Source organism: Pipistrellus kuhlii, unplaced genomic scaffold (assembly GCF_014108245.1).
Source record: "Pipistrellus kuhlii isolate mPipKuh1 unplaced genomic scaffold, mPipKuh1.p scaffold_m20_p_18, whole genome shotgun sequence".
In the NCBI taxonomy this organism is placed as follows: domain Eukaryota; kingdom Metazoa; phylum Chordata; class Mammalia; order Chiroptera; family Vespertilionidae; genus Pipistrellus; species Pipistrellus kuhlii.
Window position 1 is genome coordinate 22,104,640 of NW_023425493.1, and position 72,089 is coordinate 22,176,728.

A 72,089-nucleotide genomic window follows, 5' to 3' on the forward strand; every position below is an offset into this window, starting at 1 on the left:
CCTTGACCAGAATCGAACCTGGGACCTTTCAGTCCGCAGACCAACGCTCTACCACTGAGCCAAACCGGTTTCGGCTAGCCTGGCTAAGTCTTAATGTAAAACCATAGAAGAATATATTATCAGCTACATGTCATTCATAGAGATATAGATCTAGGAAATATTTTTCTTTTTCTCTGCAGATGATTGGTGGCCTTAAAAAAAAAAAAAAAAAAAAAAAAAAAGAAACATCACTTTTCACACTTGCTTTTCTTTTGCAAAAGCTGCCAAAGAATCCAGAGCTCAATATATGGTCCCAATACCATAAGCTACTTGGTCCTTTACCTGATAATGTCTGTCATTCCTGTTAGGTGTCCTAATGGCTCCTGTACTGGAAACTGGAGGGTCTTTCTCCTCAGCATACCACTTTGAATCTCAGCTCTACTTCATGCTACTTGCATGAAGCACTTGACATCCTGGCAAGCCACTTGACCTCTATGTGCCTTAGTTTCCATGTGTGCAAAACAGATAGATGACTCCTTTAATCAAATCACTTGTGAGAATGAAATGAAAGTGGGCATTATAGCCTCCAGTAGGAACTTGAGATAAGTTAATTTACCTTCTTTATGATGGACCATCTTGAGTCTTATTCTAAAATCCCTTGCTGAGTTTAAGTCTGGCCATGGTGGGGTGCTGCCTGTAAGAAACGAGTGTGTCTTTGCAGCCAGAGCTAGATGGCCCTTCATATAGATAAGGACGAAAGCCTGTGGGAGGCCAGTAAGTTGTCTATATTCTCCTGCATGATTTGAAAATTGAACTTCCTTTGTACTTATTTGCAGCACAACATTGTTTCAGAAACCTACTACTCCAAGAAGATGCTGCCAATGGATGCGGGGTTAGAATGAGAGAACTGAATTGACTTGGTGTCCTTGTGTTGTCACTGAAAAACCTGGGATGTCTAGGAATTCCTCTTCATAAAGAAGTAAGAATAAGACATTAACTAATGTGGCTTCTTCGAGTGTCTCTCCTTTGATTTATACTATGATTAGAGAAATCATTTTCAAAAGAGCTATTGTAAAAATCAAGGTTGGCTCTGGCCATGGGAACCAATTGTTAAAAGCTGTTATAAGAAATGTAAAGCAAACAGGAAAATGAACCTTAAGTTATAATATCTATTTTATTGTTAATCTCTTGATTAGCAAGTAGCACTTAGAATTTAGTGCTCCAATGCATTATTTTTTTATATATTAAAAGTAGAGGTATCTGAACTGAAAGGAGGCCTTGCTTTGCCACCAACTAACAGTCTCACTTTGGGAAACTACTTAATTTATTTTTGTGTAAATTTTTTCATTTGTAAAATGAGAACTTTAGTCTCTATGCCTCAGTTTCTTTTTCTATAAGAGGTGAACAGTAATGATACCTAACAATCATGTGATTGTTATGAGGATATGAAGATTTAATATTTGAAAAGCACTTAAAACAGTGTCTTGAATGCAGTAACTTTCTTTTAAGTATTTGTTAGTTAACTAACTAACTATGAGCAGTCGATAAAGAAGGAAGCATGGGCAGGTGTGTAGAAAGATTGTTACAAAAGAGGAACACAGACTTCCCAGACAGGTTGAATTTGGACTCTACTGCTTGGACCAGTCAGTTTTCCCATCTGAAGAATAAACTTAACAGCTACTTCCTGGAAATGTTCTGAGAGTTTGCACCAATCAGGGTAAATAACTTAGCATAGTGCCTAGAACATGAAGAGATAGCATATTAGAAAATTATTTAGCATTGTCCTTAAAAAATGAAAAGGTAGAAAAGTGGTAATATTTATAGAAGGAAGGATGTGGATTAGCCAGCAGGAAGATTTTCCTGGTAATACATCTTACAAAAGTTTGGCCTAAGGAGAATGTGCGTAATTTCCCTTAATTACATGATAATTAGGCATTTGAATAAATCTAGCTGGGTAGGGTATAGATTTTAGAGACATAGCCCACAAATTGCATCCCTTACTTCTTTTCCTTCCTTGCACACTGACCGAGTACCTGGTCACATGCTAATATTATCGCAGGCAGTGGTGGTGATGCCGTGTAATAACCTGGTTGTTAGTTAATAGAAAAAAGAGGAAAGGGGAGACTAGATAGATGAATGCCCAGTAAAGTCTGAGTGATGTAGGAATGTGTTTGCCCATCATTCACACCTAAAAGCGAGTCAGTGGCCAGGATAGGTGTGGCCACTGACTGGCTCAAAAACCTGAATATTTCAATTCCCAAACAAAGAAACCAAATTTTCTTAGCTTCAGGACACCAGGTTCCTGGACCTTCCCTGCACCCACGTGGCTCATGACCAGGTGGGACTCCATCAATAGAATAAATCTCAACTAAATTCTGAACTACACCTAGCTGCAACACGGAATGGAAGCTCGGACCACTGGCCTTACTTTTGCGTCTGCTTGAACGCCAATTGCACCTTTTCCAGGACTGGCTTAAGGGGCAGGGAGGGAACTTTGAAATTTGAGGAAGGTACTTTCATCCAAAAAGCCCTTTTCCATGAGAATCTTAGAAAATTCATTTTCTAAAGATAATATGAAAACGTTGCTCCCATGAATGATAGGGAAAGTTGATTCTCCAGTAACTGTGGGATATCTCCAACTGCAATTCAGTCCCTCTCTTTCAGAGGGTTTCTATTTAGTGTCTGTGTTTTCTAAGTGGAGAAACTTTGCTGGGCTAAACATAAACTGCAGATACTTTGAACGTCAACTAGGCCTGTGATACTGACAAAGATTGTTATTTCTTCAAAGCACTCTTCTCCCAGTTCTTACAATCAATCAATGAAGTCTTTATGAGCACTGGAAATATGAAGTTCATTAACACAGAATCCTGCTCTCCAGGTGCTCACCATGTCATGGGACAGATGGACATATGTACAGAAAATTGCAGACATCTTTGATGTGCTGGAATAGAGACAACAGCAGAGAGTTGAAATATAGGATAGAAAGTGCCTACATTTCCCTAGGAACATCAGATCTGAGGACTGAGGGAGAAAGAGAAGAATCAAAGTGGATTACAAGGTGTCAAGTTGGGTCATCTGATAGTCTGTAGAACCAATGACTAAGTTCTGGCATACAGAAGTAGGTTGATGAAGAAATAATAGTTTTAACAGATGTAGTTTGAGAAAGTACGTGTTCCCCAAAAACATATGCATACTTTAACAGCTGACAGTTCAATTTTGAAAATGAAATATATTTTAATAAAGACTGACTTTATAATTACTCAAAGTGTGTGTATACATCTTTAGGGGGACATCTTTATTTTTAGTTATTTCAAGTTTTATCAATTGTGAATAATTCTGCTATGAATATGGCTATACAAATATCTCTTTGAGAGCTTGCTTTCAATTCTTTTGGGTATATATCTAGAAGTGGAATTTCTGAATCATATGGTAATTCTATTTTTAATTTTTTGAGGAACTGTCATACTGTTTTCTTTACTGGCTATACCTCCAATAGTACACAGGGTTCCAATTTCTCCACACCCTTGTCAGCACTTGTTATTTTCTGGGTTATTTTTCTTTTTTGATATAGGCATCCCTAGTGGATATAAGATAGTGTATCATGGTTTTGACTTGTATTCCATAATTTCCATAAGAAAAAAAGTTGACAAATTGAAATTTATGAAATTTTTAATGTGCATCACATGACACTAACAACAGAGTGAAAAGACAACCAACAGAATGGGGAAAAATTTACAAGTGATATATATGATAAGACATTAATATTATGTCATTTGAGCATTTTTTTCATGTGTTCATTTTCCATCTCTATATCTTTAAAAATGCCTATTCAAGTCCATTGATTATTTATGAATTGGGTTTTATTTTTGTTGAGTTGTAGTAGTTATCATTTTATAATATTAATGTCTTATATTCTTTTGCAGCATGTACCTTGGTGTAATATCTAAGAAATCATTGCTAAATCCAATGCCTGGAAGCATGGTTTGATACACATCAAAGAAAAGCGTTACACAGTAATCACTCACGGTCTAGTAAATAATCCCTCACTGTCTAGGGAGTCTAGTAAGATCCTGGTAATTACAATTCATGGGTAGGGTGCAACTGAGCTTCCAGTTTGGACAAAACTATTGTGAGTCATGCTGTAGAGGGCCCCCTGGGAAGGCACATGGGCATTTCTTTAATTATCATCAGCTGAACTCAGGGCGATAGGCAGAGCCCCGTCCTGGGAACATGATTCCCCAAGAAGGTTGGACATATTATCAGTACTGACTTCTTACCTTTGCCCAGGTGTCAGGAGCGGTCTTAGATATGTAAATCCAGTCAAGCACCAGGAATGCTAGGGCCTACTCAAAAATGCAAATAAGCTCCTTTGATCTTAAGTTTTGGTGATACTTTCTGGTATTTGGGGGTATAAAATAAATGCACTGCATGGGCTCAGGGTCCTGTACCTCCATCAGGATGGCAGCATCCCATCCAGCTCCCAGCTTGCTTCTTTCTATCTGGTCTCTTTCTTTCATTTCTTAATCCCCAGCTCCTCCACTCAGGAACTGAACCTGTTCCTTTTCCGTGCTGAACGTGGAAAAGAGAGAACTCCCCTCCCCCCATCTACCCCCCCCCTCCCCCCCCGCCCCAACATGCTGTTTATATTATAGGTTTTAGGCAACATGATGAGCACAAACACTGGTCTGATTCTTTTCCTTGATGTCACCTTAAAGCCAGCAACAGTCAGAATCTCACAGGAGAGAGGTTGGAGTATTACAGCCATAGAATTTGTAGGCCCTAGCCATACAGTAAAAGATGCTGTTATCAGTGCTATGATACTCAGGGGTAAAACCACAAAGATAAATGTGAAGCCAAAAATTTAATATAGACTGGCCCTAATATTAGCTAATTCTGATTAGTGAAAGTAGAATGGCATAAACATAGTACTTAATAAACTCAAGCTTTAGGAGCTGAATCTGACCTGAGTGCTGCTCTGTGATGGTCTAGTGTTAGTAAAGCCATCTATCCATCTATCCAACCAGTTCAATGAGAATCAATTCTGAACCAGGCCTTAGGTAGGTTTTGGGTGTAAAGCGATAAAAATATCCCCTCTATAGGCCTACAGCCCAATGGAAAAGATGTATAAGTAAACAATTGATTCTACAATGGGATGGTAAGTGCTATAATATGGATAAATTTGGTGAGGTTTGGAAGCAAATGAGAGGCACTTAACTAAGAAAAAAATATCAGGAGATGGTTCCTTTAGGACAGTGGTCGGCAAACTGTGGCTCGCGAGCCACATGCGGCTCTTTGGCCCCCCGAGTGTGGCTCTTCCGCAAAATACCATGTGTGGGCACTCACGTACAGTATGATTAAAACTTCATGGTCCATGCGCAGAAGTTGGTTTTTGGCTCTCAAAAGAAATTTCAATCGTTGTACTGTTGATATTTAACTCTGTTGACTAATGAGTTTGCCTACCACTGATCTAGGACTTAGTTTCTGATTGGATTTTAGAGGATAATAAGGGTTGGTCAGCACAAGATTAAAAATAACTAAAGAGAGCTTTTTGTTTAATACTGGACTCTCTGATATTGGTACTTATAGAAGGGTATTCCTGCCTTAAGCTAGGACCCTCATTAATCTATTTTGGGGTTAGAACTTCCTCTGAGTTGGAAACCAGGAAAAGAAGCTTACTGAACACACTTCTCAAATACACTGTAATTTGCCATGGCTAGACCCTATCAGCAATAGGACCAGCATTGAGCCTCCTCACATAACCCTTAGTCAGTCTGTCCCTTAGCTGGAGAGACTTGTAGTGTATCAGAAGGATACTAGTTAGAGCTTAGACATCTATTCTAAACAAACCTCATCTCACACTTAAATAACTACTATGTCCAGTTTTAAGCTCAAGTGTGAAGATATAGGCTACAAACCCTAGTAACTTTTCTAGTGGATAGGACCTACCTGAACACTTTCTGTGATATTTTTTACACTGTTTAGCATCAAAGTGAGGAAGAAACATCCATGTGAAAGCACTTTATTATACACTACTCTTGGGCCATGAAGTTTTAATCATACTGTACGTGAGTGCCCACACATGGTATTTTGTGGAAGAGCCACACTCAGGGGGCCAAAGAGCTGCATGTGGCTCGCGAGCCACAGTTTGCCGACCACTGTCCTAAAGGAACCATCTCCTGAAATTTTTTTCTTAGTTAAGTGCCTCTTTCATTTGCTTCCAAACCTCACCAAATTTATCCATATTATAGCACTTACCATCCCATTGTAGAATCAATTGTTTACTTATACATCTTTTCCATATTTGAAAAAAATTTCCAACAATAAGCTATTTCTATTTTTTTATGGATATCATGCATTCATTAAACACTGTTTTGTGGATTTAAAGACAATGCCAGGAATAGTACTGTAAGTATAAAAAAGCAAATTTTATAATGGTATGAAAAGTATGATTCTAAATTGGGACATAGAAAAAAATGTATTGATCTTTTTACTTTTCAAATACCTTACCCCTGGATTACTAATGCAGGGATTACCATAGAGATACTTGCAGCAGCTAAAAATATACAATTGATGTTATGTTCCATGATTAAACTTCTAAGTTCAAAACTCTCAGGTGCAATTTTACAAAGAAGGCATCCCACCAAATATTACAACACTTCCCTTTTTCTATAGATACTAGAGGCCTGGTGCATGGGGTGGGGGAGTGTCCCTCAGCCCAGCCTGCACCCTCTTCCAATCTGGGACCCCTTGAGGGATGTTAAATTACCTGTTGGACATCCCTCTCACAATCCAGGACTGCTGGCTCCCAACTGCTTGCCTGCCTGCCTTCCTGATTGCCCCTAACACTTCTGCCTGCCAGCCTGATCACCCCCTAACCACTCCCATGCCAGCCTGATTGATGTCTAACTGCTCCCCTGCCAGCCAGGCCACCCCTGTCCTCCCCTACAGGGCTGATCGCCTCCAACTGCCCTCCCTTGCAGACCTGGTCTGTCCCAACTGTCCTCCCTGCTGGCCATCTTGTGGTGGCTATCTTGTGTCTACATGGGGGCAGGATCTTTGACCACATGGGGGCAGCCATCTTGTGAGTTAGAGTGATGGGCAATCTGCATATTACTATTTTATTAAATAGGATAGAGGCCTGGTGCATGGGTGGGGGCCAGCTGATTTGCCCTGAAGGGTGTACCAGATCAGGGTGGGGGTTGGGGTGTTCAGCGGCCTGGACAAGGGGCCTGTGGTGGTTTGCAGGCCAGCCACACCCCCTGGTATCTGGAATTTATTTACCTTCTACAATTGAAACTTTGTAGCCTGGAGCAGAGCCAAGCCCCCTGCTCACTCTGGCTGCTACCATTTCTGTTTGGTTTTATGTATCTTCTATCATTGAAACTTTGTAGCCTTAAGTGGAGGCCTAGGCCAGTCAGTGCAGGTGGAAAGCTTAGCTTCCTCCGTTGCCGGAGAAACCCTCGCCTGCTCTTTCCAGCTCTGTGGCTGCCACCATTTTTCTTGGGATTTATCTTTTATAATTGAAAATTTGTATCCTTGAGTGGAGGCGTAGGCCAGTTAGGGCAGGTGGGAAACTTGCCAGGGAAACCCAAGCCTCTCAACTGCTCTCTGTGGCTGCAGCCATCTTGGTTGGAGTTAATTTGCATACTTGCTCTAATTGGCTGGTGGGCATAGCTGGTGGGCGTGGCTTGAGCAGAGCGGTGGTTAATTTGCACATTACTCTTTTATTAGGTAGGATAATGGCTAGAGGTAGGAAAATGGGTCACTTGCAGCAGGGAAAGTATTAGAAGAGGTTTCTCCTGGAGTTCTCCAGTGTGTCAGAGGTCATGACTCCTCTTCATATCCCACTCTTCCCTCCCATTTCTGCATAGAGGGGCACATATAACATTGATTTTCACATGAGCATACACCATGTCATAGAAGAATTAATAGGAAGGGCTTGGCCACCTACCCCCAAAGGACTTGTGAAAGATGAACATGGATAGAAGGACCCTGGAAATAATCCATTGGGGGGTAGAGGGAGGCACAGACATTTCTCCAAAGGACTCTCTGATCTCAGCAGGCAACAAAGGCCCTGTTGGCATCCTGAGGTAGACAGAAGGACCACATAAAGATGTTCACACACTAATCTCTAGAACCCGCAAATATGTTACCTTATAGGCCAAAGAAACTTTGTGGATGTCATTAGGTGCACACCCTAAAATAGGGAGATTATCTTGGGTTATCCAAGGGGCCCAATATAGTCCCAAAGGTCCTCAAAGCATAGAATTTTCAAGTTTGGAGTGGGAGATATGCCACAAAAGGGAAAGTCAGAGAGATTTAAAACCCAAGGAAGGTTTGACCCACCACTGCTAAAGATGGAGGGAAAATGAATTCTGCCAACTACTAGAATGAGTCTAGAAGCAGATTCTCTCCAAGAGCCTTTAGATAAGAGCCTTCAGATAAGAGGCAAGGCTGGGTGACATACTGATGGTTGCAAATTGCAGCCTTCCTTGTTTGTTTTTATGTTTGTTACTGTTGCTTTGGTGTCAAATAAAAAAAAAAAATCACCAGCAAGACTGATGTCAAGTAGCTTTACCTCCTAAGTGTTCTAGGAGTCGTTTTATGATTTCAGGCCTTTAATCCATTTTGAGTTGATTTTTGTGGATGGTGTAAAATAGGGGCCCAGTTTCATTTGTTTTGCGTGAAACTGTCCAATTTTCCCAAAACCATTTGTTGAAAGTGTCCTTTCCCCACTGTATAGTCGTGAGTTTATTTCTGGGCTCTCTATTCTGTTCCATTGATTTGTATCTGCTTTTATGCTAAAACCATACTCTTTTTTATTACTATAGCTTTATAATATAGCTTAAAGTCAGAAAGTGTGATCCCTCTAGCTTGTTTTTTTTTTTTTTAATATATGTTATTGATTTTTTACAGAGAGGAGGAGAGAGGGATAGAGAGCTAGAAATGTCGATGAGAGAGAAACATCGACCAGCTGCCTCTTGCACACCCCCTACCTGGGATGTGCCCGCAACCAAGGTACATGCCCTTGACTGGAATCAAACCTGGGACCTTTCAGTCCGCAGACCGACGCTCTACCACTGAGCCAAACCGGTTTCGGCTAGCTTGTTCTTTCTTAAGATTGCTTTGGCTATTTGGAGTCTTTCTGGTTCTATACAAATTCTGGATTTTCTTTTATTTCTGTGAAAAATTCCATTAGACTTTTAATAGAGATGATTAAATCCATAGATTGCTTTGAGTGCTATAAACATTTTAACAATATTAGTTCTGAAATAAATGCCATCTGAAAATAGAGACCTTCTTTGACTCTATTGCAGTTTTTGGTTTAAAGTCAATTTTGTTTGATATAAGTAGAGCTACCCCTGCTTTATTTTGGCTTCCATTTGCATAAAACATCTTTTTCCATCCCTTCACTTTTGGTCTGTGCATGTCCTTAAGAACTGAATGAGTCTCTTGTAGACAATATATAGATGAGTATTATTTTTAATTCAGTCAGTCAGTTTATTATTTTGATTGGAGAATTTAGTTCATTTACATTTAAAGTAATTGGTTTTACGTATGGACTTACTATTGCCATTTTGTTAATTTTTTTTCTGGTTGTTTTGTACTTCCTTTATTCCTTTTCTACCAGGTTCAGTGTGAGGTTTTTTTTTTTCCTCATGCACTCAATGTGCACAAGTTACTCAGCAAGTTTCCGAATTTCCTTCAGAGGGAACTGCCTTGTGTGTAGCTATATATTCAATGTGTCTATGGGAGGAGGTGAGTTCAGGAGCCTCCTCTGTCACCATCTTGGACCAGAACTAGACTGCAATACTTTCTAAGAAAATATTTAATTACTTAGAGAAATAGTAGTGGTTCATCAAGAGTCCTAAGTAGTTTCTCTTTATGTCCTATGGGACTAATAGGACTACTCTGTAATGTTGTTGTGAAGATTACATAAACCTCAGAAAGCATGTGAAAGTTTAAACTTAAATTAAACACAGTGCCTGGGGAAAAAAAAAAAAAAAGCAGGCTTTTAATACTTATTTGTTTCCTAGTTTGTATGCTATCATTTTTATCTCCTTTTTTTATGGTTTACATTTGAGATAAGCATTCAGCAGTGTTGCAATTAGTTACATGATCTAGAAATTCACCTGATGAAGGCAGGAAAGAATGTAAGAGGCTGTGTACGTGTGAAGAGGAAGATACCTTTACTTTCAGCCAAAGATATTTCCTTGAGGCTTGTTGGGTGATGAAAAATTAGAAATACTTAGGCCTTATCTTAGCATAATAATAATTGTTAATTCCACGGGATTGTGTCTGCATTTAGCAAATGGAAACTGCCTGCTCCCTTCATTGGCACCATTGCATCTAGCAGCATTCCACTCTGCTATCTGTGACTCAGTGCTTTTTCCATTGGCATGCCAGTAGAGTTGCTCTTTCTACTGGAACATCCTACCTAGTATTCACAGCTAAGTCATCAAACTGGATAGACAAGCACCTTAGCCTGAACAACTCTAGGTACTCTGCCAATTCTCACCTGAGTTGAATTAACTGGTAACTCCTGGGAAGTTACATAAAATCATATAAGAAATATGAGTGAAACTTATCTGGAAATTGAAACATATTTTCAATACACGTTTGGAAGAATGGAATGTAAAAGAATTGGCAATTCCAAGGGAATGGATTCCTTAAGATCAGAGACCCTGTCTACTCCTCCTGATTCCACCAAAGTGCTTGAAACTACACACACACATGTATGCGCACACACACACACACACATTAAATAACCAATATACTACATACAGTATATATATTGTAATATATATTTATATGTCATGCTGTTCAGCAAATTATGTATGAATATATAACACATACATATTGTATGGCCAGAATACTGACACATGCTGATTTGGCTAGAAAGGAACCCCCCACCCCCCAAACAACAACAACAACAAACCACTCACATAGAGGAACCTATTACCCACAAAGACTTTCTCAAAGATTAATGGTAAGGCAGGTAGATACCACAGGAAGGCCTCCATGGAAAGTGGCCACTTGATTTGTTACCCAAAGGCTGTACTTAAGCCAGTAAGACACAGACTAACAACAAAGAATCAAATAAGGGCTAAAAAAAAAAAAAAAAAAAAAAAAAAAAGACAGGCAAAAACACAACAAAGAATCAAGTAAGGGATCCAAAAAAGTAGACAGGCAAAAACAGACAGCATGCAACTAGGCAATTTGGGGCATAGAAGAGGGTCCCCATGTGATGGAAGAAAAACATAGTTTGGAATCAAACTACTTCATAGACTCCCCTGAATAGGGTTGTTATTAATTCCTTGTAGAAAGTGATCTAAAAATTGGTAGGAGATATCTCAGTATATATGATAGAGTTTATCATACACATATGTAAATATGTGTATATACAGGGTGTCCTAAAAAATGTATACACACTTTAACAGCTGATAGCTTAATTTTGAAAATGAAATGTATTTTAATAAATGCTGCCTTTATAATGATTCAAAGTGTGTGTATACATTTTTTGGGATACCTATATACATATATAGATGTATGTATAGATATATATCTATTTATGCATAATGAGCTATATACAATGTTCTTTATAGAGTGGACTTTTATAAATCTTAACAGATAGGTTGTTGCCTTCATAACATTCCAAGTTTAAAATCTTATTTATGTATCATGTCTACCTATTTTCTATTATATATCTATTCACTTATCTTTCTATCTATCTATCTATCTATCTATCTATCTATCTATCTTTCATCTTCCTATGAATCTTTAAAAAAGACAAATATAGCTGAAACTGGTTTGGCTCAGTGGATAGAGCATCGGCCTGCAGACTCAAGGATCCCAGGTTTGATTCCGGTCAAGGGCATTTACCTTGGTTGCTCTCCAATAGGGTGTGTGCAGAAGGCAGCTGATCAATGTTTCTCTCTCATCGATGTTTCTAGCTCTCTATCCCTCTCCCTTCCTCTTCCTCTCTGTAAAAAAATCAATAAAATATATTTTTAAAAAAAGACAAATACATTTGTCACAAAATGAGTACATTTTCTTGTTAGTTCTTCTGAAGTTCCTCATTTTTTCAGTTCCTGAATGAAAACTACTAGACTATTCAAAAGTTTGGTATTTTGTCATTGTGCCTACTGAGCTCTTTTCCTTTTCTTTCCCCTTACCCTTTTTCCTTTTTCCCTTTCCTTTCCCCTTCCCTCTTTTCTTTCCTTTTCTACTACTGGGTTCTTTCTTTCTTTTCTTTTTTTTCTTTTTTTAACATTTCTAACATTTACAGACATTTACACCTCTGAATAGTTGTTCAAGATTTCCTACTCCCTTAAGAAATAACTCTGTCCTTTCTCTTCTCAAACAATTGATTTCCAACTTTTCTTCTTAACTATTTTAGCTTATCTAAATCTTTCTGTTTTTTGAGGCCTGCCCTCCAGTAAATGTTCAACATAGATTTTCTATTTGGATTTAATTAAAAAAAGTCTCATCCCAAGTATGTGAACCAGAAGCATTAATACAGAAGCTTGGGTTTGGTGCTCATCTACACCTGTCACAACCTGAGATGGCACATCTGAGATGTCAATTCTGCTAGCTTACACTAAGGTGATACCATGGGTGATTCATTAATCCCGAATAAATCTTCTCTTCTGTCACTTGTCCTAACCTGAAGTTTCTTCATTTCTGAACCCCATTTCATGAAAAAAAAAAAAAAAAAAAAAAAAAAAAAGCCCTGGAATGTATCCTGGAAATAAACTTGTCATCTTTCTTAAGACTTTCGTAAGGTTAAAATAATCAGGATATACCAGAGCCTTACCTTGGTAAAGGGCAGGAGGAGGAGCTGCATTTTATTTGGGACAGTTCCTCATTTGAATAAATATTTACTGAACTGACTAAGAGGAGGGAGTTCCATCTAAAATTTGGAAAGGAGCCAGAAAAGAAAGCAGATCAGAGTAGAAAGGAAGAAAGAGTGCAATTTTTCCGTTTTTAGAGTTTTGCATCTACATTTCAGACATGATACAAGTATAGAAGTTGCATGTACAACATCAACTTCATTCTCTCAGAGTCAGGTTACTTATTACTCATTTTGCATCACTGATTCTAGTACAGAGCCACAAATACATGGTTGTATTGAATCACTATTTCTGTGTCACTCTGTGGGGCTTTTATTCAGAGAGTTTGGTGACCAGGGTAAAACAGGGCCCAGTTAAAATTTGCCAGCTCAATGAGAAATATTGCTGTATTAGTACACACTGGTTCTAAGGGAAGGTGGCTGGGATATAAAACAGTATTATTTCCACTGCCCATCATCATTGGTGCGACACACTACTTGCTTGCTTATCCTTAACTTCATCCTTCATAAATGAGGCTGTTAAATCTCGAGGCTTTGCTCTAATTTACAAAATCTGTTATATTAACAGAATTGTTTTCCAAATGGCTTCATCTTACCTCCTTTTATCTATTTGTTAAAAACACATTTTTATTGATTTCAGAGAGAAGGTAGAGGGAAAAAGAGATAGAAACATCAATGATGAGAGAGAATCATCAATCAACTGCCTCCTGCATGCCCCTTACTGAGGATCGAGCCTGCAACCTGGACATGTGGCCTGACTGGGAATTGAACTGTGACCTCCTGGTTCATGTGTTGATGCTCAATCTCTGAGCCACACTGTCTGGGCTTACCTCCTTTTATTTAAATGAACTTCAGCTAAATTACACCCTAGGGTAAATATAAAAAGAAATGATTATTTTCTGGGCTTTTATAATTGACTAGAGACCCGATGCATAACATTTGTGTACGGGGCGGGGGGGGGGGGGGGGGGGGGGGGAGATTCTCAGCTTGGCCTGCACCCTCTCTAATCCGGGACCCCTTAGGGGATGTCCAACTGCTGATTTATTTATGTATCATGTCTGCCTATTTAGGGATGGGGCCTAAACCATCCCTCTCCGAATCTGGGACCACTGGCTTCTAACCACTCGCCTGCCTGCCTGCCTGATCACCTCTAACTACCTCTGCTTGCCTGCCTGACCACCCCCTAACTGGTCCCTTGCTAGCCTGGTTGCCCCCTGACTGCCCCCCCCTGCAGGCCTGGTCACTCCCTAACTGCCCCCGCCCCCCACTCCCCGCTGGCCTGGTAGCCTCCTAACTGGAAGGAAGTAGGATGTCCAGAAGATGTCCAGTTGACTGGGCTAATTAGCATATTACCCTTTTATTAATATAGATTATTAGTATAGATTCAGTCTTTGCAACATTTCTAAGATGGTCAAGAAGAGATAAATACTTCCAGAACACCTCTTCTGAGCCAAAAAGCCTTGCGGAGTAGAAATGTTCTCCATATTATAATGAAGGAAACTAAGCAGTCAAGTATGACATCAAAGGCCACTGAGTGGGTAAGGGTATGGGTACAAGGAGGGCAGCTTAAGGTTCCCTCTTAGGTCTGAGTCAAAGTCCATGTTCTTTCTATCACATGGTGCTAGGATTCTGTGAAAAAGATAGGCATCCCATTTAACAGATGGTAAGACTGAGGTACAGAGAGCCAGGGGACTTTCTCAATTTTGTATATCAGTATATCAGTATTTTAGGTGGCAGGAATAAAATTAAAGCTTTTTTTGTTTGTTTGTTTGTTTGTTTGTTTTTGTTTGTTTTTGGGATAGAGTGCAAGATCAGACTGGAGGACAGGGTGTGAGATAGTACCCTTTTGTATGATAACTTTATTTCTGTTTGATGCCCACAGTGAATTATCAGTGTTTCAAATAGTGAGGTTTTAGAGAATTGAGCTTGTTATATGTATTTCATATCAAATTCCAGTATCACTCTTGGTGCTTGCTAGAGACAACCTCAGAAGGAACATATTTTATATACTAGAAATTAATGAAACTCTATTTTACCAAACCATGCATCCTAGGCTTCCTAGCTTCTCACCCCCTTGTCTCACAATATTATAATATTTGAGGTATGAAAGGGCCTTATCTTAGACTTTATTTCTTCTTACAAAAAATAAATTTATTTGGAAATAAAATTTAATTATGCACAGCACTGTTTTTCCTCTTTGTTTGGGAAAGAATTTTTTCCTTTCAAACTTCCCTCGTGCTAGTGTGTTTTTTTTTAATCCTCTTTATTTGTGTTGGCTTTTATGAAGACTTCCGTTCTGCTGAGTGAATGGATTTGGCTTGGTACCAAATGAGAGTCAGCACTTAGCCTAGAAGTATCGTTTTTCCAACAAGACAGAAAAGGGAAACCCCGCCTCTTACACCCACTACTAATTACCATAGGACAAAATCAAGTTGTTGCATCACTGGCTCATCATTCATGAATTTCTGCTTCCACAGCTCTCATTTCTGCAGAGAATGAGTTTGAGACCCATGGAGAATATGCCTTTACACCATGCAAGCCCTCCAGGAGCACAGAGGCCACGCTGGAAGACATGGGCCTTCTTAGCACTGGTTATTGTGCTACTAGTCTGTTCCTTCATCTCAGTAGCCTTCATTCTTTTCCCACTCAAGGTAAGGAGATAACAGTACCTGAGATTGCTATTGGTTATAATCCTTTTGTCTTTAGTAAATCTGGTATTATCATTGCCACTCAGTATTGTTAGAGCTAATTGAAAGGGACATGGAAGTGAAGATAATCTAATTTGTCATGGCATGTGGCTTTAGAGACTTATCTAAGTGTCATGAAATGAAGATATTAGAAAATGCTAAATGTTGATGGCAGAACTGAGTTAGATGGAGAAAACTGCTTAATTAAATCAGCCATTTGGCAGATGTCTGTGGAGTACTTTTTCCCTTTTTTGGAACTTTGCTAAATAATTCCTCTTGGTGGAATGAAAAGGTGTAAGATATGATACTTGCTCTCAAGGAATGGGATGCAAACTGTAGTCTAATGGAGGGAAGTGACATAAAAAGATGGTGGAAGATGGAATAGGGTAAGTTACAGGTTGTTAGTATATCTTTGAAGAGGGAAATGGCATTGAACTAGGAGTAACAAGGTCTGGATTCTGGTTCTAGGTCTCCCAATAACTAGCTGTATGAATTCTCATTCTCAGTTTCTTCATCTGAAAAATGGTGGTAGGAGAATGGATTTACTTATAAAGTCTCATTCTAACTATAAGATAAAGTGATTTATAATTTATCTAAGGGTGGTATAGAATATAAATGCTTTAGAAGTTCAAGGGGGCAATGGCTTTGGGCTAGGGTGATCAAGGAAGGTTTCATGGAGGAAGGTTGAAACACATTCCTAATTGGGAAGCCCCTGATGCTTATCAGGAATTTCCCATTGAGCTCCAGCCCAACTTGTGGGTCTAGTGAGGAGGATGGAGGTTCCTTAGGTTTTTATAAGATGTTTTTCTGACTGTTGACTGCGTAACACTGAGCAAAAAAGAAATTAAAAAATGCTTGATATTATTTAGGATTTGGCCCATTTTAAGGTATGTCTGAAGATTCTGAGCCTTGGGGAGAATAAGGTGATACATACCCATTTAAGAAAGGGCTGTGATGTGAAATCAGGAACTACTGAAACATTTTCCTTAGTGAATTGGCCAGCATATATTTCAAAGATACAGTTCTCCATCTTAAGATATTTGAAAGCAATTGAGAAAAAATGTAGGAGCAAGCAGTACACTGTAGTTGATATTGGGGTAAGTGTAGCTTTCCCCCAAGTTTTACACTATAGCCCATTAGTCAGTATTGCACAGGGATAGACAAGTATATAGAAGCATTTATAACCATCTCTTCACTCTCTCATGGGAGGTATCAAACAATAGTCTGAATTTTTTAGAGCAGTGTCAGTTCTGAGTGTTTAGATTTCTGAAGAAGGGGAAGGATGAGAATATAGCAATAGCTTAAATTTAGAAGTAACCTTTCCTTTAAAAAAAAAACACACCAAAAATCAAGTCTCATTAGCTAGATGACCTTGAAGAACATAGGACATGCTATGTGTCACCCATCTCTGCACATGAATGGGGATCCAATGCACAGCAGAGGGGGAAAATATATATATTTTTAAAGGAACACAGGGGCTCTTGCAAAAAGGAACAGAGGAATTTCAGGGGCATGGAGGATATGATATCTCTTACCAGAATGGAACTTGATCAGTTTCATATGCTTGAGCTCTGATTTTGGATTCTCTCTCCCGGACAACACATAGCTTCTCACTGAACAGTTCTGCCCCTAAAGAATTAGCCCAGAGTTTGTTCCAAATTTGGAGATGTTTCATATTGTTCTGAAAGGATGCCATGATGGTGTATTTCCTATGGGAACAGTCAAGGGCCTGGTTGACAATACCAGGTCGTGTACTCCACTTTCCATTGACTGCACTGCCCTTTCCTTATTGACCACAAACAAACATACTTGGAAAAGAGGCCCGAGTAGCTGGCGGAAGATGAATCATTATGACGGGGCTGCTTCCACCTTTGCACAAGACCCATGAACCTTGGAGTTTAGATTATTTTAATTCGCACTCTTGTTTTTATATACAACATTCCACTTCCCAGCTTCTCCAGGCACTAATTCACCAAGCTTTGGGCAGGAAGATTGGCTCCTTCTAGACCAACACAAATTTCTTTGGGAGAACATTATTTTCATTTCCCTCCTTTTTCTTTCAGAAGACAGTCAACTTAAAAGGATTGGTTATGATCCCAATCAATTTCTTTCTTCCTTTTTAATCTTTTTTTATTTTTAATTTCTTTCTTGATTAAGGTGTTACATATACGTCCTTATCTCCCTTTCTGCCTCCATCCCTCCCACTCATGCTCTCACCCCCTTATTGTTTGTGTCCATTGGTTAGGCTTATATCCATGCATACAAGTTCTTTGGTTGATCTCCCCCTTTACCCCATCCTCCCTTACTTTCCCTCTGAGATTTGATGGTCTGATTGATGTTTCTCTGACACACAAACCCCTATGTTCATAGCAGCACACTTTAACATAGCTAAGATTTGGAAACAGCCTAAGTGCCCATCAGCAGATGAGTGGATTAAAAAACTGTGGTACATCTACACAATGGAATACTATGCTGTGGTAAAAAAGGAGTTCTTACCATTTGCAACAGCATGGATGGAAATGGAGAGCATTATGCTAAGCCAAGCAGAGGAAGATAAATATCACATGATTTCACTCATTTATGGAATATAATGGACAATATAAACTAATGAACAAAAACAGATCCAGAGACTGAGCCCAATCAATTTCAACAACCCCTCGGTGAAAATAGCCTCACAGATGTTGTCCCTAAAACACCAATGTTCAAGAGCATCCCCTGCTTCAATAAAATGAAGGATACTTCCGAAAGAAGAAGTTGTGCTTCTATTTAAAAGCAGAGTAGATTCTGTTTTCAAAGGACGATATGATGAAGGTTGGGTTGGAGAAAGAATTATTAAGCTTTGGCCATTTGAAACCAACTATGTTAATCTTGGCTTAAATCAAATGGGGTTACAAGAGCAACTGATCCTCTTCAGCAAAAATGAACTAAATTCAACCAAGTTGAAAGCCCCATATGCTTCTTTATTATTATTTTAAAAAAATATTTTACTGATATTTTATAGATGGGAAGGGAGAGGGATAGAGAGCCAGAAACATCGACCAGCCACCTTCCACAGGCACCCCTCCCCCCAACTGAGGATGTGCCCACAACCAATGTACACACCCTTGACTGGAATTGAACCTGAGACCTCTCAGACCGCAGACTGACACTCTATCCATGAGCCAAACAGGTTTTGGCTTCTTTAGAAGTGGATATTTGGTTCTTCCAGAATTATAAATAGAAACTGCCCAACAGGGACCTGTGAGTCAGAAAGGTTTTGTTTGGATCTCAGACTGGTTGGCCTCTTATCAGCTGCATCACCTCGGGCTAGTTACTTAATCTCTTTCATACAGCAAATGAGGATGCTGCCAATTCTCATTTTTCGGTAAGGATTAAAGAGACAGAACAGTGCCTGACACGTAAATAGCCTTTCAGCACATTGTAGTGATTAATATTTGCACCATTACTATTAATGACAGCACAGTGAATGTAAATTTCAAAAAACTTTAACAATATTGGTATTCCTTGCTTATCTATTTCACTTTCTCCATCAAAGATTGTATCTCACTGCCAAATACTAGTAGATGATTTTTGTGACTTGACAGATTTTCATTGGTGGTAATAATTAGAGAATGTCACAATGGTGGTTTCTGGATCTTATATACTAGACATTACAGCAGCCCAAGTGACAGTCTTTAGGATGTCTGTCTCTGGCCATTAGTCTATGACCTTAAACTTCTTGCACTCTTTAGACATGAAAGTACAGAGCACAGATACTATCTGCAGCTCTTACATCGGCATCTATTTATATTTAGATTGTTAAGCAATTGCTCCATGAATGCAGGCATCTTTCTAGAAAGATTATAAACTTCTTAAGAAGCAAGTGCCATAAATTGATTTTGTTTCTCCTGCTTATAATACTGTATAATGTTGGGAATATAGTTGCCTAAAGTTTTATTCAATTCTTTATTATAATCAGCATCATTATCAATAAAGCTAATATTAAATGAGCAGGATTAGACACAGAATATTTGGGTAAAGCTCTTCACAAGAATAACCTCATTTAAATCATGACCAATTTCAATGAGCTAGTTGCTATTATATTTCTCATTTTATAAATGAGGAAATAAAGTTAAGGGATTCACATGCTTATCATGAGTTAAACTAAATGGAATTTCAACATCTCTTCTAAGAAATCCCGAGATGCAGATGAGATGATTGCAAAAGCGGAGACAATAATAGGAATCCAGTGATTTATTATAAAACTAGAGGCCCAGTGCATGAAATTCATGCACAGGGCAGGGCGGGGAGCGGGGTGTCCCTCAGCCCAGCCTGCACCTTCTCCAATCTGGGACCCCTCAAGGGATGTTAAACTACCCGTTTAGACCTAGTGGGATTGGGTCTAAACAGGCAATCAGACATCCCTCTCACAATCCAGGACTGCTGGCTCCCAACTGCTCGCCTGCCTTCCAGCCTGATTACCCCCTAACCACTCCCCTGACAACCTGATTGATATCTAACTGCTCCCCTGCCAGCCTTTTTGCCCCAAACTTCCCTCCTCTGCTGGCCTGGCCACCCCTAACTGTCTTCCCCTGCAGGGTTGATCAACTCCAACTGCCCTCCCTTGCAAGCCTGGTGCCTCCCAACTGCCCTCCCCTCCTGGCTATCTTGTGGTGGCCATCTTGTGTCCACATGGGGGCAGGATCTTTGACCACTTGGGGGCAGCCATCTTGTGTGTTGGAGTTATGGTCAATCTGCATATTACTCTTTTATTAAATAGGATAGAGGCCTGGTGCATGTGTGGGGGCCAGTTGGTTTGCCCTAAAGGGTGTCCCGGGACAGTGTGGGGGTTCCCTTGGGGTGTGGGGTAGCCTGGGCAAGAGGCCTGTTGTGATTTGCAGGCTGGCCACACCCTCTGGCAACATCCCTTCAATTTATTTTTTCTCACTTTTCAATTCATTCAAATGAAACTTCTGTCCTCATCACATCACAATACCTACTTTCATCAAGTGACTGCCATATCCATCTGTCAATTTTCTGCCTCTTCTTTCTTGACTCACCAAAAGCATTTGACATAGCTGATCACTCCTCTTTCCTGAAATACTTTCTTCTCTTGGTTTCCAAATATCACACTATCTTTGTTTCCTTTCTGAATCACTGGCCTTTCCTTCCGAACCTCCTTTACTGGTTCTTCCTCATTCCCTGACCTCTAAACATTTCAGTGCCCCAGAACTTCTCCCTATCTAAACTCACTGACTTGATGATTTCATAGTCTCCTGTTTTAAAGCATCATAAGGTAGCTGAAGACTCCAAACTTATATAATCAGAACTCCATAAAGTCCATCTTCATAGATCCAACTGCCTATCTGACTATCCTACCTAGATATTTAATAAGACTCACACACTTGACATATCCCAAAGCAAACCCATGTTTCTTTCTGTTCCCATAATTTACTCTTCTTAAATCTTGCTCATTTCAATGACTCTTTCCAATGACTCAAGACCCAATCTTGGAGTCTCCTTGTACTCCTCTCATTTTCTCATCCCATATCCGTGTCAGGACCTCTGTTGGCTCTATTTCTGATCACTTATCATCACGTCCACTGTTAGAACCTTGGTTGGAGGCACTGTGCTTTCTTGGCCAGATGACTACAAGGATCTCTTAGCTTGTCTCACTGCTTTTGCCCTTGCCTCCCTTAATTTATTCCTAGCAGACAAAAAAAAAAAAAAAAAAATCTTATAAAAGAAAAATGTGCAACATCTTTAAGTTCAAAAAGTCTTTTAAGTACTTTGCCATATGGAAACCAATACACTTTACATAGTACAATTTTTTTTTGTAATGCTTCATCTCACTACAAGTATTTAAAGCATGTAAACTGTGGTACGTTGCAACAGTTTGAAACTAAAGTTTTCTCAGGGTATTGCAGTTATTATATATGACACGTGATTGTCAAATAGTAAATAATTGGCTTTATTGACCTGAGTTATAAATATTTCTACAGCTTAATTTCTAATTATTTAAAACAAAAATAAACATAAATAGAAATTCTATTACTTTATTCTCACATGCCAAGGGATCATCTTGTGTAAGCACTGGAGTGTGGAAAGTACTGCTTATAGAAAATTTCTATAGCCTGAGAGGAAGTTCAAAATCAAATAGTTGTCCTGTAGGTAGAGGTTAGGTGGATGGAATGAGACCATAATATTTGCCTAGAAGGTTCAAAAGGGTAGCTAGGTAATAAAATAAAAGGTTAAGGATGAGGCCAGCCATCTGTAAAGGGAAGCTGAGAGAGTCAGATGGGGTGGAAGGAGGAATTTTTTTTTTAACTTGGTTAGCAAAAGAAGTTTGCTTCAGGAATATGAAGCTCTAAATAAACCAATTAAGAAAGTTGTCATTATCCTGACCAATTTTTCTTTTTCTTCCCCTACAGGCAGTCAGTGAGCCCTGTGTAGCTAAGTTTGGTAAGTAACCTGTTTTGTATGCTTCCTTTTTATCTTTTTTAGCATTTGATGCAAGAAGGCACATTCCAATGCAGTTGAGGAAGCCTTTATCCTATTTTATTCATTCTTCAGTTACTATTTATAACTGCTCATCATGTGCCAATCAGTTGTCTAGGAACTAAGGATTCCAAGGTCACACAGATAGGCCAGCATGAAGCTAAAATCAAGGTCATATCTCTGGGCAGGAACGCATATCACTCTTACAGGCCTGGGAATCTGAGACCCAGGAACCTACTTTAATTCAAGGTTTTAATAAACACACTATTCAGATTTCTACAATTTTTCTCTCTGACAATCTTAAAGTCCTTCTCACATTTCACATACTGCCGGTTTTCAGCAGAGTGTGTGCGTGGGTGCTATTTTTATTTCTAAATGTATAGAAGAATGAGTGTTGGGGGGAAGGAGTGGCCACTTCCTCTGCTCCTTTCTCTTTTCCTCTTAGATCCTGAGTCACTTTCCCTTATAGTGACCTGGTATTTGCTTACAAAACACACTAAAGTAAGTATACAGCTAAACTGAACCTTAGAGTATGTCTTAGAATACACACAAAAATAAAAATAAATGCATTTTGGATTGTTTATATGTTTCAGGCCAAACCTGTACTTTCAGCTGAGAGAAAATATTTCTAGAGATAACTGCAATTCCTGCTTCCTATATAGCTAGCGCAAACTGCCACGCTCCTGGGAATTAGGAAATCCCTTTTCACTGGTCTTTGCCTCTGTGATTATTTTTGCTTCTCTAGTGAATGGAGTAGGACTCATGATATATTTGAAATTCCCCTTTGATGTGGTAAAAGTTGAGGACTTCAAGTGGCTCTAAGGTGGTCTGTGAGTGACTCCTGTCACAGAACTAAATAAGAGAACCAGTGACACTTCTTCCTGGTGACTTGCTTGCCCCTTGACTAGGCGGGCTACATGTCAAGCAAGAGCAAATTTACCGGACTCTGGGATAGCCCATTCAGGGATACTTTGCTTCTTGCTCTAATGATCTCTTCTTTATGATCCTTCAGAATCTATGCTCAGAGGTGTATTATAATTCATATACATATAAATAAGAATTTAAGTCAATATGTTATTTCTTCCAGGGTATTTTCTTATCAAAGTTCTTTCTATTTATGAGATAAAGGCTTTTCCCCCATAGCAAAAATTATGGAGAGTTAGATAAATATTTTGGGTGGTAAAAGCATTTGCCGGGCCTCTGAAATCACACTTCTGTATACAAACAATTAACAATAATAAAATATGTAAATTCCATATATACCTATAAAAATAAATGATTAAATCTTGACCCTTTCCCCACCCCCTGTGATAAGATTAAGCTAGGGAAACTTATATTAAACCAGTCAAATTATTTCCATCTTTAAACTGACAACTTTACCCAGTAGCTATTTTTGGAGGGTTTGGCTAGTGATATTTCTTGAATGATATATACCCTTAAACTAATGAGAAGACCATGATTATAGATTCATGAGGAAGGTCTCACTGATACAGTGACACACAGTAGACAGTACTTACATAGAAAACCATGAACACACTTCTTGGACTGCCATCCCTGGTTATTAGTCCTGGTACATAATTCCTCTCTCCCTCTCTCCTCCTTTCTTTTTTTTTTTTTACATATACTCATTAACGAGAGATATAATGACACCTAAAACTTAATCCCCTTTCTCTGTTCCAAATTTATTGCCTTAGAATTCACCAAGTACGTGAAGCATTTAGGATTTGCAATTTCTCTAAAACAAGGAACAGCAAGATACTTAATATAGTCAAATTGTGGCTGGAGAATTTGAGTAGGGGGAAAGAACTATATAACCAGGAAGATGATGGAATAATTAAATAATTATGCTTTCCATTTTCCCCCTTCCTTGTAAATTTCTTACAGGACCATTGCCTTTAAGATGGCAAATGGCATCTCCTGAACCTCCTTGTGTGAGTCAGATAGCTGACTGGGAGCTGAAGATACTTCGGGATGGCTTGTATTCCATTTATGGTGAAGTGGCTCCCAATAAAATCTACGAGGAACCAGCTCCTTATGAGGTGCGGCTGCGTAAAAATAAAGGCATCATACAAGTTCTAACAAACAGCGCTACAATCCAGAATGTAGGAGGGACTTATGAGTTGCATGCTGGAGATATAATAGACTTAATCTTCAATGATGGACATCAGGTTCTAAAGAATAATACGTACTGGGGGGTCATACTGCTAGCCAATCCCCAATTCATCTCCTAGAGTCTGATTTGATCTCCCCATCCTCTTCAGCACATACAGAGATCTGGTGGGTGGGTTGGAGGAAGCAGATTTTCAATGCCTAAAGTTTGGGTAGATAAATCAACACAACAAACAGAACTCCTCTGAAGATGAATTTTCATTTCTCATTGTCATCGGAAAGAGACTCAGAGGAAGGACCAAAGACATTTGGTTATCCCTGGCATTGGGTTGGCAAAGACACTACTAATCCATAGTAAAATGAATATGGGTGGTTAAAGGGCAGAAGCTTCTCAAAGAGTCTTTGTCTAATCTTTGAATTCCTGGGTGAAAAAATGAAGTCTTATTCTCATAGGAGTTTTACTTGGTATGCTAAAAGGATCCAGCACTGTAACCTGGCCTTGTTCTCATATTCTTGGGCTGTTTCACTCTATTCTTCCCATACTCCCAACTTCTGAGACTCTCCTAATAAAAGCAGTCAGACTGGCAGGGTAGCCACAGATATGCCAATAACACCCCTCTTTAAATGTGATGATATTAGAGGATAGAGAACACTCTAGAAAGATACTGAGATAGAAACACAGGTGGCATGGAATGGAATGCACTTTATTTGGGAATTTCCCTTTATTTCATTCATCATACTCAGGATATAGGCTACTTTACAAAGCCAGTAGGTTGAAGAGGTCTTTCTGAACCTTCACATAGGGTTTCATGAGAAGTCGTTTTTATGTGTGTCTAAACATTGTCAATGGTAAAGATAGAGTAAGTGTTAATACAATATCTCACCCAGAAATTGGTACTACCAATGCTGGATAATGTTCTGGAATTATTTCATGTATTTAGTTGGCTATCCATGGTTTACAAAATGCTTTCACAATCACATGGCAACTCTATAAAGTTAATGGGGCAGGTAATTGGTGCAAATAAAATACAAAGGCAGATGGAGCTAAGTAACTTTTCTCAACCCACAGAACTAGTGATTAATGGGGCCAATGGGTTTCTCACTGCATCATTGCCTTAGCTTTAGAGTTGGTATTTCTGCCATCACATTACTGATGATGAAGTTTAACAGGTTCAATTTTCAGGAAGTATACTCCCATTCAGCCCAAAGTGGGTAGAGAAAAGCTGTAACAGGTCTTTGCTTTCTTGACAAACTTCTTTTTCTTTCCCTGCTTGGAGCAAGGGGCACAGGGATGTTGCTCAGGGTTTACACCAACCAAATCCCTTTCCTCACTTTGAAGAGCCTGTCTTAGTCAAATGTGTACAAACTCAAACTCAATGGCAATCTGCTAAAGTTTGGAACTCTGTTCAATTAATATGCTACTTCTGGGTTCTTTTTGAAAGCTATATAATATGATTATGTGTTAACCAAATTTAAAATATTTATGGATATTTATATAAAGCTGCTTTCTGTTAATTAATAGTGTCACATAAAAAGCTAACTTAAGTATATTTGTATTGTGTATAACAAAAGTTGCTCTGGGAACAGGTTGAACCTGAGGCCAAGTTGTTTCTTAGTGTTTTTCTAAACACCATGCCTTGTCCATCTTGCATTCCTCTCAGGAAATTAAAGTTATATCACATTTATTTATGGAAACTTGGAGGAGTTGATCATTATTAATTTATAAGCAACAGTCTGCTGGAATGGGTTGGCACTCGTTTGTGAGAGCTAATTGTTACATTTTCAGGAATTTTTCAATTTGGTTATTAAATATTGCCAAATTGACTATGGTGGGGTTAGTTATACCATGGAAATTGGCAAACACTACAAATCAGGTGTGTGTGTGTGTGTGTGTGTGTGTGTGTGTGTGTATGCATGTGTGTTTGTTTGTTTTTTGAGAACCCATTTACCAGCACACCACTGTTTGTAAAAATCTCCTTCTTAATGACACCTCTTTGCTTCTGCCTCATTTCTGAGGCAATCAAGGCAGACAAAGCAAAGAGTGAAATTATATTCCCAGCAAAAGCCTCACTTGGAAGTGATTTCTCAGGGAGAAGAGAAGTCTGCTCAGCTACCAACAGAGAGATAACTACCAACAGATGATCTTCGGATGGCCCTGGGATTGTAACTTCAGCTTTTGTTTTCAATTCATACTGTTTCCTCAAATAGTTACATACATTTTAAACCTATAATAAAATGTATCTTGGTAAGTTGACTGTGACTGACTTATCTGTGGCTTATCAGACTATAATTAGCGAGCTAGAGAACAGGAGGACACATCTGAAGATTCCTTGTGTATATGTAACACTGCTTGGCAAGTGTTAGGCTGAAGTGAGAGCTGGATACAATTAACTTTTGGTTGTAATCCAATTTCTAATGGGTTAGTCAGACAACTTCACTAGCTGACTTCCATTCACCTCAACTCTACCCCACTCAACCTCACCATCAAAGCTATCATCAACTCTTCTCACACTAATTGTTATTACCTTCTATTTTTCCCCATCAAAACTAACTTATAGTGTGATACATCTCTGCAGAGTAAGTCTCTGTTTCTGAAGATAGCCATTAATTGAAAAGTGATGTAATCTTGGGCATTTGAAGGAGAAGACTAATTCCTTAGAGGAAGTATATCTATGTATCTTGAAGAAGAAATTCCTGTATTTGTGTGATCTATATAAAAAAAAAGCAATTTCATCTGTAGAGGTGGGAGGACATTTTTATGTAGAAACAAAAACCTCACTGATTTATGGTGAGGGATCTGGGGGTTGGCTTTAAGTAGAAGTTATAAATGATGCTCTGACAGGTACACTTTTCCTGATCTGAAAGGACATCTCTCTATTTTGGGGTCACTCCACTGGTCATCACTCTCCTGTGAGTCCCACATTTATCCACAGAAAATCTGTGCACATGCCTTGGCCCTATAAACTCAGAGAACATGAGGTGAACGTGGCAAGATTCTTCCACCCCTACTGCCAAGGAGTTGGCCTCTCTCACCAGATTTCCAGGGGAAGTCAGACTCTAGACTACTGATACAGGCACCAGTTATCTATATCTTCCAATTGCAAGAAAGATTTCAAAACTCTTTTTAGGTATCGCTTGAAGTTCTCCTATCAGGCTTAAGGTAAAACATTTGTTTTTCATCTGCCTTGCAAAGGGCGGGGGTGAGGACACACACATGGCCACAGCTCTCTTTTTATAAATGTTATCACAACTTCTTCTTCCCACTCCTTTTAGGTTCTTGGTCCAGCTGAAGTGGAAGGGAACTTCATTCCTTTTGTGAATTCTGCACATTGGTGGGGCAACTGTCTTATTCTCATTTTTATAACCAGATACCCATCATATTATGCCCATGTAAAAATGAGTCAGAAAGAGTCCTACTCTAACATCCAGTGATATGCTTCTAGGTCTAAAAGGAATCTGGGAGACCTCTAATAAAATCTGGAAGTACAAAAAGCCCCAAACCATCATCACAGGAGCAATAAAATAAAGGCTTAATGCAAAGGCAGAGGGAGAAAAAATTATTATTTTTAAAAAGTTAGACTTAAGAACATGTTTACCTAGCATGCTTAAAAGAAAAAGTGATTCCTATGCCCCCTTCACAGTCTACTGCATAAACATGCTTAGGAATTAGGCCTAAGAATCAACTTTGTAACCAACTCTGATCCATAGTTATTCTTATGCACATTACAGTTTAAGAATCACTGCTTTATGGCATGCAACTTTATTTCTCCAAATATTTAAAAAGAATCAACGCTTCTAAACAAATAAACAAAATAAAAAGCAAAACAACAAAAACAAAGTTGGTGATGCCCATGACTCACCATAACTCATCTCTCATCACAAAAGCAAATGGCCTTCTATCCTCTATTGGAATCTGAACAAAGGTCAGGCTCTTCACTTTTGGCATCCTTGTCACTTGAACCTTGGCCATCTAAGGCACATGTGTCAAACACAAGGCCCGCGGGCCAAATCCGTCCTGCCAGGCCTTGCAATGTGGCCCGCACCGTGCTGTCATCACTGCACTCCGCTGCGTTTCCATCACAATGACAGTTTATGACTGTTCAGTAAACCATTTGGCCCGCGATTTAGGCTGGATTTTAGATTTTGGCCCCTTCTCTGATTGAGTTCGACACCCCTAAATTCTAAGGCATACAAGCTTTGCCACAACAAATACTACATTATCTACCTATCAACCCTCAAATATTTCTCTCTAATCCAAGTTGCTCTCCTTTCCTCCAGACTTAAAAACTCAAAAGTCTGCTCAACAATTTACATTAAAAGCATAATCTCAAGTTCAACATGTCCAAAATGAATATTTTAGTTTTCCTAAACCAGTTTTTCTTGAAGCTCCTATCTCCAATTTAATTATATTACATGGGCTAAAAACATCTGCATCATATAATCACTCTTGACTCCTGCCATTCACCCATTTATCCTGTGAAAAAATCATTTTGTCTTTACCTACAAAGAGAATCTGACCTCTTTTCTGCTATGACTCTTGTCCATGCCACCAAGATTATTTCAATAACTTCCTAACTGGTTACTTTGCTTCTACCTTTGTAATCAAACAAACTTGTTTTAAAATCTCAAATTTTGCCATTTACTACTTATTTGGCTCTTGGAGAAAGTATCTACCCTCTCTGAGACTCAATTTATTGTTTGTTTTGTTTATTTAATGCCTGACATATAGTTGAAATTTAAATATTTGCTAAGCCAAATAATAATTTTAGAAAAGATTTGAAATACCAAACAATATATGTAAAGTTCCTGATACACAATAGACACTAAAATGGTGGCAGCTACTGATTTTCTTTTTTTTTTAATTTGGATTTATTCCTACGTTTATGAACTTTGTTGTTTTTCTCATTGAGATGTTTATTTAACATCTCTTTTGTTCTATCTCCTCCTCAAGAAAAAGTAAGGCCCAAGATAGAAGTATTTTATTTATTCAATGCTCTATCACTAGCAATCAAAATCATACTTGGGTCATTGAAATAATTCAACAAATATTGAAGGGAATGAACAAAAAAGATGTGACCCTAGTTTTTGGTCAGAATGATCAGCAAGACATTATGTTGCAAACAGCCTCTCAAAATGGTGTGCTAACTTCCATTCCTTTAGATTTTTAAAAACTAAGTACATACATGAAACATTCTAGATATATACATCAAAAGTGCTCAGTGAAAATTGGCTGCTATCCCTGTTGTACCCATACCACCATACTGTCATGATGGCCATCTTTTCATTATCCTTATTTCCCTAGGAAGTGGCATCCTATAACCCATTAGCTTGCTTTACCATAGGAATGCTTTCACAAAATTTTAAGTAGAGGTTGTGCCTTTAGCTCTTATTAAATACTAGAGGCCCAGCACATGAAATCCTGCGCATGTAGCGTTCCTAGGCCTAGCCTGCAATCAGGGCCATGTCTGCCGCCCCATGACACTCTGCAACGTTGTTTGCTGCCGCCCGGTGATTTTCTACAAAGTCTCAGGATGCTCTGCAACACTACTGCTGCCCTGGGACGCTCCTCAATGCTGCCATTGCTCTGAGACAGTCTATAATAAAATGCTGCTGCCATCCTGCAACTCTCCGTGACGCCACTGCTGCTGCTGGTGCCTTGCGAATCCAAACCCCAGTCCTGCTCTGCTGCCACTTAGCCTGGTTCCCGTGGTTCCCGGTTGGCCATCCAGCAGATGGGAACCTGCGGGATGGGGTGACGGACCCAGAGGTGGTCAATGCACCTCATAGTGACTGGCCTATTGGTCATTCTGGTCATGATGCCTGGCCTTTTATTATTATAGATTTGTATTAGAAACAGCTATGTGCATCTTCTCCAAAAATGGTTCTTAGGACAATGTTATTGTGTTACATGTCACCCTTTATGGCAGACACATTAAAGAAAACTGATTTCTCATGAACTTGAATTCACATCTCTCTGGGGAATTTTTCCTCACAGATTTCTATAGAGCAATAAAGAATTTAGTAATATGTGAGATTTTGGAATGCACACATTGGCCTTTGACAAAGGCATTATTAAGTGTCTAGAACTTTGAATTGTTATTATTCAAATAAATATTTTTGGGAATATGAATTGTGTTTTCAATCATAGGTGTTGTCAGATGCTGCCTTACATTGTGAGTTGCTTCTTCCACAAAGCTTTTCAGAGAGATTATTTCCAGAATGGTGAAATTATCATATCTGAAGTCTAGTCTTCAGGTTATAGGGCCAAAAACTAAATTTTATCAGTCTTAAAGAGTTTATAAATCTTTCAGGAACTGCATAACCAAACTCAGAAGACACAGAGTTATAAACAGAATTGTTTGGGAATTTAAGTTATAACCAGACTGTTATTGGTAGCCATAGAATTCAAGCCAGAGTGGTTAGGTAGAGGATCCAAATGAATAATGGCCATGATACCAAACACTGAATAAATATTTCCTGGGCCAATTATATTATACCAATTACTAGGTACCCAGAGGGGATATAAAAATGCAGAGATATAATAGATATATAATGCCTGTTCTTAAGAAGTTTATGGTTTAGCAGAGAAACAGATAGGTAAACCAATGATCAGAGGATTGCATATATGATAATTGCTCTAATGGAAGTATACTAGTCAATTAAAGAAAAGGAGAACCTGCCCAAGGACAATGAATTTGGTGATGAGGATAAGTCATGTCCTCTGGGATATTCTGTAAACATCTCAAACCATGCATTTATAAAACTGAACTCATTAGAAAAATTTATGACATAGAACCATCAGACTTTAGTGATTGTGGTAGGCACCAATGAGGTTTTTGCTGAGCTCATAATAGTGTATCAGACTTGCTTTAGTGATTGTGGTAGGTACCAATGAGGTTTTTGCTGAGCTCATAATAGTTTATCAGACAGGGGTGGGTTTGAGAAGCCTTATTTTCACCATGTAAGACCATTCTCTCAGCCAGAATTGACTTGTCCAAGATTAACTACCCTGCGGTGGTCTCTTGACTGGAAAAGATAAAAATTTGGGAACTATGGTAGCTCATATATTCCTCCTGTAAAGTGGATGGAGAAGCAGAGGAAGTCTATTTGGCTGAGACAAAAGAATGAGAGGGATATGCTAGAAAAGGAGAAGTGAAAGATGGGAAGAAACCCTACGGAACTGTTCTTGACTCAAAAGGGTCCAGCTATGTTCCTGTCCTTGGATTCTATGAGAACCACTATACCTTTATGACAAATCTCACCCTCTTTTTCCCCCACTCAGCTATCTTCAGTTGGTTTCTATTAATTGAAACTAGTCTTTTTTTAAAAATTGATTTCAGAGAAGAAGGGAGAGGGAGAGATAGAAACATCAATGATGAGAGAGAATCATTGATCCGCTGCCTCTTGCATGCTCCCCAATGGGAATAAAAACAGGGAGCCTCAGTTCACAGGCCTACATGCTATCTACTGAGCCAAATCAGCTAGGGCTTGAAATCAGAGCCTTAATTAATACAGTACAGTGACTGAATTGAGGTGAGGTATGAGAAGATAGGACCTTATTTCGTACACTGAGGAGGAGGATGGTGGTGTTTTCAGGGCCGGGGATAGGGAAGGAGAGAAAGTTTGGGTTGGATGAGATAATGAGTTTAGTTTTATAAATGCATGGTTTGAGATGTTTGCAGAATATCCCAGAGGGCACGACTAATAAGTAGTTGGAACTCAGGAGGTGTTACTTGAGATGGGACAAATATTTGAAAGTCAGCAAGCATTAGGGTGGTGTCACTGATGTGGATACAATCACCTGAAAGGGTTTGTAGTGCAAAGGGACTGAGCCCTGGGAAACTCCAACAGCTGAGGAAAGGCATAGGAAAGGAATCCTGAGGAGAGGCAGCTCAGACCAATGAGGTCACCTGGAAGAGTGGGTCTGCAGCACTAGCCTATGAGAGACTAAGAATGAGGGGATGATCAATGTTAGAGGCTCCAAGTCAAATACTACGAAGACTGAGATTTGCTCATTGGATTTGCTGGTAGATAATGGTGATGATACCAGGTGGATCATTTTCAGGGCATAATGGAGGCAGGAGGATTTCAGCTTTCAAGGACTGAGGAACAAAAGGGAAATAGATCTGCCAGATGAACAGTAAGTGAAAAGTAAGACAACAAGTTACACTCTTTGTAGAAGTTGGTTGTGGAAAGAAAAAAGAGGCGTGGAGTAGTAGAGAGTGGGTAATCTCAAGGCTAAGGGAGAGAAAGAAGCATCTACCTGGCAGTAAGACTGGGTATCAATGTTGAGGTACCTTCTTCCCGGCTGAGTGCTGAAGACACACATGAGCTAGCTTTGTGCATAAAATGAGCTGTGAAAATCCAGTTCCCTTTTTAAGGACTTTGATCTAGAATAAAGGAAACTACCATCTAGCAGTGGAGAGGAAGTCAGTCCCATGGAGCCGTTGATAGGCAGAGAGATTAAAGCTGATGTGAGGGAAAAAAAAAAGTAAGTGCTGCTGAATGAAGAGATCTAGAGGGGGAGAAAAAGGCCATGAACTTAATGGAAAGAAAATCTGGAAATGTTCAATGCCAAGAGATGCTTTTATTTCTGGTGTAATTTCAGTTCCTGTTCTGGGCCTTGGAAATAATTTTAACAAACAGCCTTTTCTTCTTGAATTAGTGTAGATGGATGGATTGCTCCTTTTAACAAAATGAGGTCCATAAACTCTTATTTTAAACTATCTGTTATTTCCTAAGTTTTTTCAAGATATTTTAAACTATCTTTTATTTCCTTAGTTGTATGATCTCAGGGGAGACCACTGAGTGCTATGGTTAGAAAAATGGGTTTGGATTTAAACCTAAATTTGAATCCTGATTCTGCTCCTTACACTTGGTGTGAGTTTGAGCAATTTATTTTTATCTGTAAAGTAAGGATAATTACTTCTACTGCATAGAATAGTTTAAGGCTTAAAATAAGAATGCATAAAAAAAGAGTTCAGCTTTGTGTTTAGTAACAGAAAGTTCGATAGCTGCCAATTATTTTTGTGCTGTTATCAGTTGTCAACTATCGATAGCTATGTTAGATAGTCTTTTCTCTGTCTTAAATTTCTGTTTTTTGTTGTTGTTATTGTTTTTGCATCAATGAGTTCCTTCCTGCAACCAAGTACATATTCAGTACTCTTCACACTTTGTATATATGTATACTGATGTTTGCAAGGTGCTTGGAATAATGAATATTGAAGTTTTAATCCATATGGCTGGCTGGTTGCCTTTTTAGATAGATCTTTTCTAGAAACATGGTTAAATGAAGGATATACTTTGTTTAAATATACTTTAAATTACAAACATAATGGTGACTCACTTTATCTTATATAAAGAAAATATCTAATCATTGATTCATTTGTATCAGTGTTTCTCAACCCTTCTAATGCTGCGACCCTTTAATACAGTTCCTTATATTGTGGTGACCCCCAACCATAAAATTATTTTTGTTGCTACTTCATAACTGTAATTTTGCTACTGTTATGAATCGTAATGTAAATATCTGTGTTTCCCGATGGTCTTAGGTGACCCTGCTAGCAGTTCTCAATCTGTGGGTCATGACCCACAGATTGAGAACTGCTATTGGAGAGCCTAAGACCATCTCTGTTTTCCTATTAGGGGCTTTTACTTTTTTATTTTAGAAGTTTATGACTTGATGGGATCTGTTTTAGAGGAGATAGCTCAGGTGTCATGGAGAATAAGTTTGGGCGAGGCAGAGCAAAACCACCTTGAAGGCTACTGAGCTGGCCAGGTAAGAAGTGGCCAAAGCAAAAGGGAGCAAGGAGGCTCCACCAGAGGTGCAGTACGGAGGAAACATGGATCTCAAGCAGTGACATATGGTGGTCATAATGATGGTTTTAGTTGTAACTAAACACATTTTTTGATATTTTTGATTGCTTTGTTTTAGTAATACATGGATTGCATTATTTTCATTAAAACAATAAGATGCACTTTAAAGGTTACCTTGTTGAAATAACATAAGAGGGTGTTTTACAAAATCATTTAATGAGGTCAACAAAGCAGACTCAAAATGAGTCCACATATCTTCCTCCCTGGGACCTCTGCTTCCACAATCCCCTAAGAAGAATTGACAACACTGACCTGTGTGCCAGTAGGGTACTGGATATATTCTTGTTAGAATCGTAAATATTTGTATAAACATGTTTTTCCTAACCTACCGTAACCTCCTTGAGAACAGGAATATGCCTTTGCTTTGTTTCCCTCCTATCTAGCTTAGTTCCTCATCTGTGTATTACCAAAGCCTTCTGTGAGCATTCCTTTCTTTCCTGGATTACTCCGCAAGATTCTTTAATCAACAGTTATGAGCACATGCCTACTTAGAACCTCAAGCAGTACTCCTGTATGTATTTCTCCATTTATTTTTACAAGAATGGCAAAATTCCTTAATAAAATCCACAGTAGCTCTCAAAATTTCCTTTCTATACTAGCAAAACACATATGCCAAACAAGAAATGCATGAGGCTTTAAAATGATTTATAGGTGAACCCAACCTCGTCCTAAATATTACCACTTCCTTTTCTGTGTTAAGGCACTTTGAAATTTTCTGTTTTGTGACCAACTACTTTGCTCTGTAGTTTGTAGAATTATAAAACAGTTCAAAGTTATTGAGAGCTGTCCAGGTGATACAGTCTTCTAAGCACTTTCTATGAAACCTTCACTACATAGATTTAAGAATATCCTCTTATTCTCCCATTTTATAGATGGGGAAACTAAAGAACAAAGATGTTCAGTAACTTGGTTAAGTTCACACTACACAAAGGAGCAAAGCCAGAATTCTACCTTAGGAGTCTAAATCCAAACCAATTCTTTCAAATAGTCCACAACATTGTCTTTTATTGAATCCTCCCTCTTAAAATTGAAAATCTAAGTAACATTTATCAATTTTTAGTCTTCTAGAATTTATCTAGTTCTCTGTCCGCAAAATTTGCCAGGCATTATGAAATCATAGTAACTTTTTTAAAAAAAAATATTTTTTATTGATTTTTCACAGAGAGGAAGGGAGAGGGATAGAGAGCTAGAAACATCGATGAGAGAGATATATCGACTAGCTGCCTCCTGCCACACCCCCCACCGGAGATGTGCCTGCAACCAATGTACAGGCCCTTGTCTGGAATCGATCCTGGGACCTTTCAGTCCGCAGACCAACGCTCTATCCACTGAGCCAAACCGGTTTTGGCATAGTAACTTTTTTTTTTTTTTAGAAACTAAAAGAATTCACCAGAGTCAATAGAGCTAAAAGCATTCAAAATGACAGGAAGTTATGGCATATTCTTGTTCTCTTATATTACCCTTTCTAGTTTGCACAGCATTTCATTGACTGCAATAGTTCAGTCTAAATGTTACTCTTACTGTTACTCCTCTTCTACCACCTCGTCCCCTAGGCAGACTTGGGTATTTTTAAAGTTATGTGTTTCCTGGATTTCATACTCACCTCTAGTACTATAATTATTTTAGGTATATTTTCTTATATAGTTTATAGTTATTTGTTTGCATGCTTATCATCCTATTGGACTATCAAACCCTTGATAGAAAAGATCACATCTCCTCAATAAAAAAGGCCCAGCATTAAGTACAATGCCTGACATAGCAGTTCAGTCAATATTACTGACAAAAACTGGAGGAAAGCAAACTGATTCTGAGAAACTCAAGTTTCTCTGTCATAAAAGTCAAGGTGACACTGTTATCCCCAAGATATCAGGCTTATTCCTACCTTGTAGGTCATTAAACAAACAAGCAAGACACAAAAACACAAATGAAGCAATCTTTTTTCTTTCTTTTTAAATTTTTTTTTTCTGGGCTATAGTTTTTCTAGTTCTATTCCGGGAGGTTTTTGCCACTGTTTTGAAATTGTCTTGGTTATGTGCCCAGTGTATGCTTGCAGGTCTGAGCCCATCAGCAAAGCCATTACTTCCTCATTGGGGTTATATGCTATTGTAGTGTTAGGAATTTTTTTTTAATAGTCCCATCTTTCCTTTACTCATCCACTGTCCATCTTCCAAATGTTCTTTATTGAAATCTATCTAATTGGCATATAATTCTCATAGGATTTTGTTTTAAGTTTTTGAAATCTGCCTTCTCAAAATAGAGATTATGACTAATGACTCTCTTACCTAGTAACTTACATGATTATTTATCTGCTGTGAATTTTCATATCCATAACTTTAATCAGCATGTGAAGTAACTAAAGTTTGAGGAATTTAGTGAAATGCTCAAGGTGAGACATCTCAGTGGCAAGGAATTGTATAAAACCATGAGTGATATTAAAGGGTGTGCTCTTAATCTGTGTTGCACAATGTATGCTCTTAAGTCCTAATTGATGGGCCTCAGTCTTCAGGAGCCCTACTGCCTAATGTAAACCTGTGTGCAAGCTTGCTCTAAGACAGTCAGCCAGTACCCAGCAGGACAGGCACTTGAAGCAAAGTTCCTGACTGCTGGTTTTATCCTATTTCTTCTATGCCTCAATTATGAGCTTAGGTAGAAAGAGCCAACACTGAATTGGTTTCTTATATGATATTTTGAAGGATTAGAATAAATTTTAAGAATGTGGAAAGATATAGCACCACTGAATTAAAACAGTATCTTGGAAAAAGATTGGCCTCTCAACCTTTACTCCCTGTCTTCATTCACATGGAGTGAGAGTGGGAGTAACTGGTGTGTTCCATTGAAGGTTCTGTTGATGCAATTCTGAAGTTGTAGGCAGATAGAAAGGTCAGTAGTTCCTTTTCCAGAGTTGCTGTTAGAGGATTCTCCCTGTCACTTTTTTCTACTTCTGCTTTTATAATGAAAATCAAAAGACTTATAGGAAAAACAAAAGCAAGGGGAAACTTTGCACAAACTCCTATTCACAGATTTTCTCTGAATTTATTTTTTAATAATCCAAGGTTTATAGAAAATTCAGTTTAGTTTACCAATCCCTTTTAGTAATATTGGTTTATTGGCTTTGTCTCCTTCAGCTGTCTATTCCTTCAAAGGATAGTCATCCAGCTTTTGCTGGTATCCAGTTCTCTTAACATCTATCTGTTGTCATGTCTGATTAGTCTAATTCCTTCCTCCTGTAATGGTCCTTCTGGTATTTGAAGAGTGTTACAATAAACTGCTATGTATTCCCTTACTAGGCCAAATACTATACTTGTACAGATGAAAGTCTAGGAGTCAATGACCTGACTCTGCCGCTTGTTAACCATTGCTACCTTGATCAAGGCACTCAATGTATCCCAATTTCAGCATTACCATCCATAAATATCTACATAATAATTTTACCTCATAGGATGGTTATGGATGAGAATCAATATCAATATCAATATCAATATCACAGAGTTTGTCAAAGACTTGTACACTGCAAATGGGTGTGTTAATGTGATCATGGCTACCCTGTCCCTGCTCACACTTCAGTTGTTGTTATACTTACCTGAAATAAAGGATTACAGAATGGGATTCATTTGTAAAGGGAGATAAGCTGCTCTCCCAATAAAAACACTATTCTTCTTTAGTACATCTAAAGTGGCATTCATTTTGCTAATACCTATCCTGGCTCATCTTAAACTTTTCCTCAGGTAGCTTCCTCTTTGTTCATATGCACTCATGTTATTTACCTTAGAGAAATGGGCATTAATCTTTGCGCCAGTTAAATTTCACATTGTTGAGTCTTGGCCCAATGCTTGAGTATGTTTAAGATATTTAGAATACTGGGTGAATATTTAGGATGAGTTTTACTCCCCAGCTTTACAGCATCTAAAACTAGACAAATTTTATCTCCAATATCCTTTGCCTATGCCCTGTATAAGTCACAGGTTCATCCTCTACTTCTCCATGGCAGGTCTTGAGGAATCTGCACCTAGGGATCTAGGAAGTTCTCAAATACTTTGAGATGGGATCTTCCAGGGCATCTAACTGCACAATACCTTGAAAGGCACCATTGCTGGCATATTGTTGTTAGGTTGGTGGCATGGAGAAGCTGTGTTAGGTAGCTTATTTTCCTTGCCAATGCTCATGACAGGTCTCTACTGGTACTTTTTGAAGAAAGATTGATAAAACCCTCTGTGAAAGAGCTAAGAACATTCTATTATGGTTGATACAATGATGAAAGAAAACAGCCTGACTCATCTCACTTCAGATTTTAAAGATCTTTCCACACCCGTTTATTGCATGTGAGCAGTTTTCCTTTTCACGGGAATGGAGAAAAATATATTCATTTGCCAGAATTTATTTTCTTTGTTGTCTTAAAGCTATATGACAACTCTTAACATCATCTAAAACACATGTGTCAAACACAAGGCCCGCGGGCCAAATCCGTCCCGCCAGGCTTTGCAATGTGGCCCGCACCGCGCTGTCATCACTGCACTCCGCTGCGTTTCCATCACAATGACAGTTTATGACTGTTCAGTAAACCATTCGGCCCGTGATTTAGGCTGGATTTTAGATTTTGGCCCCTTCTCTGATTGAGTTCGACACCCCTAATCTAAAAGATGAAGATGCCTGAATTGGGTCTAAAATAAAAGTATTCTATTACAGATAGACCAAGTGATAAAAATAACAATGCTTTTCAGGAATGTTAATATAAAGAGCCAGGTAGAGAACAATGAATAGGATTGGCCTTGATACTTGGGCTTTAAAAATATGTATATGGATCTTTTTTTCTCAGCTTTTTTGTTCACCTTAGTATCCAGCTTCCTTACTCTTTTTTATTGAGATATAATTGACATATTAGTTTCAAGCATGTAACATAATGACTTGATATTTGTATATATTGAAAAATGATCACCACAATAAGTCTAGTTAATACCTATCACTATATATAAATACAAATTTTTTTCTTCTGATGAGAACTTTTAAGATCTATTCTCTTAGCAACTTTCTAATACACAGTACAGCAGTATTAACTATTAGAGGCCTGATGCATGGATTCATGCACTGGTAGGGTCCTTCAACATGGCCTGAGGGATTGGGCCAAGGCAGGTGCCAGGGGAAGAGCCTGAGCCCAGGTCTGGCACCATGCCACTCCTGCTCATCCTGGTCCTGCTGAGCCTGCTGTGGACTCATGCCTCATTAGTCCTGATCTTGGTGCATGTAATTATTTGCTAGTGGTTGTTGAATGGATGGATGGATAGGTAAATGTTAAATGGATGGATGGAGTGGCTTGTGCCACTGCAGCAGAGTCGCTAGCCATGAGGCCAGCATCTGATACTTGTCGGTCAGCTGAATGGCACTCCCGCTGTGGTCAGTGCACATCATAGAAACCGGTCAACCAGTTAATGGGTCAAATGGTTTCTTAGGCTTTTATATAGTCAACATGCTATGTATTACCACTTCCTTAATCTTTAATGACTTCATGACATCTTTAATTTCTGCTTTTATACTCAACCTCTCTTCTGTGCCTTCAAACATGCTTAAATTTTTCTATCTTGAAAAACCTTCCTTTGACCTATCAACTCTAGCAATCAGGGATTGAACTTTTCAAATCATAATCTAGACACCCTTTGCTTCTACTTCCTTATCTTTCAATCATGTATGGAGCTTGTGTTCTACCTCTACCACCAACTGAAAATTGGTTTGAGAAGTTACCAAATCAGGAAGAATTTTATTCCCTTACATTAATTTATTGTTTGGGGTTACTCTTGGAGTGCTCTTAGATATTCTATTCACTGACAGCACAGTAGAAATGAATGTTATTTTTCTGAGTTTGGGTTGAGAAAATCCAAATCCAGGAAGGAAGTAATTTTTCAAACATTCTCCAGATAGTGCTGTCTCAGATTTAGGAACAAGATAATTTCTTGACATCTACTTCAAGAAGTTCATTACTAAGCTGATCACACAGGTTATGGTAATCACAACACATTCCAGTTCCAAGTATTATCCAACCAAGTATTTGTATTGGACTTTGGCTGGATCAGATAACTGGTTTGTACTACTGTTTCATTAAAAAGGAAATAGCAAAGAAAGAGGAAACAAATGTAGCCTGAGGTCATATCGTGGAATGTATCTTGGATGACTGATGATCATTTGAACTTAGGCAAGTTTGCAGTCCTGGCCCACACTCACTGCTTCCTGCTTCAGCTTCACAGCACAGCAGGATAGTCACTGTCCTTCCACATATGGCCACACAGAAGGAAGCAGTGTTTACCTTCCAAAGGCTCATAAGGTGGAGTAAGAATCTATGTTTCAGAGTGGAGGCCCAAAATTCAGGGTACAGAGAGTGTGTCTAGAACTCTAGGTGGCTGACACACCTTCTGCAGCTAGACAAGGAGAATAACTAATAATCACTAATATCTATTGAACATTGAGTGTACCAGGCACTGTTTATGTGAATCATCTAATTGAATTCTCACAATAAATCCATGCCAAGTAAGGAAACCAAGATGGAAAGAAGATACAAAACTTGCCCAAGGTGACCCAAAAAATAAGTAGCAAAGCCATGCTACAAGCTCAGGTAGTTTGACTCTGAGACTGACCTCTTCATCCTTCTGCTATATCAGGTCATTTGTCAATGTAGATTATATGCCTCAGGTAAGGCATAAAATCCTTTCAAGATACCATGATAGTGGGAAGACAGTTGTTGCTTAGACTTAAAATAACTATTATGATGCCTACTGGTGGTTTAAATAAAAACCACAAATGAGTTGTTAGAAGTGTATGATTGTCTAACAACTATGCTGTACACTTGAGACACTGAATGTAACCTGTAACTGAAAAATAAAAAATACACACAATTTGGATCTTAAACAAAGAAATGAAGTTGTCTCTTTTTAAAAATGTGTTTTGACTTTAGAGAGAGGAAAGTAGAGGGGAAAAAAGATAGAAATATCAGCCCTGGCCAGTGTTGCTTAGTGAGTGCAGCTCAGCCCATGATCCCAAGGTTTCGGGTTCAATTCCAGTTAAGGGCACATATCAATACCTGGATTGCAGGTTTCCTGCTCCAGTTGGGGCCATGTGGGAACAAATTAATGTGGTTCTTTCACATTGCTGTTTTTTCCCCCTCCTCTCTCCCCACCCCCACCCTTGCACTCTCTAAAATCAATGGAAAAAAAGGGTTAACAAAAAAAAGTAACATCTGTGGTAGTGGTCACCTCCTGCCTGCCCTCTACTGGGGATCAAGCCGCAAACAATTGAGCCATACTGGTTGGGCTGAAAGTATCTTTCAATTAGGTATTTTTTGAGTAATACATAATCGATCTCTGGGGGAATGGTAAAGGGATAATGGAAACTGAGCCTTGGCCAGACAGAGCTGAGAATCTGAAGGCAATCCAAGTGATACCACGGAAGCAAATACATCCTTGGGAAATCTGCCACTGATGAAGCATGTCTGTAATCACCAGGAAATGGGTTTCCACATGATTTCTGACACTGAAGCTTCTCCCTAAGGGAGTAACACCAGAGTTCAGAAAGAAAAATTGGGCTTGTAGTTTCTATTTGAAGCTCTAGAATAACTTCTTGGCTTTATGGGTGTCAATGACACAGTCATTCCATGACATAGGAAATATATTTCAGTGAGGAAAAAAAACAAAACAAATGAGAACCCCTGGGAAAGTTGCCCATGCATATAATTTGCTTTGTCACATTTTTGGGACATAGTAGGGAAAGTTATGGCAAATTCTACTCTTTTAGGGATTCCAGAAGTCATTATGCTTGAATAATTTTCACTTAAAATGGGGATTTTTAACAGACCTACAGGATGATAAAGACTCCATCTACAACTATCTATCCACCATTACTTTCAAAACGCTTGGGACAAGTTGAACATAATGGAAAGACTAGGCGAGAGTCCCAGGAGAGAGACCATATAAGCATAGTCCATGATTCTCAAGGACTTTCTAGTTTAGTTAAGAGACAAAAAGTACTTACTATATGAAACACTGAAACAACCTAATAAGAAAATGGAAAGTGGGTATTATTAACTACATAACATAAAGGGAGATGAGTGAGAGCTGAGCAGTCATGGAAGGCTCCCAGAGGAAGTAGAGGTAAGAATGTATAAAGGCATTGTATGAATATGTGTGCGTGTCTGGGGGTGGTTAGGGTTAGGGTGAGGGTTAGCCAATGGAGACATCTGTGATGATGCCATTCCACCTCTCTGCTATTTTCTTGACAGAATTGGCAATTGATCTAAATACAATGTCACTAGATGTTTATTTAAATACTGGGACAAATCTGGACAGGATAAATTAATTTTAGTTAGCTTCTGAGTTGATGATAAAAGGTACCAAGGTTCAAATAAAATAAGTATACTAGAAAGTTTCTAGGCGAGTAGATCTTAAAAGTGCTATCAAAAGAAAAAAAAGTCACTATGTGCAGTGACAGATGTTAAGTAGGCTTATTGTGGTGATCATTTTTCAATATAGATAAATATTGAATCATTATGTTATACACTTGAAACCAAAACAACATTATATGTTACTTATACCTGGAGAAAGACACTCAATATTTATTGATTATAAAAGTGACAAAGGGGGCCTCTTAAATAAATTAGTGATATGCATTTTGGTGTGGCTTCTTCAGATGTGTTTGTGACATATCCTTTACTTAGCTTATCTACGACACTTAGTGGACACAATAATGCAAGTGCCTCTTGCAGGAAATGATGGGAACCCTTCATGAGATGAGAACCTATCCCCTAATTTAAAAAACACAGCACAAATATTAGGAAATATTTCAATAATTTAGAAATGAAAGTCTTGGTTTGTGTCCTCTAAAAAAAAGAAAAGGAAAAAAAAAAAGGAAAAGAAAAAGAAGGCAATGACTGTCAGAAAAAGCTGTGCAGGCTTGTTGGGTAGTTTAAATAACTGAGCTATTTTCTCTAAAGTATCACATATTGAAACATGACTATTAGCTGATATTTCTCTTCTTTTATATGATAACTAGAGGCCCAGTGCACCCTTTGGGGGATATCTGACTGCAACAGTTAGACATCCCTCTCACAATCTGGGACTGCTGGCTTCTAATCACTTGCCTGCCTGCCAGCATGATCACCTGATTGACATCTAACTGCTCCACTGCCAGCCTGATCACCACCAATTACCCTCCCCTGCTGGCCCAATTGCCCCCAACTGCCCTCTCCTGCAGGCCAATGGCCTCCAACTGCCCTCCCCTGCCAGCCATCTTGTGGCAGCCATCTTGTGATGACATGAGGAGTTGCATGAGGGTGCAAAGGCCACTAGGCTTTTATTAGTACAGATAGCTATTGCACAAGATTGTATTTGGTCTTTCACATATGGAGAAATCTCAATTTGTGTCAATATGCTTTATAACTTGTTCTTCAATATATTGAACTTTATAATTCAGATCTTGAATTTTTTTCCTGACTGTAGCACACAGAAATTGTTGGTTTTCTTGTATTAGATAAGACCCCAAGATACAATAACTTTTTAATCCATCATCTTTAACATCTGAATTTAACTTTTAACTTTTTGAAAAACTTGTTTTCAGACCCTGGGGGTTTGCCTGTGGTGGGAATGACTGGGCAGGAGGCGGAGGTCAATTGGGAGAAAAAGGAGATATATGTAAAACTTTAGACAATAAAAGAAAAAGAAAAAAACTTGTTTCCATGTATCTTGGAAAAAGATTTTCCATTTTTTCCATATTTGGATTATCTATCTATACTAATAATAGCATAGGTGGCGTCATGCCCTCACATCATCACAAGATGGTCATCACAAGATGTGAGGCCTGGGGGCCTCAGAGGAGCACAGAGGAGGTCAGTCCGGGTGTCTCTGCCACCTCATGTAGAGGAAGCGAGTCTCAATGCAGGAAGTAGGTTGAGGCAGGGGAGGGCATTTGGGGGCAATCAGGCTGGCAGGCAGAAGAGGTTAGGGGCAATCAGGCAGGCAGGCAGGTGAGCAGTTAGGAGCCAGTGGTCCCGGACATCCCCTGAGGGGTCCCAGATTGGAGAGAGTGTAGGCTGGGCTGAGGGACCCCACCCCCATGCATGAATTTGTGCACCGAGCCCTAGTGTGTGTGTGTGTATGAATGTGTGTGTGTGTGTGTGTGTGTGTGTGTGTGTGTGTGTATTGAGTAAATAAAAGCCTAAGTGACTGAACGACTAAATGACTGAATGACTGGCTGACTGGTTGTTCTGATGCACACTGACAATCAAGGGGCAGATGCTCAATGCAAGAGCTGTCCCCTAGTGGTCAATGAGCTCTCATATCCAACCTTCTGCAGTTCCTTCCCCTGGCCAGGCAACCTCCTGTGGTCCCTCCCCCTGGCCAACCTCACATGGCTCCAATTGGTCCTGATCGCTGGCCAGGCCAAGGGATTCCACCCATGAATGAATTCATGCACCAGGCCTCTAGTTAAGATATAATAGTTACAATTCATATTATCTTTTTATACTTTGAACACAGTACCTTAACCTTTAAGTCACATGTGTCAAACACAAGGCCCACGGGCCAAATCCATCCCGCCAGGCCTTGCAATGTGGCCCGCACCGCGCTGTCATCACTGCACTCCGCTGCGTTTCCATCTCAATGACAGTTTATGACTGTTCAGTAAACCATTCGGCCCGCGATTTAGGCTGGATTTTACATTTTGGCCCCTTCTCTGATTGAGTTCGACACCCCTACTTTAAGTGTTCTATATTTTCCCCCATTCCTTCTCTGTTTAGAGTTTCTCTTGCCATTCTTTCATTATTTCATTTAATTTTTTCAGAATAGATAGAAATGTATGATGAGATATTTATCTTTCATTTTCAGAGAGAGAAATTTTTACTTGTCTGAAGCTTTGGTACAGGGAGGGAGATGCCTAAGGAGAGGCTGGGGTGGGAAGCATTGCAGGGAGACATGGAAAAGCAGCAAACAAAAATATTAAGTCATAGGCCCCCAAATTGAAATGGCCATATTTTTTCTTTTTTTAAAATACATTTTATTAATTTTTTTAAAGAGAGGAAGAGAGAGGGATAGAGAGCCAGAAACACTGATCAGCCGCCTCTTGCACACCTCCCACTGGGAATGTGCCTGCAACCAATAGAATTGAACCTGGGACCTTTCGGTCCACAGGCCGATGCTCTATCCACTGAGCCAAACATGTTAGGGCTGGCCATTTTTTCTGAGAAGAGTAGTGGCTCCCAAGTAAATTGGGAGCCTGCCTTAAAGACCTACTGTATAAATAAATCTGAACCTATGTAATTCTCTAAGGCAAGCCACCAATTTGTCAGTTTATTCTGGCTCCTTTTCAGGAATCTTGGGGAATTTTCTTTAAAAATAATACTTTATTTTCTTGATATCTTAATTTGTGACACATATTTTCCTAATTAATCTATGTATGTCTTGTTCATTTCTTTCTCCAGTTCCTAATCTGGTTTTAGAATACTTATTTTCTCTTCCCATTTTTTTTTTTCAGGGAAAAAATTACTTCAGCCCAAGAACCTCTGAAAAATTGCTAAATTCTATATTTTGAGGGAAGAAAGTTTTCAAAGGATAAGAATGAAGTTTCTTTATTAAATGAGGCAAATTGTGCAATGTGATTTACTAAGGTCAAATGAAGAGTTAATGTCTTTTGTACTCATTTGTCTTCCTTCTTAGCACACTTTCCTGTAACCTGGGCTCTTCCCTTCATCACATGAGACACTTAAATCCTTTCATTGTATGACATTACCACCTTCTACTTTCCCAATAAATATCTGAAACTCTGTATCCTAATCTCCTCTCTCCTCTCCAACAAATTCATCCTGTGTGATCATAAGACTGCTCATAGCTGCCACTTTGGAAAAGACCTGATGATTTCATGGGAACATCCAATACCTTTCAATTAAGGAGTTTATTGTGTTATGTTAGGTAGAGTAGACATTCATTTATTCATTCATGATCTGCTTTGTCCCAGAAAGAATTTCAAGTCAATGGCTAGAAACTCTTTTGGGGTCTTTCTTCCTTTTCCACTTGTTGAACTCTCAATAGGCACAGGCTACTCTGTTAAGCACTGGGGGCAAAGATGAAAGTGGCCCACGTGGTGGGTACAGTGTCTTATTTTTGGAGAGTCTAGCCAGAGAAATATACATATAAACCGGATTTTACCAGGACCCAGAAGCAGGTGAGAACTTGTATTCTGATCAGTGAGGGGGGGTAGGGGAGACTTGTGTGGTTTTTCCTGGAAAGAGAAAATATTGAGAAAGGCAATTCTCCCCTTTGCTTCTTTCACTGGGGAAGTGCTAGAAAAGAACTAAAATGAAAGCCCAAAAGAATGAGTGCTGGTTTTATTTTCTTGAAGCAGAAAAGCAATTGGTGAAAGCTGCTCTAGAAATCAGCCTCCAATTGGGGCTGGAGGCCAGTGTGACACAGACCATGCACTTAATGCACAAGGGTGCTATAGAGTCTGAGCCTTTGTTCCCCGTTAGCAACATGCTAGGTTCACCATGCTTTTCTTGGTGTGAACAACTCTTCTTGATGATGGATGGTGGTGCTGGTGTGGGTGGGAGTCAGAGAAAACATATGAGAAACATATGCAGTCCTAACAAGGACCAAATGGCAGCATTCAGCTCTCACAGATTCTCCTCTGACTTTATGCAGGTCCTTGAACAATAGACTCAGTTGCCTTGTTCAAAGGAAGTCCTGGGATTCACAGCCCAACTCCAGTGCACAAGGAAGGATGGCTAGGATCCAAGAGAGGAAAATTTCATTTCCTAAAACTTTCTCCTCCTGTTATTTGGTCTCAACCCTATTTTAGTCTCACACATATGCTCTACACAATTTGGCTTTTATATTTTTAGTCCTCACTGTTTGGAACACCCTTCTCCAAACTCTCCTTTCCATTGCATAATTAGGGAACTCCCTTACTCGAGGGCTATAGTCATGGAGGTTTGTATTATTCTTTAGGTTCCTATGGCTCTTTAACTCCTTTGGATATGCTCACTTTGTCTTCCAAGCTGCACAGAAAGGGATTAATACACAGCATTCTTTCACATACACAACAGAAGGTACATAGTCCTGGGTCCACACGTGGGCCCTATTGATAGATGCTTACTTGGTTGATGCTGTGGCAGCTTATAGCATTAGACAAGCAGAATGGTGGAGGAGTGGAAACTCAGAGCTGAGGGAAAATGTAAAGATAACCAGGATTATGGTAATGATGGATAAGACTCTCAGAGAGCCATCTACTAGCTCCGACTGCTTATCACAGCTGGTTTACTGGTGTCATTTTAAAATTCATATTTTATTAGATTGCCAAGGTAAAGAAGACTGAGCAATGGGTGATTTTTGAGGTTCTCAGGCAGACACAGGATGGATATTAAACATACCCAGGATCTCTCTGTTGAGCCATTGGGTGGCCCATTCCAGCCTCTGCTTTCATCAGCTCTAATACTTTGCATTAAAGTATGAGGCCAGTCTGCTTCATCACATGGACTGTGATGAACCTTGGAAAGGAATGGAGAATGTTTTTACAGTTATTCATATATTTGAACTTACTGGAATGATCTGGACCACACTTGCTCTCAAGCATCAAACACATGCACACAGCCACCCAAGTTGGAACTTACATTTGAAGAAGTTAGAGCTGCCACTATTCTTTGTCTTGGGTGATATATTAAAATTGAAGATGTGAGCATGTGGGAAGCATTCTCCATGGTTTTTCATAAGAAATAAAAACATAATTAGCAAACATCCAGAGGACATTCCATAAAATCTTCTCTCATTTCCTGAGCATCCACAGGGAGAGCACAAAGGTCACAATACCAGACATGACACTCACCAGAGCATATTTGGGCTGAGAACTTCTCAAGAACCTGTGGCTTGCTGTGGGGCTTTCTATTACAGCACCTACAAGCAATTTCATCCAGTTGGAAAAGATAAAATGATAGGGCCCTAGTCAAAAATTCCAAACAAAAAGTCCTTTAAAAAATGTTACTATTGGTAATGATAAAAACAATAGCAAATAATTGAATGATTATTATGTGTTTTACACATTTGAGTTCATTTACTCTTCACAGAAGGTCTTTAAGTTACTATTGTAGTATTACCTCCACACTGCAGATAAGTAAACAGAGGCACATAGTGGGTAAAGAACTTGTCTAAAGTATATTAAGGGAAGAAGATAGGCTTTAGGCTGCAGACTTTGCTCAAATAAGGGAAATATAAAGATAAGACCTTGATTCTAGAGGAGGGAATCTAAGCCTTCTTTATCTACAGAGCCTTGACAGTACTTGGGCTAAAGCAGAGTTTAATAAAACTCTTGAGGCTGGTTGGATCAATGAGTAGATGGTAGACAGTCAGGGGCCTCTTCCTTTCATGTACTCTCCTTACCATGGTAATATTTATACCCAAGGTAGTAGAAAGTTTAGGTTCTCTTGATATAAGGCCCTTGGGTGGTTTTAATGGACAGTGAGTCCATTTGTTTCCTTTTCTCCACCTCCTATATGCAGAGAGGGAATGGAGACTGTGTAGTCAGGCCATAGAACAGCCACATTTAGTGCTATTGTAAAGGCCTTGGTTTAAGATGATTTTTCATGTGAGATCCTAGGAATGTACTCTGACGGTGAGGACGACCTTTTCATTTGCTTTTTTCCGTTTTATTCTCTCCCCTTTTCCTCTTTGCTATAATTTTATCTTCTCTTTTTCTGTTTCCACTCAAATAAGAGCCAGACTTATTTAAAGTATCCTAAAATATTGTCATATATGTGCATATACATTTGTCTATCTATCTATCTTTTTAGACATTATATCTAATTCTGTGGTTTATGACTTACACACACAAGATCTCTAAGGGGGGTATTAAGTAAGATATAGAAATACAAACCTAATCTAATTCCCAGCTCCAGTGAACTTAGACTGAGCTAATTATAGCAAATCCTTAGTTTAAACAACAAATGTAAACTCTTTACATTCTGAATTCTAAGCCACTTTACCGTAGTTCTCCTTTATCTGTGGGTTTGGTTTCTGCAATTCCAGTTACCCCCCGTACCTGAAAATATTTCAATAACAGCTCATATATTTTAAATGGGAAATTCTAGAAATAATTCAAAAGTTTTAAATTTCATGCCATTCTGCATTAACAGGATGAAATATTGCAGCATCCCACTGCTGACAAAGTTTTGTCTTTCAGCTCCCCTGAAAGTATTCAGGCTATAATCACTGATGAAGTCCAAATAGTCACATAAAGGACACTTCATTGTCTTAACCCAAATTGATCTCTCTGAGGTATTTTATACCACTGACTACTTCCTCTTTCTTAACAGCTTGTCTTCTAGGACACCAGTCTGATGTGACTTGTCCTATCTCTCCAACATCCAGTTCCCATCACAGACCCACTTTTTCAATACCATCATTACCCCAAGTTCAGTCTCTGGTCATTTCTCTTCTCACTCCTCACAGAGTCCCTGAGTAATCTCTTCCATATCAAAAGCTTCTGATCTACCTATATAGTGATGACACCCAAGACTGGGTCTCCTGCCCATATCTTCATCCTGAGCACCAGAATTATGTAACTAACTGCCACCTGGACATTATCATAGGGATGTGTCACGGAAATATTAAATTAAAAAGTTCCTTGAATTAATTTATCTCTTGCACTCCCAATATTTACCTCTTCTTGGATTCCCCCTTTAGGTGAACAACTACAATAAGACCTCCAAAATCCACCACCACCACCACCACCACCAACAACAACAACAACAAAAAAAAAAAAAAAAAAAATCTACTCAACAATGTAAATTGCTTCTGTTTTCCCATTTTTGTTACCCAAACCAAGGAAGGTGACTTTCAGGACTTTAAAATTCTAGAGAAGGGATTTCTAAAGAAGGGAAAGAAATTGTTCACCTAATGAATTTTATAAGGAAATAGCACTGCTTCTGATGTAAGTAAACAGATCTCTCTGGCTCAGTGGATACAGTGACAACGGCCTGTGGACTGAAGGGTTCCAGGTTTGATTCCAGTCAAGGGCACATGCCCGGGTGGAGGGCTCAATGCCTAGCAGGGGGCATGCAGGAGGCAGCTGGTCAATGATTATCTCTCATAATTAATGTTTCTCTTTCCCTCTCCCTTCCTCTCTGAAATCAGTAAACATATAATTGAGAATAAATAAATTAATAAATTAATTAATTTAAAGTAGGGCCAACTCATTTCATATCAGTTTCCTGACAAAGTGAGCAATTTAAACAGAAATATGTCTTTTAAGTAAGAAAAGAAATTATAAGTAGAAAGGAGATCATATTCTAGGGGACAGTGTTAGCCATCCTACACATGCTGATGATTACTGTGGGACAGAAAAGGGCAACAATAAAATCCTTTCAAACAGGCCATCAAGTCATCACCCCATGACTCACAGCCAAGAGATGACTGAGGATAACAAGATCTCTGAGATCTCTGTGGCATAGATGTTTACAGTGGTGTATTTCTCAATGACTTTGAAAGGAATCGCCTAATTTGGACTATATATAGTAAACAATGAACAAACACCAGAATGCATCCTCATGTTGATTTGTTTTTAAAGCAGAATATTTGTAGTGACTTAGATGTTTGAGGTTTAGAGCACATACTCTGGCCACGTTTATTACCCAAATATTTCTAAGATCAATTATCAATTAATAAACCCAAGTTTATTTACTTCCGTTAATCCTGTGGGGAATGCAAGAATCTTAAGAGATTGTGATGAAATTTAAGGTCAGCAAAAGGTTCACCTCTAGTTACCCAGGCAGGAAGTAGTGGGCAAACCAATTTGATCCGGTTGTATTGGGGGTGGAAGAAGAAAATCGCTCAGCTGGAGAGTTTCAATATGCCCTAAGGGTAATGTAACTGTTCACACATTTGAAGCTCTGGGGTAGATGGAGATAGATGTAGGAGGAAACATTTAGAGATGGGTCAACTATAGCCTCTATTCTCCTTGTAATTATAATCTAGAAGGGAGGAGTAAAGCAGTACATACATAACCATCATACAAGGCAAAATATAACCAGTAAATGAAGAATATAACATTTATATATACAATAGGTCCTTGGGTTACATTGGAGATCCATTCCTATAGTGCTATATAACCCACCTACATAAGCACCTATGCCACTCACATGGAGCACATACACAGCAGTCATGAAGTGAAACAGTAAAAACAATTTAAAAGAAAGATAACAATTCCTGACCTTTACTTGTGGTAAATAAATAATAAAAAACATAAAACACATATGTACATACATCGAAATAATGGAATTTAAAAATAAATAAATAAATGGGATATGGCGACATAACCACGAAACAATGACGTACGTCGAGTCCGATGTAACCTGAGGACTGTCTGTAGTGTGTTTTGCTCACTTCTCTCTCCCTCTACCCCCTCCTAACCCAAATGTCTTTTTATACTTTAGAGGAAGAGGGTTAGGGTAGCCAGTTGATAACTCTTGCCTTTGAAAAATTTGCCCAGTGGAGATAAATCCAAGGAGTAAACTATTATGGAAATAGTTTCCGGTTCCGATAGCAAAGACTTCCACATCACTTCATTCTGTTCTTGGTCTTCAGCTTTGGGTCTCCAGTGAGAAGTTAGAAACATGTTCCTGTAGATACCATGCAGCCAACACAGCACCTGCTACCACAAATGCCTTTAAGGGATCCAGGCTGTAGATCTCAGAAATCAAAATGAATATTCAATACCACCAAACATTGTGTGCCTTCCACTTTGTTTTTGACCTGACCTCAGCCTGTATATCTTCACCTATGGCCCACTCCTATGGTCTTTCCTGAGCCAAAGCCCAGAAATCTTTGCTATTTTTAGACAAACTTCCAAACTTAATGACTTTGGCCTTTCCTTGTGCTACTTTTCCAGCTTAAATATTTGCTCTGGCCATAGACATTTTAGTCTAGCTTACCAACTATTTTTCATATAACTTAGAGGTTAGTCCAGATTGGTAGCTGGCTCCACCTACATCTTAGCTACTAATTCAATAGCTGTTGACTTCTAAAGATGCTTCCAATAGAACTGGATGAAGTGACTTGATATCAATGTTGCCAAACCAAACTCATCCTCAGTTTACATTGCAGTGTAAACTGATTACATACAAAGTGATTTCCAGGTGCTTTTCTTTAAGGGATCGTGATACTTCACAAAAAAACAAAGACAGATGTTTTTAAGTATTAATATTTGGTTCCTCTCTACTCTCATGTGCCACTCATCAAATCAAAAGCATTTGCTTTTGAAACATGAATTCTGATTATGCAAGTCATATAAAGTCATGTCTAGAACCAAACAGGGCTGGGTCTGTCATAGCCATTTATTAAATATTTCTTGGGAGAATATATTTTTCCACTGGTTCTTTCCATTGTTTCATTCAGCCAATCATTCAATTATTCAACCAATATTTATTGAGTTGTTGCTCTGTTACAGAGACTATTCTAGGTATAGCAAATATATGAGGGACATAAACACAACAGACAAATATTCCTGCCTTCATGGAGCTTATTGAAGTAAGGGTGAAATAATAAATATATATTGGCATGCTATGTTATTATTAATGGTCACACTTGGAATAAAGAAAAAGTAGCTGAAAGAGATAAGAGGCAGGATAGAGTTGAATAAGGCACATCTATGGTAAAATGTTGACAGATTAGATAGAACTGGGCAAAAGAAAAGATTGAGAAAGAATGGCTAATGAGGTAGCAGTAAAACCAAGGGATGTGTGGATTTGGAGCTCAAGAGGATGTGATGAGAACTGAGAACTGATTGCCAAAATAGAGGCCACTGTTACTTGACACAGAAGTTCTGCTGGAGTGATGGAGGTAAAAGTCTGACTGGAGTATTTAAGAAATAATGGAAAAAGCATACGAAAGGATCCAACCTTATTAGTCTTCAAGAAAATCCAAATTAACATCATAATGTACATCCCAGCAGATTGGATTAAATTAAAAGGACAATAACATCAAGTGCTGGCGAGTCTATGGAAATTTGCATTGTTGGTTGCCATATAAATTGGTAAAACCACTTTGTAAAGTTAACTGGCAGCATCTTCTAAGCTAAACATGACCATGTAACACAAAAATTCCACTCTCAGCTATATACCCAATAAAAATGAGTGTATACATGCAACAAAACAAAAATAAGAATGTTCATGGCAGTATTTTTACAATAGCAAAAAAATGAACACAATCCAAGTATCCATGCATAGAATGAATTGTGGTATGTTGATGCAATGGAGCATAAGAAATAAAAAAGAATAAACTACCACTTTGCTCAATGACACAGTGAATCTTACAGAAATAATATTGCATGAAAAAGATTAGACACAAGAGCATATAGTGCATGATTCCATTGACATAACATTCGAAAGCAGGCAGAATGTTATTGACCATAACATTCCATGGTCATAGAATAGAAAATAGATACTCCCGCTGGGAAGTCAGTGACTGGGAAGGGACATGAGGGAACTTCTCTTGAGAATTGGTATTATTCTAATTTTGATCATAGCCATGCTTATGCACTATACACTTAAGATCTGTGAACTTCACTGCATGTAAGTCATACATTAATAAAAATAATTCAGAAGAATTGGGCAAGGACAGTAGGGACAACTTTTTCATGTCCTCCCTCAACACTAAGATAAACTTCTAAGCACAGAATCTTAAGAGTGGAAAAGGATTTTAAGAAACTCCATGGTAGATCTCAGAAACCAAAATGAATATTCAATGCCACCAAATATTGTGTGCCTTCCACCTTGTTATTGACCTGACCTGGGCTTGTATCTTTCACCTTACGGCCTACTGGGAGGAAGGATGCTTTTCTGCACACTACAGTTTGGAAATGTGCCTCTGAGTGTGAATTACTTTCGTAGATGTCAGCATACTATTTTGGTTGGTCCTTTTTACTATGGCAGTGTGGCAGCCACGGACAAAGTACAACAAAAGAGATTTCAGGTAAATTCAAGGAATGATTCCCTTAAAGATCAAAGACCCTGAAACATTTGTTCTATCGGGTCTAGTAATAATTAATGTCGTTTATAAACATTTGTTTAAAATCTTGCTTGGTGTTGACTTGTATTGACATAACCTTCAAACATGTGGTATCTACAGAACGTGTGAAGTGCAATTAACAAGTTTTTCTTGAAAAAGTTTGTGTTTGGTTTGGTTTTTGTTGCAAAACTAGGGCTAAGAAGATGGCGGATGAAGAGCATATTCGGCACTGCATGCTTTACGAGTTCCAATTAGGAAGAAAAGCAAGTGAGGCTGCAAAAAACATCTGTAGTGCTCTTGGTCAAGATGCAGTTAGTGCCAGAAAATGCCAGTGTTGGTTTGAGAAATTTCGCGAGGGAAATTTTTCGTTAGATGACAAGAGTGGTCCAGGCCGTGTGTCCAATTTTGATCAAGAAGCTCTTCAAGCTCTTTTGGTGCAAAATCCTCAAATTACCCAACAAGAGCTTGCGACAACTTTAAATTGTTCACAAAAAACAATTTCCAATCAATTGTGTGCACTTGGCAAAGTCCAAAAGTTTGGAAAATGGGTTCCTCATGAGTTGACCGACAACAACCGTAATCAAAGAATCACAATTTGCAGTTCGCTCCTCTCTCATCAAAACCGTTTGCCGTTTTTAGAGCAAATTGTTACCAGAGATGAACAATGGGTGCTGTATGTTAATTTGAAAAGGTGGCCCCAATGGTTGGACAAAAATGAGGCTCCGCAGCCCACGCCAAAACCTGACTTGCATGCGAAAAAAGTGATGTTGTGTGTTTGGTGGAATTTTAAAGGAATTCTTCATTATGAACTTTTACCATCTAACCAAACCATTACAAGTGTAGTGTATAGTGCCCAATTGGAAAGGTTAGCCCAAGCTTTAAGAGAAAAAGAACCTGTGCTGATTAATCGGAAGGGCGTAATTCTTCACCACGATAATGCACGACCGCATACTGCAAGAATCACTGCTGAAAAACTGCGCCAGTTGGAATGGGAAGTTCTCCCTCAACCTGCATATTCTCCTGATATTGCCCCTTCCGATTACCATTTGTTTCATTCTTTGCAAAACTGTCTTCCTGGAAAAAAATTTAATAATGAAGAATGCCTCAAAAATGCATTGACCGAATTTTTTACATCAAAATCACAAGAATTTTACAACAGAGGGATTAAAATGCTTCCTGAGCATTGGGCACAAGTAGTAGAAAACAACGGCAACTATATTGTTGATTAAATTTTGTTGTATTGTTTAAATAAATTCGATTTTAAAAAGTATTAGAAAACGACATTAATTATTACTAGACCTAATACATAGAGATGGGAAACTGGAACCAACTCCTCCATGATATTTCATTAAGAGAAGCACCATATCTGAGTTAAGAAAGTATATTTCTGGTAGAAGGCAGGGGATGTACCAATGCCAATTCTGGATTATTTCAACCTGAGAGTTTCTCTGTGCATGAAAGAAATATAAAACTATATTTTTTAGCTTGAATGGCATCCGTTAGCTGTTTTGAGGCAAACTGGTATAAAAATAACACACACAGGAATGCTCAGCATCATGTTGTACTATGCCCAATTGAACCGCTCAACTGGTTGTGAGGCTGCAGTTCAGCTTGCCCCAGAGAGCAGCCTTTCTCTTTGTGTTGATCTGCAAAAAGCCAATGACACATCATCTACTGAGTCTTCTCTCCTTGAAGTCAAGCCAACTTCCAGAGCTACATCTTTCATTGACAAAAACACACACTGAGCCACATAAAGCGTTCTTGGGTGATCATCAACAGTGCTGTATAGTGATAGCAGTGTGGAGTGGAGCTCACAAAAAGGGAGAAGGTTGCTGGGTGACAGGGACTCTTCCTCCTGCTTTCTCTCTTGGTGCATCAAGGCTATGGGAAGGGTAATCTTCCCTTCCTTGAAGCAGATAACAAATTCAAAAAGTGTGGAAACTGGCTGTGAGAGCAGCTGGCATGACGGGGGAAAACAAAGGTTCATTTTGTGAGAAGTTGGTAGTGAGTCAAAAGAGACATCAAGGAAACCTTGCCCCACTGACTACAATCTGTGCTGAAGGAAATTATGTTAATTGGGGTTTCATCAGCACCTAGGTTATAGAAGCCGGTGTTGCTCACTTCCTAGACATGAATGAATCATAACTGAAAACACACACACACACTGAGTGGCCAGATTATTATGCATTCAGAGATCATAATAATCTGGCCACTCAGTGTCTATTAGAGAAGCTATTAAAATACAGTGTGAATAGCATTATTCTATTTTGTAAATAAATTTGTAAACAGTTGCATACACATAGAAAACAGCCCAGATATGCCTTTTATAAATAACATGCATTCTCAAAATAATTTCTGTTGAAAAACTTCAAATTCCTTTATGGCTAAGCTTTAAAGATTCAATTGGAAATAAAGGGAAGAGACAAAATAATGAAACTTAAGGATTAATTAATACTAAATGCGTGAAGCACCAAATCAGTGCTTCTCAGTTGGGTGTGTAGATGTTAGAATCACCAGAAATATTGATTAATTTGGTCTGGGGGCCCTCCACGCTAGTATTGTTAGTTTCAGGTGACCAACCACAGGGGACCAACCTATTTTTAAAAGGCCTGCTCAGAACTCTACCTGATAGTAGATGGATTGATAGATTCTAGAAGTAAGCATAATTGTAAGTTTCTAACATTTTAAAAATTAAGTAGGGAAAAATTCTTGGTGCTGGGACATGTAGACAGTAAATTTCCAAAGCAGACACTGACACATTTTGCTTTGACTTCAACATGTGATTGCATGTTCTTAATTACTGGAGATGGTATTAAGTTTTTGCAATTTATGATCCTTTCCCACAGGAAAACCACAGACTTCATGGTACTAGGGCCAAAGGAAAATTTCCACATGCTGATGCTGACCATAGGACTCTACACGCAAACTTAGATGCCTCCAGGCTTTCCCTTGCCTCCAGGCTAAAGACCAAAATCCCCATCGTGGTTTAAGTGGCCCCACACAGGCTGACACTTGCCCACTTCTCCATCTTTGTATCACATGATATTCCCTAGTGACTCCTCTGTTTTGGCTACAGAGGTCTTCTTTCATGGACTCCTACCATCCCTTCTGCCACAGCCTCTGTTCACAGGCTGTGCCCTCTGCCTAAAATACTCTTTCCTCCTTCTTGTCTACTTAATTCCTACTCATTGTTCCAATCATCTCTATGAGACTGATCCCTGACCAGGTCACACCACTCTTTACGTGTTAGAAGAGCACAATACTGTCTCCTTCAGAGTTCTCCTCCTACATATGATCTTGCATTTATCTGTGAACCTCCTTGACTAAAACCTACTTCCCCACCATTTGGTCAAGTACATGGACAAGTCTCCTTTCTGCCCTTGGTATTCAGTTGGCACAGGGCTTATCATGCAACAAGGGCTCAAGAATGCTTTTACTGAGTGGATAAGTGGATAAACATATGAATAAATGAATGAATGAATGAATGAATGAATAGTAGTTTGGCTATACTGTTAGGACTTCCTACTATTTAGATTGTTGACAATAATCATTGACTTGCAGCACACTCTCCATATTCCTGGAAGGAAAACAAGACGCACTGAAAAGTAGGTGTGTCTCGTGTATCACCACAGTCCGAGTCTTCAGATTGGCTTGAGGGAGAGAACTGAACTGGAAATCAACTATGATTCTTTCTCTGTTAACATGTACACAAGGGCTTTGCACGTGAATTGGACATCTTCTGTTTCCTGGCATTGTATTAGCAGGCTCTGCCCATCAATTTCTCTCACTGGAGCTTGTTTAGACATGCTTAAACTTTCACATTCCAACAGCCTAAAACAGTACAGTACTCAGTTGAAGTCTAAGTAGGTATAAAACATGTGTGGAGGGGTTTGTGTCAGAGCAAAGCTTTGGCCTAAGTAGCTCATGACATGTATGATCCTGGAAGCCTAGTCTGATAGAAGGAACAAGGGACCCCTGTAGTATTGTGCTCCAAGGGAAAAGCATGAATCTCACATGAGGAAGTGGTCAGACTTGTCAATAGCAATAGTAGATGCAAAAAAATAATGAAATTCTACTTTTAAAGCATTGAGAGGAAAGAACATTGAACAAAGAATTATATGTCTATTTATATTTTCATTGAAAATGGCTTGATAGACTATATTCCTGGGCATACACAGCCTCAGGTTTACCCTATAAAGATGCTGCATTGAGGAAGTCCTAAATAAGAAAAAGCATATCCAGGAACTGTTGTAAGAGATGAGAAAATAAGGGTGACCAATTATCTTGGTGAAGTTTACTGTTCTTATCTTTAATAAATAAATATTAGTTGAATGTGTAAATTTTTCAGGTACTGTATTAGAATGCCAGAACCAAAGAAAAGCAAAAAAGAAAAATATCTAACCCAGAACTAAAATTTATACAACATGAATATGTAAGTATTGAGACAAAACAGTATTTTTAAGGCAAAATAAAGTATTAATACATTAAGCAACCAATAAGAGTAGATGAATACCCTTGGATTTTATAAGAAAAAAAATAGAATATACCATATTTAAAATAGCAGAGAAACACTCTGTCTATTTTTGGGAAGCTAGAAAGGAGAATAAAGGAATTAGAGGAAGCTATGAAAACCAAGGACAAACTGTCTGGGTGGTGAACTGGGATCTGGCAGAGGCTTGGCCAAGGGGCAGAATTAAAAGACATTTTGCTTTGGAGGACAGATTCTCAGTGACCTCAATGTGGTTATTCACTTTTTCTTTTCTGATCACAGCAAATGAAGAGCCTCCAACCTGGCCACTGTGTAATCAAATAAAACTATAGGAATTTTGTTCCCCTGCCCTGAGTGCCAAGGAAATTCTCAGAAGTCTGGCAGCTCTCAAATTTCAAACTAGGGAGCTAGCTGTCAGAGACAAATGGCAAGCCAGGCTAACAACCATTGCACTTACGTGCAGGACATGCAGTCTCTCCATGGGGTCTATTCCTTATTCTAGGGACTAAAGACAAATAAATTGTTTGTGCAGCAAACGTATCTGTCCACTAGTTACAAAGAGCCTTAAGAGACAAAAATTCCTGACCACTGGAAGCTTGTGTATTTGACTTTCCTTATCTATAATAATAAAATGGTAATATGCTAATTAGATTGGATGTCATGCAGGATGAAGTCAGGCCAGAGTGAAGCCCAGGTCCTAGGTGCCTGCCAACATCTGAAGCAAAGCTAGGGTCCCAGGTGCCAGAGGGAAGCCAGTGCAAACATCAGGGGAAAGAAAGGCCCACTCTTGCTTGAATTTCATGCACTGGGCCACTAGCACACATATATGTGCAGAACCCCAAACATTTGACCTTCCCAGGGAATTAAAAATGGAAAGAAGATGAAATTGCACAGGAAGGAACTATCTTCCTGGTTGGCTTGGCTTGTGTGGGGATTAGCCTTTTTCTTTGAACATTCCAACTTCAAAGGAATGCACTGACCTTGCACTATCTCAAGACAGAATGGTAATGAAGGACACATGCATTTCTGGTGTGAGAAAAGCCCCCTTGGTAATTTCCTTGACTCTTTCCAAATGGGGACCGTATTCCCTGGCTTGAAATGAAACACTGACTGAGCTGGGCAGGCCAAGAAAGCCTCCGTTCTAAAAGAGATGTCCAGTGAGCAGGGAGTCTGGGTGTCTTCCTGTACAGGAATAGGTTGCAACACTCCTTTTAGCAAAGCCAGTTCCAGGTCCAGTTGGAGGAGCATTCCAGAGGCAGACATCTCCTAGTTTGCAACAGGGAGCACTGGGAAGTCCACATTTATATGTCTTCATTCCCAGGACCAGAAATCATGAGTGCACAAATACTTCACCACTATACACAGTTAGGAAAATACAAAACAAATGAAAGAATATTGCAAAGGAATTTTAGGGCTACCACTTAATTCTCGTTAGGTTCACTTAATATTTCTTAGCTTCTGGAAGCACAGATTAAACTGCCTTCAAACATATTCTGTAACTTTCCCAAGGTAACTGTTTCCTTGAGAATGCTGCTTCTGGCTTATCTTGCTTCCCTAATTTTTCCGGACTCTTAGGAGTTTCTAAAGTTTTGGGTAGGCACCCTTGCACAAAGTCGTATTAAAAGTCTAATGAATAGAAAACGTAGTTTAACACATATATTAAGCACACAGTTGGTGTAAAACTGGATACACACACACACACACACACTGGGAGTTCCTTTGTTGCTTTAAGTCTATAAACGCTGTGTGCCTTTCCCATAATCAGAATTGGAGGAGTGTGTAATTCAGGCTCACTGTATACTTCTTTGAAACCCCATAGAACTTGATCAAGATAATCCGTGCTCACCACATTTCTACTTAGTGCCAGAGGATTCGCATGGTTATTGGGCTCTAAAACTCAATGGACTATTCTAGGACTATGGGATGGATACTTGGTTTGGTGCTTCCTTCTTTTTGTGTACTAAGAAATTTAATTTTTTTAAAACCTCATTTTAATTATGAAAATGGTAGACAAGTTTGATAAACACTATGAGATATACAATCAACATACAATTGTTCACATTTTTAAAGATTTGCTCTTTTCTCTCTCTCTCTCTCCTAAAACCATTTGAAAGAAAATCCATTATGACTTATTCTGCTGGGATTTCCTCAAATAAGAATATTCTCCTACATAAACAATGATAGCATGAGCACCCTTAGAACAACAGTAATATTCTGGTATCTTTTTATATCAAATCAATATTCAAATTGTTCCTAGTTGTCTCTGAAATATCTTTTGACTAGAATTCAATTTCTTTCCATTTAGAACAGTTTCCCACCATTTTAGTTTGGTGTTACTTTTATAAAATTAGCTTTTAGACAAGACCATATAGTTGACATGTAGAATGTCCCACAAATATTTTCTTGTGTTGATGTTTCAACTTGTGGATCTAATCCTGTATATCCTATAAATGGAAAGTTGGTATTATACTGTACAACCCTGAGATCTCATGATGCCCTATCTGCTTCCTTGAGAGAAGTGGAGGAATCACAATTAGTTTTACTACATAGCATCTTTCTTTCCTTTTCCTTGCTTACCAAGCCATTTACTGGTCTCTTTTCCTCCAGGTCTCTTTGCCCTTCGATTTTGTAGCCCTTGTGTTAAAGCCTTATAACCTTTATTTTCAGGTGGCTTTGATATAAGCCAGAAACATATTCTACAAGTCTTATTTTCATTAACCAGTCTTTGATATTAATCCCTAACATTTAAAGGATTGTCACTGGAATATATCAATGATATCCACAAAGGTGGTATTGATGGTCTTAGAGTTTGAAAGTTACTTCAATCCCTTTATGCTTTTATTTATATACTAGTAGCCCATGATACTGCATGCAGTAGGCCACCTGGCACTTCTGCAGGAGCTGGTGGGAACCACAGCACTGCTTCCACGGGAGGCGAGAGGGACCCGCATTCATTACACAGGATCTGGAAGGGAACTGTGCCACTTCTGTGGGAGCCAGGAGAGATCCGCACTGTCTCTTCTCTGGCCCTGCGCTCAGCCACGGCGGCTGTAGGCTGGCCCCCTGTCCCTATCTGTATCTGCTCCTGCTCCAGGGGGCCGGCCTGAGCTGGGTGCGGTGACGAAGCAAGTATTCCACCAGGCAGCTCATGCTGCTCACTCTCAGCAGCCACCTCCCTCCCCCACCCTCCCCGGGATTGAGGCACTCTGGCAGGGCTGAGAGGACTGGGTGCTACCATCTTGTGGCTATGGGTACCACCATCTTTGTGACAGAGTGATGGTTAATTTGCATATTACCCTTTAATTAGATAGGGTAAATTAAATCAAAAGACTATTCCAGATACACTGCTAGTCACAGGGGACATAAAAACAAATTAAGTTATAGTTGCTACTCTTGTTGAATACAAAGTTGAACTGGGAAACAAACATATTAATAATTATCACTTCATTCATGAAAACTTTCCTAACTTCCTTTTTTTGCATCTAAATAAACTTGCTGTCTTCCTCCATGTTCCTATAGAATTCTATACACATGTTCAGCTCTGTGTTTATCTCATGGTACTGTGATTATTCAAAACTTGTCACTTTTCTCCACTAGACAGAGAGTTCCTTGAGTTTTCTCTTAGATATTTTTCATGTCAGTGTCTCAGATACCTAGCATTGACCCCTGAAACATAACAAATGTACAATAAATATCTAACAAATGAAGTGTTATGTACTAAGTGTTATTAGAATGGACATATTAACTGTAATTATAGAGATATGAATAAAGTGGTGTAGAGATACTGAGAAAGTAACTTTTGAATTGGAGTTCTAAAAAATGAGTAGGTAAGGCTATCACAAAGAATAGGTACTGCATGTCAGGAGGCCTACAGTTTCCAGAGAATAAAGCAGGGAGAGGTTATCAGAGGAGAATGTAGTAAGGTAGGTTGGGATTAGACTTTCAAGTCTTGACTGCTGGGATAAAACTGTTTGGATTCAATCCCTTAGGCAAGAGGATAAGGAATGACATGCTCACTTTTGTTTTTCAGCATAAATATTCTAGTATAGGATTGAAATGGAAGAAACTGGTATCAGGGAGGGGAAACTAAGAAGAAAAAAAGAAACACAGAGAGATACAGTGACTTGTCTAACATCACAGTGTTGGCAAATCATCATACCATCACTGCCAACCTGTGCAGGGCAAGAACTTTGAGTTCAAGGCTCTAGGATGTGGGCATCAGTGTTCTTCAGAGGAGGATGAGGCAAGAGAAACCAGTTACCCAGAATGACACCATGGATCAGGGAGGAATTAAGCTGAACCATAAAAAGATCCAAGGATTGTTAGAAAGGCTGATGGGAAAAGAAGGCATTCTCAGAAGAAGTTAAAACAATGAAAGGCAGAGACAACTGGCTGGTTGTGTCCTAGACTAGAAGAACATCAGATGCAGAGATAATCAGGGGCTAGTTTGCAGATGGCTCCTAAAAATATTAAAAAATACAAATAGCTTTGAATTGTTACCATCTATAGCTCTCTTCTGTCTATCATAAGTGGTTTAATTAGTCATTTAACTAGATGAAGCATTTGTTAGTAAGCTAGCTAGTTACTTTAGAGCTACATACCTTAAAAAGGACCTTATAAAGGAATTTTCCTGGTTATAGATTTTCCACTGGTCTGTGCAAGATAGGCTGTAACTTCTGGGAACAACTAGATTAAACTCTCCTAACCTTTCCCATCAGTACTCACAACAAATGCAACTATAGCTAAAACTCACTGATAGGCTGTAAATAGGAGAATAAAGCATGCTATGACAGGACTCTGAGAAGTTGAGCATGTCCTATAGAGGTGCCCACACATCGCTAATGTGATATAAAAGCCTCACAGTACACTGATCCCCACCCAGAGGAAGAGGTGTGGGCAAGAGGAATTTTGCCCTCAAGTTTGCTTCCAACAGATTCTCAACACATCTTTGGGTGCTGGCAGCAAACAGACATTGGCCAAAGTCCTTTTACAGTGCTTGGCCCAGGTTCTAGGGAAGAGGAAAGAGGAGATACAAAGATTTTCCGTGAGGCTCTAACCTCAACCAGTAGCTTTCTTTTTTTCTTTTTTTAATATATATTTTATTGATTTTTTTTTTTTTTTACAGAGAAGAAGAGAGAGGGATAGAGTTAGAAACATCGATGAGAGAGAATCATCGACCAGCTGCCTCTTGCACAACCAAGGTACATGCCCTTGACCGGAATGGAACCTGGCACCCTTCAGTTCGCAGGCCGACGCTCCATCCACTGGTAACAGCCAAAGCTCAACCAGTAGCTTTCTAATGAGACTAAAAGTATGACAGGGCAGATATTCTACTCACCCTTCATTTCTATTTATTTCAATATTGTCCTTTCTCTGTCTCTGAGCTACTGTGCAGAGTGGGCCTTAGAAACATGAGTGGTCCAAGTAATTAAAAGTGAAGGACCCCATTAGACCATTCTACTTCCCCCTGTTCCATTCATCCAAAGAATCACTCCTTCTGTCATTCCTTCATTTGTTCAACAAACATTTAGGGAGCCCCTACTATGTGCCAGGCACCATTCTAGGTTTTAGAGATATATCAGTGAACAAAACATACACTTCTCTGTCTTTGTGTAACTTAACTTGAAGTGAAGACAGGCTGACCTGAAATAATGAACATACAGAAAAGAAAAGCATAGAATAGCTTAGAAGTTATTAAGTATTATGGAGAGAAAAAAAAATACAGCAAGGAATGAGAGACTGAGAGTTCAAGAGGTGATGGGAAGAAGGAGGCAAGCATTGTGATTCACACAAATGGGGATCAAGGACGTGCTGGGAAGATGGCATGTATGCCCTGATGGAGGTGCCTTCCTCATAGCAAAGTGCTGCATCCTCTCCTCAAGGAAGTTCTGCAGTTGGTGAGATTCTCAACTTTTCCAGACCCTCAGAGAATGCATGAAGTTCCTTTCATCAACAAAACCAATGGCTGGTCCAAACCACACCCTTCATCTCCACCTAAAAGTCTTGGGCTGTTTTAAATGATCTCTGTACCTCCTGCTATGAAGAATCTACAAAGGAATCCTGAGAATGATTACCAGGAGAACTCTGAATTTCCCAGAAAAATGAAAAGAGGAAAACTGTGTATAGTTAATTGTTCAGGTACCACTTTTCATGCTCACATACAATGAGACTCACAACAGCCTTAAGAGCAAGTCCTGGTATTATTTAGTTTGACAAATAAGAAAATTAAGGTTTATAGTAAGTAAATAACTTGTGTGTGGTCACAGTGCTAATATAATTAGAGCCAGGATTTGAACCCAGTGGCTTCCTCTAAAACCCACACAATGTCTGGGAGTCATTTCAGTAGTCACATCTGGTCAGTTCTAAACCAACCTAAAATTTTATCCTTTTGCAAGATCTTAAGTGTCTGACTCAAAGAATTGTTAACGGGGAGAAAAAAAACACACAAAAAACAAAGAAAAAAAACACATTGAAACCTGTAAAGAATTTTAGTGAGTTTATTTGAGCCAAACTGTTGACATATGCCAGGAAGTAGAACCTCAACGAATTGAGATAATGCTCTGGAGAATGGCGGGTTACATTTCTATATTTATACATTGCAATCAAAGGAAAAGGGATGTAGTAGGTGAGTTACATGAAATTCATTGGTGATAGATTAGGGAGGTGGGACAGAGCAAAGTGAGAAACCTCTGGGATAGGGTAAAAGGTGAAATGATGGACATGAGCTTCTTTTCCAAATGATGGACATGTACAGGATACTCTAACATAATTAACAGTTGACAATTAACTTGATAACAATAACAATGAGGGAACGTCTTGAGGCCATTTGTTGTTCCCTGAGGGGTCCAGGGTAAAAAGGAAGTTACAAGTTACCCAGACATCTCACAGATAAGTTATCTTAGAGGCTGGAAGGCAGATGGGCTCAGTAAAGAAGATTGAAGTTGATCTTTGTCAGGTGAAATATCTGGGACAAGACTACCCACTATAACCTGTTTGTAGTTAGATATGAAATTTTCAAACAATCTTTTGTGGTTATTTTAGGTCTCTGAGTTTGCAAGACTGCCACACAGGCCTTCCCTGAGCTTGTCAGGTTAGCATGTGGCTCTTTTCTTTCACATATCTTAAATAATGCCTTCCTATAATATGATACAATATTTGAAATAACTTTTCATCTAGCCCTGATTTATCCCCCAAAGAATAAAAATTTAACAATAAACAAAAAATTAAGATCCAAACAAACATAGAGCATGGTCTTATAACTATGCCCACTGTGAAGGTGGAAATATAGCAGTGAGGAAAATAGTAGTTTCCTAGCTTCTATAATCATATAGGTCATCACCACAAAAAAGTTACATATCTTTATTTCACTGGCATTATTTCCAATTTACAGAAACTACTGCAGATGAAGTTTTACTAAGTGCTAATCACCAAGTTATGGACACTGATATAGTCCGTATTTCTCCATTCCAATACTGGCAATGGTAATAGTAGTAATATTCCAAAATTCACTGGATTTTGCTGCCCTATACTCACAGAGGTCTTCCATGCTGATGAGTGAAAGAATTGATTAAAAATCATGTTTGCTTTTTAAATTTTCTTCAACAATATATCATTTTTAAAAGCAAAGTTTTAAGAGTAAAGTTTTAGAGAGCAAAAGAAGACTAAAATTGGAATTTATTTTGGTGAACTGAATAGTGATCTCCTTTTAGGAGCAAATCACCATAACTTTCCAGAGACCCATGAATTTCATGTGTATTGGTTATGCCCTCAATAATTTGTGTATCTTCATGATCATTTATATAAGTCCACAGCCAGTGTGAAATCAATATTCAGAGTAATCTCCTTTTTAAAAAAACAAACATGTTTTTATTGATTTTTAGAGAGAAAGGTAGAGAGAGATAGCAACATCGATCAGCTGCCTCCTGAACATCCCCTCCTGTGGATCAAGCCTGAAACCCGGGCATGTGCCCTGGCCTGGAATCATACCGGTAACCTCTTGGTTCATGGGTTGTGGCTCAACCACTAAGCCACACTGGTCAGGTCAGGTTCTCTCCCCTATTGTCTTTTCTTTTCTTTTTTTACTTTAAATATTTTATTTTTCAATTATAGTTGGCATACAAATATATTCTTTTCAGGCATATAACCCAGTGATTAGACAGTATATAACTTACCAAGTTTTCACCTTGCTAAATCTAGTACCCATCTTATACCAGACATAGTTATTGCAATATTATTAACTATATTCCCTATGCTATACTTTTTACATCTCCTGTTACTATTCTGTAACTATCAACTTACCAAACAAGAAAAAGCTAAAGGAGTTCATCACCACCAAACCAGTATTACAAGAAATGTTAAAGGGCTTTAAGGGACTTAGGTTCCTGTTTATCCAAGTGGGAAGGACAGTAAGTTCTTGCTGTCTCCATTCCAGGGTCTCCTTAAATACATTTACATATGGAAGGAAATCATATCATTCTCCCTAACTTGTTTTTAACAATAACAATTTCTCTAATCTTCCCTGAAGATGAATCAAAAGTCAGCAGTTAGCTTTGTTGATGCTCACACACTCTCTGGGGACTTGGCAAGGAAAACTCGCCATGGTTGTTGCAATCACAGGAAAGTCAGAGATGTAAATCATTAACTTTGAAGAAAAACAAAATAACTCCATGGAATTTATCTGGGTTGAGAAAAGAAAGATATGGTTTAATAAATATGCATATGGTTTAATAAATGCATATTTTAGTTGATTAATAACAATCTAGTAGATAATTCTATAAAGAAGCATTTGCTTAGGGTATTCCCTTGGCAAGGCCATGTTCCAAAAAGGCAGAGGGAATGGACCCAAAATAAATGGTTTGATTATCTTCTATAGACTAGACAGAAAGCCAGGAGAGAGAGAGAGAGAGAGGGAGAGAGAGAAAAAGAGGGGGGGGGGAGAGAAAGAAAGACAGACACAGTGATAATTAGTCAGTCCAGGCTGTGAAAATGAATTAGAAGGAGCTGTAGGAAATGGCCTGTTCTATATTTTTGCACCCAAGAAGGGACACAAGGTGATATTTTAACACTGCCAGGTGCAGAGCTCTGGGTAAAAGACTAGGCAATTTGCCTAAAGATGAGGGTTTTCCATGTGGAAAAGAGTGTATAACTCCAACCCCTACTCTTCAGACTCTGAGTTAGGAAAGTCTACTAGGGTAAATCAGAATGGTCCCCCACCAAGGCATTGTGGCAAAGAAGAGTGATAAGACCCCTAACATGTTACCATGGACATGTAGAAGATGTGGAGTGAAAAGATGCTGCTCGGAGGAAAGTGACAGAGATCTTAAAGGCAGTTTTATGTTCCCATTGCTGGAATGGATCAGACCAATTGTGTTCTGTAGAACTGCCAGGAGAGGAGACAGGTTACCACCTGAAAACCAGGAAACTATAACTCCTAACCCAGCCCCCTAGCCTCTTATAATTTTTAGCATTTTCCACTTCATATGGAGAAGCCTGACCCAATTTGAAACTGATTTCCCCTAACCTGACACCCAGGCATGTACCCTTTTAGGCATTCTAAACCTTAAACTTTTTTTTTACCCTCACAGAACCAAAGCAACTTTTCAGCTTCATGTGTGAGTTCTCCAACATTCTTCAAATTCCATTCTGCCCGGTGGTTCATAGCCTATGGTATGTTTATGCTAACGCCCAAGTGATCTGAGCACTCAGACTGTGGTTTCCCCTGGCAGAAAATCCCAGGGAAAAGACCTTGAAGATATCTACTTCCAGATTCAGCTCTGTAGCCAGCAAGTTCACACCAGCCCAGTCCTGGCAGATATGCATTGAGAATGAGGACAGAGAAAGATGCCAGTTAGACTGGTGCCCCAAGTACTTGATTCACTAACGAAGTACAGCTGGCATCACTGCACTTGGCCTGCTGCTTCTTCCTGTACCTGTCAGAAAGTCGAGGTAAAGTCCCCCTAGAGCTGGAATAATGAATGCCTAAACTAGTCACCAAGCCCTGTCCTCATGTTCTCCCCTCCCTTTCTCAGACCCTTATAGGATTTAGCTCAGAATATGACCCTCCTTACAACTGTTCTAATCCTCTTGAAGAACAAGGGTCACACTGACCTTATCTTAGTAGAATTTTGACAATTCAGTACTGTTTCCTTCTTAAAATGCTCTATCCCTGGATTTTTACAGTAAAATGCTCTATTGCTTTTCCTGTTATTTCAGTTTTAGTATTAGCTTTCTTGTCCACACACATTTCAAAAGCTGGTGTTTCCCTGAGACCTAGCTTCAGGCCACATTTATTCTACATGTTTCCCTGAATGATCTCATCCACTTATATGGTTTGAACTTAGAGGCTGATAAAGCGGATATAGGTATTTCCCCCTTCATCAGTAAAGTGCAGTTTGTGCTGGCAGTATTACTAGTAAAATGTCACCTTGTGTCTCTTCTTGGGTGCAAAGATAGAGAATAGGCCATTTCCTGTACTGGTGAAAGGGGTCATGCCACTTTTTACTGACTTATTGAAAGTATCAAGCCTCACCAGGTGCAGAGTCTGAGTAAAAGACTAAGCAACTTGCCTAAAGAGGAGGGTTTCCATTTGGAAAAGAGTGCATAACTTCAACCCATACTCCCGAGATTCTGAGTTAGAAAAGTCTACTAGGGCAGTGGTCGGCAAACGCATTAGTCAACAGAGCCAAATATCAACAGTACAACAATTAAAATTTATTTTGAGAGCTGAAAACCGACTTCTGTGCATGGGCCATGAAGTTTCAATCACACTGTATGTGTGTACCCACATGTGGTATTTTGTGGAAGAGCCACACTCAAGGGGCCAAAGAGCCGCATGTGGCTCGCAAGTCGCAATTTGCCTACCACTGTACTAGGGTAAATCAGAATGGTCTCCCACCAAGGCCTTGTGGTAAAGAAGAGTGACAAGACCCCTAAAGCGTTACTGTGGACATGAAGAGAGAAGATGCAGTGGGCTAGCCCTGGTGCTGCATCACTCTTGGTACTCCTATCCTTGAAATGGCCAACATGGAAACCCCAAGAGTGTGTCCCAAACCATTTGATTCCAATTCCCAAATATCTCCTGGTTCTTTTCCCGCTTTTAATGTCCCTGTCATTGACTTGAGCCAGTCCCCTCATCATCTCTTACCTAGACAACTGCTAGAGTCTCTTTGATGGATTTCTACCCAAAAGTATTGCCCATCTAGCATAGCCAGCTGCCTGAAAATGTAAATGTGATTCTATACTTGTCTTCTAAAAACCATTTAATGGTTTCCCACTATCCACTCCTTGACATGGTCCAAATGGACTCTATCTTTTGAACCCCATCTATATGGGTCAGCCTTATTACTATTATTTTTTACTTCTCACCTTGTACTTGCTGCTGCAGAAAAACCAAATTACTTGTATTTAACCCTAATCTCATGCTGCTTCTTGCTTTCCATCTTTGTTCAGACTGTTTACCAAATCTAGAAGGCTCTTCACCTTTTATCTTGCCCTTAATTTTTCTCAAGTCTCAGCATGGGGATCATCAATTCTCATACCTTCCTGACACACTTTCTGTGTAACTCGTGTGTTTATCTTCACAGTTATTGGTGCCACCTCTTCTGCCCCCATCAGACCATTTCTCAGTGCTTTTCAGGAATTTTCAATGTCAGGAAGTTCCATCCTGACAGTTGTCACTAATGGTCAGGGCAAAGTAAGTGGTAACATATAACAAGACACAAAACTTCCTTAGAAACCCTGAAGAGGTAAAGCTAAGGTGACCAGATTTTAACATTGGTAAAGCGGGACACCATTGACCGAGTGGGGCTGGTGGTGTTCTTGATTAAAAATTTGATCTATATGGAGCAACAAAAATTTTCATAGAATGCAAAAATAGTATTGTAATATATTTTTTAAATTTCAACAAAAGTACAATTTACAAATATAATAAATAAAAAAGGAGAAACCAAGATGGCGGCATAGGGTAGACACCCGAATGCAGCCTACCACAACAAATTTGAATTTAGAACTGAAAAACAGGGGAGGCATTGCCCTGAAGCGCCAGACGGCTGGCTGAGAGGAGGCTCTGCCATCTGGGAAGGAGAGAGAAGGCACGCTGAACCTCAGGAACTGTGAAGGTACGGAGAACTGTGTGCGCGAAAAGGCGCTGGCTTAATCCCAGTGCGGAGAGGAAGGGCCGGACCGAGATTGCTGCTGGCTTACTCCCTGCACACAGAGAGGGTGGGCCGGGCTGAGTTCGCTACTGGCTTACTCCTGGCGCGGAGAGGGCGAACAGCTAATGCGGCTGGCTTTCTTGTCCGAGAGGAAAACAGAATCACCCTATTGCTCTGATAAACGGCCCCAGACAGGGAGAGGCCAGACTGTCAGGCAGTGGGCAGAGATCTCTTGGAGGTGTGTGAAGCCAGAGGCCATTACTGCGGGACTTGGGGAGGAGCCGAAGGGAAAACAAAGTTTGTCTGCACCAACCCGAGACTCCGCCCTACCTGTGGCTGAGCACAGAAGCTCTCCCAGAGGCTGGCTTTCTCTAAGGAGGGGCTTGCAGGAATCCAAAGCTTGTCTGCGCCTTTACCAAAGAGGTGCACAAGAGCCTGCAACCAATCTTCCAAAACTCTCCACGAACAGGACTTTTCTAAGGCGAGACTGACAGGGAACCAAAGATTGTCTGCGCCACCCCGAGACCCCGCCCTATTCAAGCAGAGTACGGACACCCTCCTAGCTGAGACACTGCTGATCCTCACAGCCAATTGGCTTGGAGATCAACGCTTCCCAGTGATACCAACAATAAGCAAGGCTTAACAACAAGACTGCACACACAGCCCACAAAGGGCTACACCAAGACTGTCCACTGCAGGTAACTGGGAAGGCTGGGCTACTGGGCTCTACCAGAACACCTAGCACACAAAGCTATTCCATCAAATCAGGGAAACAACTAAAATGCAGACAAGGAGAAGGACACAAAGGAAGGAGATGGAGGAAAAGAAAAGATTGGACATTGAGTTCAAAACTACAGTTATAAGGTTATTCAACAATATCCTAAAAAAGGCTGATAAAATAAATGAGACCTATGAGGATATGAAAAGGGAGCAACTAGAAATAATAAGGGATCAACAAGAAATGAAGAAAACATTGTCTGAAATAAAAAATATTATACAAAGTCCTAAAAACAGACTAGAAGATCGCAAGAATCAAGACAAAGATTTAGAACACAAAGAGCCAGAGGACACTCCTCTGCAGAAGGGAGAAGATAAGAGAATCCATAAAGTTGAAGATAGTGTAAGAAACCTCTGGGACAATTTCAAACGAACCAACATCAGAATTATGGGGATTCCAGAAGAGAGAGAGCACGATACCGAAAGAGTACTAGAAGAAATAGTGACAGAAAACTTCCCCCACCTGGGGAAAGAAATAGACTTACAAGTCCAGGAAGCCCGCAGAACCCCAAACAAAAGGAATCCAAGGAGGACCACACCAAGACATATCATAATTAAAATTCCAAGAGCAAAAGACAAAGAGAGAATATTAAAAGCAGCAAGAGAAAAGCAGGTAGTGACCTATAAAGGAGCACCCATAAGATTGTCAGCTTATTTCTCAACAGAAACCAT

General features: G+C 39.2%; 1 protein-coding gene across 1 annotated transcript; it reads left to right on the top strand.

Moving 5' to 3' along the window:
- The first annotated feature begins 15,296 nt into the window (after positions 1 to 15,296).
- TNFSF18 (TNF superfamily member 18) lies at positions 15,297 to 26,329 on the top strand. The gene is made up of 3 exons (XM_036442407.2): positions 15,297 to 15,483; positions 21,930 to 21,960; positions 23,881 to 26,329. The coding sequence occupies exons 1-3, from the start codon at positions 15,328 to 15,330 to the stop codon at positions 24,225 to 24,227; spliced, it is 534 nt and encodes a 177-aa protein (XP_036298300.1). The 5' UTR covers positions 15,297 to 15,327; the 3' UTR covers positions 24,228 to 26,329.
- Positions 26,330 to 72,089: the final 45,760 nt, after the last annotated feature.

Excerpts from the sequence above, each read along its gene's own strand:
- TNFSF18 (XM_036442407.2), top strand. The coding sequence starts at position 15,328 with ATGAGTTTGAGACCCATGGAGAATATGCCTTTACACCATGCAAGCCCT. Across the intron at positions 15,484-21,929 it reads TCATTCTTTTCCCACTCAAG|GCAGTCAGTGAGCCCTGTGT; the intron begins GTAAGGAGATAA and ends CTTCCCCTACAG. Across the intron at positions 21,961-23,880 it reads GCCCTGTGTAGCTAAGTTTG|GACCATTGCCTTTAAGATGG; the intron begins GTAAGTAACCTG and ends AATTTCTTACAG.